A 72,089-nucleotide genomic window follows, 5' to 3' on the forward strand; every position below is an offset into this window, starting at 1 on the left:
TGCCTTATTCCGGGGGAGTGCAATCTCTTAAACTACCAGGTTGTCTTGTCAAATGAGTTACTGTTTTTCAAAATATAGCCTGAACGGCATTCTTTATAATTAAGGCTTCTGGCTTTCCATTTAAAGTATATTTGTCAGTAAAAGTCTGTCCCCCCCAAATAAATAAATAAAAGCAGGCTTACTGTTAAATATTGATTTAAGCTTAGAAACAGGCTCCAAATTTTGTTATACCAGTCTTGATCTCCACGGCCTCTGGGCATCTGTTTCAATTTGGTCAAATTGAAATGGGGGAGGGACAGTGCCAAGCTAACAGCAAGGTGATCCAATATAGTGGGATGACTTGTATTTGATGAAAAAGAGCCAGGCAAAGTCCTCTACAGCTCCTGATCTCAGCTCTGCAAAAATAAAAGTTGATGGGTATTATAACTGAATGCATGAGCTGACCTGAGCTGGTGATTATTAATTATTTTGGCATGTAAAAATGTTATCTTCCGAGGGCACCATTCTTATTTATTTACTTGCTTAATTTATTTATATCTCTTGGTATTTTGTGTATTCTTTTTTTTTAATATTTTGTGTATTCTAATAAAATACAAACTTTTTCTCCAAGGAATCAGGTTGAGTGCTTGTCCACTAAGGTCTTTTTATATGAAAATGGTGTTAAGGAGCCCAAATAAAAATGATTTTTTTAAAAAATTAATTTTAAATGTGACCAAAAGTGAATAACAAATCTTTCACAGTACTATGTAAGGTACATAGTGACAATGAATCAGGGCCATTCCCACCACCACGGTTGTCCTCCATCTATCCCTTTTCCTAGCATGTGTCCCATATCTTTGTCCCCAGGAGTATTAGTGTAACTGTTCCCCTCTGTGTACCTTGATAGGGTATCTATTCTGTTGTTGCAAAAACAAAATTTTTAAACTGTTTTTCTCCATCTCTATCCTGAAGTTTTCTTCTATCAAGTGAAATGCTATGGTTCTCAATAGAATTTCTCCTCCTAAATCTCTACCCCTGAGAAGTGTTTTGATTCATCTATTTCTTTGACAAGAAAAAACTAACGGGAAGGAGTTGGATTAAAGGTCTTGAAAACAAAACAAAACCAAACAAAATCCCCTGCCTTGCTCCTGGAAACTAAATTCTCTGGATGCAAGTGCCTGAGATCCATTAGTTTTGACAACATCAGTTATTCTGGTGCCTCTCATCATCTGTAAAGTTAACCAGGGTTGATAAGAGATGATGAGTCAAAATGCTGGTTTGTATTTTCAGACTCATAAATATTTTACAATGCCATCTTCTTCCAATTGGATACACTGGTTTACTAAGGGTGATTCTTCATGCAGAGCTGGTATTGAATGAAAGTTCTGCATCAAATCAAGCAGATGTGGGGTTTAGAGGTACAGGCTTGCCTTCTTTTCAATTATGATTTCTAATTCAGATGTTGGAGATAGTCTATGACCTCTAGAAACTGCTGTCTACCCTATAAAACATATAGTTGTGATCTACAGGCCAAAACAATTCCATCTTAGCCACATTGCCATATTCTTTTCTCATTCTCAGGCCCTGTCAATGCCCTTGTATTTTTTGGTACCTCACTGTGGATAATAGATTAGGTACAATGAATTTAATTTGGAAGAAGCCTCTGTCTTGATAGAATGGCCTTAATGCAGGCTTAAACACAGCAACCTGCAATTTCCTGAAGCTGGGCCTCAGCTAGCTTGATTCAGTCTTTAAAAAAATAAATCTATGGACAAACTACTTTGCCTGGAGCCTAGAGTTGGTCTTAAGCCAGGAAACTTCAGGGGTAGGGCCTCCTAGTATTTAGGCCAAGGCTTTTTTTCCATGTCCCTCATATTTTGGTGGGCCTATGCAAACAATAATTGCCACTCTAACACCATTTTACTGTGCTCCTTTGACTCTAATCCTTAAGAAAAACAACCCACTTAAACTTTTGATAACTTAAACTAATATGCATGTGCATGGAAATGTAAAAAAATACTATGCCTTCAATGTTTAAGGAGTTATGGCTTTAGATTGCTTTGTGTGCTGCTAAGAAATATTATGTACTACAATCTGGGGACTTGAGGGACAAAGTAATTGTACATGGGTTCTGTTTTATTTTTCTTAATGTTCTTTGGCTGAAAGTTCAAAGGTAAGATATCAGCAAGGGGACTTCTGAGAATTCTATTTATGGGTGATTGTCCTTCCACTGTAACTTTACCTTGTCCTCTTTTTTGCATCTTTGTTCTCATAATTAAAAATAAAAATTAAAAAAAATATATCTAGATCCAACATCTTTCCTAGCTATCTCAACTACAACACAAAGTGATGTGGACACACAAGTAAGCCAAGCAGCAGTGGTTTTCTCCTTGATGTAATCAAATGAGTGCATGGATATCACTTGATTAACAGCTGCGGTATTAATTTCCCTTTTTGGTTGCTTGACTCACAGCAAGAATCATGTCAAGGCAGCAGAGAAGCAATTAAATTGATTTTAATCTTTGTCAGAGAAGATAACATGCCTCTTTCTCTTCTCATTTAAATAATTAAAGTTTCAGTAGGTATTATTTCTGGCTTTAAAGAAATTGGTATCTTAATGTAATAGAATCCTTGTAATTATACACTTAATGGTTCTTAATAAGTTAATCATGGTTTTTCATTTAAAATGTATCTCCACTTATTAAACTTTTATTTGTTATACTAGCTTTGCTTTTAAGAAGAAGGGAAGAAATACAAAGAATGATGGATACAAAATACTTCTGTCAGTTCTCATTAGCGATCCTTTTCATATCCATCTCCTCCTTTTTTGTGGTATATTGGAATAAGTTTAAAGTAGTATTTTAAAAATTTTGTGAGTTTAAAATCTCACTTTTTTCATGACGACATAATTTATTTTTGATGATGTGATGACAAGATGTTTAACTACTATAAAAACTAATTAGTGTGGTATGTGTCGAATTGTGTAGTGAAACTACTTTTAGCTTAAAATTTATTAGTTCTGAGATAAGTAATTTTTTTAAAGAATATATTGCAAAGCATTGGATTCCTCAAATACTATGTAGTGACTTTTCTCTTCATCCTAATATTGTGAAATACATTATAAATAGTTCGGAGAAAAAGAAATAGGACAAAATAATTAAATCAAGTGGCCTTCTTTATTAGATGCTGACTTTTTTCTGTAATTCCTATGTGTCCCACAGGATATTAAACATCACGTAATTTAACTGTCATCAACTGAAGTTGTTCCTACTGGGGTGAGTGATCCTAAACGAGAGGAGGTGTTATCATGGAGAGGGACTAGTTCTCCTTTTAGACTCAATTAAGAATCAAGCAGCTTACCAAAAGATTTCACAAATGCTCCCTTTTCCAGATGCTATGTATTAATTGAGAGAAGAGCTTACATATCACATATCACATACCATGCAGATGCGGTGGGCATTTTGAAATGGAAACACCAAAGTTAGAGAAGCCAAATAAACATCTCAGAATTGGCCCTTTTATCTAGGAAAACCTAGATCTTGGTGATGTGGCAAGTGAATGAATAATGTGGCTGGAGTGGTGGTGCAAACAGTAGGGCATTTTCTTTGTGCACAGTTAACTTAGGACCCACTGCTGTTTCATCCCCTGGCATCTCATATGGTCCCCTAAGACAGGAGTGATTTCTGAGCAAATAGCCAGGAGTAAGCCCTGAGTGTCACCGGGTGTGGACAAAAAAGGCAAAAAAGGCAAAAAAAAAAAAAAAAAAAAGAATAAAAATTAACTTCTTCCATTGGTTTGTGAAAGAGAACTCCTGCTAGTTTATATATGGTGCATTACAAAATGTCACTGTTTCTGTCACTTCTTTCTTCTGGTATGGTGAGCAGAGAAAAGGCCAGATTTCAGTCCCTTTCTTTCTTTTTCTGGACTCCTACCTGGCCCTCAAACTGTGTGCTTCTCTGTTGAACACATCTTCAGGTTTAAAAACTGCAGAAACAAATTGACCTGAAACAAGAATACCCTTGACAGAGAAGGTGAGAAGCATGGCAGCCAGAAGCATCACAGAGAGTGTAAGATGCATATATTAGTCACTTGCTCTATAGCAGCCATTACCTTATGAATATGGGTTATAAAATATCTCCAAAATAGTGTTCTTCTTTGAATAGAACTATATAATAGTTTAGCATTTGGACATATACATTAACAACAAAGATGCATTATAGAAATGGTTAAACAGTGGGTATATGACTTGGGTGATAACCTAAGTGGTAGAGAAACAACCTTTTTTGTAAAAGGTCCTTAGTTATAACATGCGCATTATATGTTGTAGTCTTTCTCATTTCCCAAGCAGCATTTCCAACTGTAGCTTTGGTAGCCTCTTAAGTGTTGCTGGCCCAAGCATTAAACTGTCATATCCTCAGTGTCTGTTGATCATCATCAGAAGAAGTCCTGGTCATCCTACCTCAAGCTCTACTGAGGGTGACTGCTGTTAAAGCAAAGTGAAACAACAAAACATGACAAAACAATTTAGCATATATGCTGATGACCAGATAGCAAAAAGATTGCCCATAGAATGGGAAAATTTGCACACAATTTGCTAATTACTCAAATTCAGACTACATAAGGAATTCTTATAGTGCCACAATAAAAAAAGACAAAAAAAATTTAGTTAAATAATTGGTAATTCATTTAAATGGCTATTTATTCACAGAAAATATACAAATGATCAATAGACAAATAGAAAGATACTCAGTCACTGATCATTAGGGAAGGTCATTAGGGAATACCACTGAAGTGATTAGAATAAAGAGGTCAAATAATCATAAGTGATAGCAAGGTTGTGAAGCAATCAGAATCTTCATACATTTCTATGAGTCAGAAAAATTTAACAGTGATAATGTTATTGTAAATTGACGTGGAAAAGAAAATCAATTAAAAAGGGGGGGATAAGACTATAAAATCACTTAATTTTCAAAAAGGAAATGGAAAGTAAGACTTTCTGCTTGATTTTTAGCCCAATATAATAAAATAAGGAACTGCATTTAGGTTATTAGATTGAGAGTGTAGGTGACAGAATAGATCATCAAATTTTTGCCACTATTTACCTTGAAATTTCTAATATACTTCATTCTCATTAAGACACAAACTATAAAAATTGAAATAATGGCATTGTATATATATTTCCATTGTATATATACAATATTATAATATATTAATATATAATACAAACAATATATTTATATAATATAATATATAATAATATCTATATGTTATACACACTGTATATATATTTCCAGTTATAGAAATCACCTTTGCCTCTTCCCTTTATCATGTCCTAACAATGTGGGTGCACAGTTGGAAAAAGCCTATTGACCTCCATTTTGGAAAACAAAATGTTTATCAGGGATTTACATCAGTGTCTATTTGACTTCTTTCCACCCAAGAGAGTAGGATCTGTGTTCTCAATTTACCTCTATCCATTCAGTTGATGTGGAATGGTATGAAATGTTCAAATCTCCTAAATGCATGAAATGTGCTTTGGACAAGATGCAGAATACTGATGCCATCTTTATCACACATATGGCTTTTAGCACTTTACAGATCAATTTTCTACTTTAAAGGGTACCATTTATAAACTAGCAAATACAGCAAGTGACTAATTAGACAAATTAATGAGGGCTTATTTACTTGAAGTCCCTAGTGCCATTGCAACTTGGGATGTTTCATTATTACAATCTGGAAGTGGTTTCCCGCAATTAATTTTTAACATACAGCTTTTGCCTCTTCTTAGTAATTTGTAGTATGTTGATACTTTAGAGGGGTTGGTAAACATAATTTTATTATTTTCCATAGAGGATCACTGGAACACTGAGTCCAAAGGAATCGCATAGTTTTACTTTTCTCTTTGTTTTCTGTGCTTTTATGGCTACTTTACAAATTTTTGTCTCTAAGTTTAGTACAAATAGATAAAAACTAGTTATTAAAACCCATTTTGATCAAAGAATTAAATGAAAAATGCATGCAAACGTAAATAAAATTGTTCTTCACTTCATAAATAAGTAAACTAAATAGAAATGATTTTCCTTGATTTTGCAAGAGGACCTGATTAGAGATGAATTCAAATCTAATTAGCGCTGAGAGGCATATAGTTAGAACACATTAAAAACTGATAGAGTTATATTTTTTGGAACTCTATAGTCTAATAAAAATTAAAATGGTCATCTTACTGAAGAAAGAGATAGCAAGCTATCAGACTTTAAGGAAATTCCTGTTATAACAATATTTACTGAGATTACAAAACATCAGTTTTAGTCTTCACATGATAAGGAATATATTATTTGAAAGTATATTTTAGTGAAATCATTTTATAAATGTATGACAAGCATCCTCAATCATAAATTATAGAAAGCCATGGAGAGGTAAGGAATATGATTTATAGAGTTAGAGCATTAAGATATTGGAAATTTCCACAAAAGTATACAAAGACACTAAGGCATATATCCTATTTATGGTTAATTTTTTTGGTAGAAAAGAGACATAAAGTAGTTTATACATTGAATTTACTAGGTAAAATCCACATAAAATTCAAATGAAACTAAATAAAGATATAATGAAATCTAGTAGAACAATATATAAGTATTGATAATGAGATAGGCATCATAAAAAGAAACTAGAAGTTCTGGATCTGAAAGGGAAAAAGAGATAAGATGAAAAATTCACTGAAGGATCAACTGGCCAATTTGAAAGGGCTGAAAACATGAATGGCAAGCTTCAGCATTAAAAATTTAATTAGATAATCTTAATAGAATGGAAATGGGGACACTAATAGCCGAGTACATTTATTTGCCTTGCACTTGGTCAACATGGGATGGACCTGCGTTCAATCTCTGGCATCCCATATGGTCCCTCGAACCTGCCAGGAGTGATTTCTGAGTGCAGTGCTAGGAATAATTCCTGAGTGCTGCTGGGTGTGGCCTTAAAACCAAACCAAACCAAATAAAATAAAATAAAAATAAATATAATTAACAGGTAACTTCACTTCAGCCTATGAATTATAATACAAAATGAAAGAAAAAAGAGAAAGAAAAAAGAGAAAAAGTGAAAAAAGAAAGGATGAAGAAAGAAAAGGCAAAAAGAAAGAAAAAAGAAAGAAAGAAAAAGACATAAAGAACAAAAAAGAAAAAACTAAGGAAGAAAAAGTAAAACAAATTAACCAAGAATACCATATCTGGCAAAACAATTTTTTAAAAAATGAAGATATTCCTATACAATGAAAGACAAAAATGTTTGTTAGTGAGCTTTTTACAAGAAATGTTAATGTTTTTAATACTGAAATAGAACATAATTAATGTTTTAAAGTCATATAAAGAAATAAAATTCTTTGATAGACAAATAAAAAACCAATAAGTGCATTAGGTATAAATAAAATATTTATATTTAATTCTTAATAGTGATACAAGGAAAGATAGAAGTAGAGGTTGGAGAAGCAGAGCAGTTATTGGCTAATAAAATGTAGTTCTATCAATTTAAACTAATTTTAATAGTTTTAATATAATAATTGCAATCACCATTGAAACCATTGAAAAGAATCCTTAGAAATTTATGAAAAAATAAGGACTCAAAAAGGATTACTGTATATAAAAATATATAAAATAAAAAAGACAGTAGCAGAAGACTCATGGCATAAAAACACAAACTATAGAGAAAAGTAATAGCCAGTGTTATAGTTTTTGTAAACACATAAATGTAAACATATTAACATTTCAAAATAAAAGGATTTCCAGAATATGTTCTGGAATGTGTTCTACTTTATGCTATCTATAGCTGAAGTCTGTAATGATGTACTTATTAAGAATATTCAGAAATATGTGGACATCTAGAATACATAGAATTGAGATCCATATCTAGAATATTTATATATTAGTAAGTTGTCTGTAACTAACCTATTCAGAAAAGGAACAATTGTTGTCAGTGATTAAATTCAATCAATTTAATAGGTTTTAATAGGTTTTAAATTTAATAGGTTTTACTTTTATTTAAAACTCTAAATGGCTCTATTTTGACAAATGAAAATCTCCTTATTTGAAACTAAGCTATGTAGAGTTTGAAATAACAAGAGGATATACATTTTATTATTGTCATTTTTATTACTGCCAAGATGATATTTCTAAAACATGGCAATATAGGTGTGATAATTTAAAGTGATGGAAATTTTATGATAATTTTTTTGATAAATTGAAATTAATGAAAATATAATTATTCTTCAAGCTTATGTTCTCATTGCACATGCATTTTATTTATCTCTGTTTCTTTGCTTGCTTACAACTACTCTGGAGAAGTTCATGTTTTCTCTTGAACATGTATTTCTCTTTTTTCCTCTCCCCTCAGAACTTTCTGTATAAGTTTCAATAAAAAGTATCTTGCTTCACCATAAAAATAACAATGAAAATATTAAAACAAAGAAAAATTTCAGCATTTGTATATCTAAATTGTTGGTTTAGAGTACAAAGAGGACAGGTTTCAGAGCTGAAAAGGAACTTGATTTGTTGACTTGAAGATCTAAAGATGTTTGGAGATTGTAGAATGGGTGTTGAATAGTTAATTTGAAGCTAGAAATCTAAGGTACACTATGCAACTTAGTCCTGATGAATTCAGGTTCTCAGAAAGGAAAGCAATAACCCTATCTGTAGATTTAAGGAGTTATTACTAACACTGAGAAACATTAAAATAAACAAGTAGCACTCTCCTGTCAATTTGAGGCATTATCTTAATCAATCCTCATCAAAAACTTTGATTATTGGCTCTCCATTGATAAAATTATAAAAATAAAGCTTCTTAGCTTGGTAAGGCCTTACACAATGACTTCTCTTCTCCCATACTCCTTTTTCTCTCTTTAAAGCTTCCAATTCTCAATGAGTAGTTTGGGTAAAAGGCAAAGTTTAAATACGCAAATTTGTAAATTCTCTGCTTTAGAAAAGAAGATAGTTGAATACTATGATTCTTTGAAGACAAAATAATCTAGGAGTCTTCTGTTAGTCAAACTCAAAAGTGATAAAGATATTTTAAGTTTTAACCACACAGTTTCTTTACCTTTCCTGCTTTAGGAGAAGTACTCTGATATTTCTAGATTTAATTTTTAGGCAATAATTGTGAAGCACATTGAGCAGGTAGTGTAAAGGATAGAACAACCTGAATGCTCGACTAGTATGGGGAAAGAGGTAATTTTAGAGAGTTTTGAAGACAGTGATTCTAGAAGCATTAAAGAACAACAAAAATAAATAAAAGGAACAAAACAATTTTCCTTGATTGCAATTTAATTAAATTCAGTCTCTACATACATACTCCAGAAAATAGAGTGACTTTAAAATTATTCTAGATAGTGAATAATGTTTGTAGACTCTGAGCAATAAAGGAAAAGCACTTGATTCCTGACTTCAATAGGATTTCCTATATGACAGTGATGTTTTAGAACTTAGTGAATATTAGACAGGATTTTTATTTTAAGGCATAGATATAAATTCTTTTGAAAACCATGTCTATTATGCAAACTTTTGTTTTATTTTTTACTTCTTTCAAGACTTTAAAGACTCGAGTCTAATATACCCTTCTCTGTGGAGTCTTTTTCTATATTTCCGCCTTCTTTAATGAAGTTACTCTTCATTTTTTTGTCTCTCTTCTTTTTGTATAGATTTTTTTTCTCATTTAACCTGTAACATATAGTGGAATTAATTTCTCTGTGACTGATCAGAAGATCTGACCATGAGGTCATTGAGAGCAGAGACCATTTTCATGTTCCGAGAGTTTACTGCTGCCATTACACCTGACACACAGAGAAGTAACTTATATAATATATATTTTTAAAATAAATAACTCTTTAGGTTTTGCCTTAGATATTGTTACCATATTATATTTAACTGACTAATACATATTCCTGAAGAATAAAATTATACATAGTAGTTATTAAAGTCAACCAGTATATTATTCAAGTTTAACTGTTAAAATTAATCAGTATATCATTCAAGTGTATTGTTTAGTTGTGATTTAAACAATTTAGAGAACACTTTATTCCTCTAAACATTCTATTAAAATTGGATAGTGTGTATTTTACAATATTTTCAAGACGGCTCTTTTCACTGGGAAGAAAGAACCTTATAAAACTTCCTAAAATTTCTCCCTGACCGGAAGTGTGATGGAGAGGCAGCAGACTAAGGCTCACACAGGGAATATATATTATTATGAGTATTTTTCTACTTGTACTGGGCTACATTACTTGTTTTATATTTTAATTAAGCAAGCAAACAAGCAAATAAGTAAGCATTGCATGACTCAAGGGTGCCACAAAAATAATGATATGATTAATTCAAATCCATGTATAAGAAACAAAAGGAAAGCTATAAGTGGTGGTAAAATGGGAGAAATATGCCTTAAGTATGTCTCCTCTCCATATGTATGTTTGATATGCTTTGTTTTTCTTTCTTCCAGTTAAAAAATTATAAATAACTGGGTAATTCTTTTGCATTTTGTTTTGCATGTTAAGTATCTAAAGATTTTTCAATAATGAGCTTGTATGTGATCCTTAAACTTTTGTGTACTTAGAAATAGCCTGGACTGTCTATTAATTTAATATTATAAATTTCTGGACTTTCCTCCAAGAATTTTTGATTCATTTAGTTTTGTTACATGGCTCCAGACTTTTCTTTTATATAATTTCTTTTGGAATACTTTTATGCAGTTATACTAGAAAATGTATTATGATGTGATTTCAGTCAGTCTCTTTTTTAAGTACAGAGCCTTAGACTTAGCGATGCAGAGATGTATAAAGACTGAAGATGCTCTCAAGAAATATATCAAAAGGAATAAGGAAGGTTTGATGCGAGGTACTTATCAGCTCCAAAGAATCTAAATGTACCTAATTCTAATGCTTGACTCATCAAAAACTTTGGGCGATGTGATACATTTTACAAATACTTGAACAGAATAAACATGAGAGACTCAAGGAATTATTTGGTTCTCTAGGAGATTATATTAGTGAGGGTGTCTAAAAATGATCACTGGGCTGAACAGAAGTAAAGTGATTATATTTCAGGGAAGTCTCAACAAAGGCACTAAGTCAATATAAACAAATATGGAAAAAGTTGCTCCACAAGGAATTTATTTTACTTCTTAAATGGCTGGGAATGACAGCTCCCGATTCCTCCTACTCTTTATTTTCTTTCTGTAGTAACCATTGGACTCTGCTCTTCTTTGCTCGCATACTTGGCTCTGGAAGGTGTTTATTAGTTGTGTTTTTATAACTGGGAAGAAAATACTCTTAGCCAACTTTGTCTCTTCAAACACACCAATGCTTATGTATTTTCTTCCTTCCTTCCAGATGTATTAATTATTAATTAATGAATTATGTATTCGTTGATAATTAAGATTATTACTATTAAGTACTTATTGAGGATCTTTTAAGTTTCTGAACTAGAGTATGATATAACCAGACACTCTGCCTTCAAGGTATTTATATCCTAGAGGATTGCTGATCATTGACTTAGGCCTTTCCTAAATGTGCCCTCCCTGCTCCTCCAAATACAAATGTTGCAATCTTCATCACCCAATCAACCCGAATGATATACTGAGGAAAAGGAGTCTTTGATATCCAATTAATTTATGAGAGTTTTTATGAGTAGGAATAATGTCTTATGAAAGATGCTCCCAGAAAGATTTCTACTCTTTTTCTAGAGAGGAAGAAATCCAGTATAGTGAGGTGAGCATAAGGAAGAAGACCACCATATCCAATCTTAGGTGCTGAGTTCTCACCAGATCCTGAGTCCGTGGAGCTTTTATCTTGGATTTGAAGTCTTCTGAATAGTGAGAAATAAGTCTGTTGTTTGAACCGTCTATTTTATGGTCTTTTTGTTACAGCACCCTGAACGGATTAAACAGTTACATTTGCTTTGATTTAAACTTCTGCTCTTCCTCAAGAAGAAAACACAATAGTACATGCTGAGATAATCCTGTTGTTGAGTAGAGGGTGTCAGAAATTTAACAAAAAAAAGTACTCTCTACCCACTCCCCCAAAAGTTCACATAGGTTATGTACTTATACCATCTCTGAGTAAAATAATAAAAGAGGCCTGAATCTATTCTTATGCGTTCTAGACTTCTTCACTCTCAAACTGTACTTATTCCCTCCCTGGTTTCATTTTTTTAAGACACCATGATTTACAAAGTTGTTCCTATGGTAATTGTTCCCAGAATATAATGTTCCAATACTAATCCCACCATCAGTGTGTCTCTGTGCAAATTCATTTGTGATTTGTACTTTCAAGGATAATATTCAATACTCTTAAAAGAAACAAATTTCAATTCTACACAAATGAACCAGCAAGGGAGAATAGTTGAGAAGATTAGGGATTGTGAGATGGTGGCAGACATCTCCATACACTACATAGAAATATCCTGTGACTTTACTCATCCATACTTCTCTTCCATCATGGATTGGGGTCCTGCCAATCAATCGAGGCATTTTGTTGTCTTCCAGAGTCTGCCTTGACCTAGAGATGAAGAGCAGGTCAGAGCCATTTCTTTCTTTGATAATTTCCTGCTCAGTCAACATTTGCAGGTTCTGATGTTCTTCACACATTATCTTCTTTAATTTTCACTACAACTGCAAGCAACACCCATCTTCCAACAGCCAGCTAAAATGTGGAATACATGATTTAGAGTTTTGGTGCCTCTAAGATCTGGAATTCCCTCCTCTCTATGGGTAGAAAAGTCTAGAATTATTTATTGTGATAGTCAGTAACCATATGTAGGTTATTAAGCCTTGAAGTTCAGAACATCTAATTTGAGATGTACTGTAATTGTAAAACATCTATCCAGATTTAAAAAATTTAACAGAGAAAAGGATGTAAAATATTTCATTAGTACATTTTCTATAACAATTTTATATTGAAATCTATTTTAAATACATTGAGTTAAATATTTTTATTAAAATAAAGTTCACATCTCTTTACTTCTGAAAAAATGTGGCTTCCAGAAAATTTAAACATTACATAGGACTTTGAATATGCTAATATTTAATATTCCTGGTCTAGAAGAAATATATCTAGAGAAATATACTTCTAATTAAGCACACCTTTTATTCCTATACCTTTTAATTATTTATTTTCTGGGACTACTTAGCTACCATTTAGAGTACCTTGGAATTAAATTGCCACCTTTGCCTTAAAAACATCTGACATCTAATACCAAGGCCTAATTATTTTCTGCTACAACTATGCTGCTATAGGAACAAAGTTATGGCATAATAAAGAACAACTTGAGCTAATAACTTGTATATGAAAATACATCTTCATGTGGGAACGCAAGGCACCCATACTGTTTCATTGCACACACAAATTCATTTTATAACGATGCTTTTTCATTCATTTGGCATGCTTTTATTATTATTAATACAACAGAGTAAGCTCCATATCTATCAAGGTAAAAGCACATCTTTTGGATAATCAAACCTATGAATCTTGTGGCTGCTCAGATATAACCAATTAGCTCCTCTTCCTCAGAACTATACTATACCAGATGGTATGAAAAGTGCGGTCACTTACTTTTTTTAAGTACTTTTGTTAGAAGTCACAAGAGTCATGAAATGAGGAAAGAGGTACATGTGTGTCAAATGCTGAAAATGCTCATTTTTTTATAATTCTAGGAAGAATTATTTTTTTCTTAAAATGCTTTATTCACTACCTATGTCAATAGTGTCTATAAGAACATTATCAGAATTCTTCATGGCACAGTAGAACAAATTTTAATATCCTAATTTCCTTCTTTTTAAAATATATAAACTAGATACGTTATTTTATAAATAACTCTAGTCACCTTTTATAGTTATTGTGATATTTCTTTGTTATTTTTGTCATAGCATCATTTAGTGTTGCAATATATGTGGAAAAAATTTGGGGGTAAGAAGGAATCTATAGATAAAATTTAGTTTGTTAAGTAAACAAAATGGATTGGCATGGGTGACAGTATTTTAGTCTAGGTTCCAAATGTTTATGTGGTTTGATATCAACTGGTTACATCACTAAGATAAAACATACACTTTGAAATGTCAAAGCTAAGAAAAATTATACATCATAATCACCTGAATTCTGGCTTAAATGTGTTTGTGTGTATTGTTTAGATACAATTTTTGTTTTGATTTTGTTAAGAGTTTTCCCTATTCTTCTTTTTCTTTGTGGGGTGGGCTTTGGGCTACCCCCAGCTCCACTCAGAGGTTATTTCTGACTCTGCACTCATAAATGCTCCAGACAAACTTGGGGGACCATATGGGATGCCGTTGATTAAACCAGAGTTCTTCCCAGGTCTGCCTAGGGCAAGGCAAATGCCCTACTGTTGTGCTATTAGTCCAGCCCTAATCTTCTTTTTTCTATTAAAACCTCTTTTTATTTATGTTCATTTTGGGGGGGCACAGCCTGTGGCACTCAGCAGTGACTCCTGACTCCATGCTCCTGCAAGGCTAGGGGGAACCATATGAGATGCTGGGGAACAAACCCAGGTCAGTCAAATGCAAGGTAAACACCCTACTTGTTGTGCTATCACACTATTCCTTAAATTTTGTTTAGATAGAGACTACTTTGAAATTTGAAAAGAGTATCTTGGAATTTAGAGGATCTTGAGAAGTTTAGATGTTAGGTTTTATTTGAAGGTTTAGTACAATATACCAGTAAGCCTGTCTTGGATTTTATGTTGGGCAGGTTTCCTTATTCTTCTTTTAATTTTCTTACTAGTAAGTGGTCAGATAAGATTTTTTTTGTTTAATTCTGACTCAAATTTGGGAGGTTATAGGATCCTAAAAACTTATCTATTTCTTCTTGGTTCTCCTCCTAAGTAGAATAAGTCATTTAAATTTCATATTAGAAAAAAAAACAGCTCTTGGATTTACTGATATTTTCCACTCTTTTCCTAATTTCTATATGATTCATTCTTGCCTTTCTAAATTTTTTTTTTTTTTGGTTTTTGGGCCACACCCGTTTGACGCTCAGGGGTTACTCCTGGCTATGTGCTCAGAAATTGCCCCTGGCTTGGGGGGACCATATGGGACGCCGGGGGATCGAACCGCGGTCCGTTCCTTGGCTAGCGCTTGTAAGGCAGACACCTTACCTCTAGCGCCACCTTCCCGGCCCTAAATTTTTAATATATATTTTTTATTTATTATTTTTATTATTTTTATTTTTTATTTAAACAACTTGATTACATACATGTTGTGTTTAGGTTTCAGCCATGTAAAGAACACCACCCATCACCAGTGCAACATTCCCATCTCCAATGTCCCAAATCTCCCTCCTCCCCACCCTACTCCCATCTGTACTCTAGACAGGCTTTCTATTTCCCTCATACACTCTCATTGTTAGGATAGTTTACAATGTAGTTATTACACTAACTAAACTCATTCCTGTTTGGTGAGTTTCATGAGGTGAGCTGCAACTTCCAGCCCTCCTCTCTTTAGTGTCTGAAAATTATTATTGCAAGAATGTCTTTCATTTTTCTTAAAACCCATAGATGAGTGAGACCATTCTGTGTCTTTCTCTCTCTGACTTATTTCACTCAGCATAATAAATTCCGTGTACATCCATGTACTTCATCTCTCCTGATGGCTGCATAATATTCCATTGTGTATATGTACCACAGTTTCTTTAGCCATTCACCTGTTGAAGGGTATCTTGGCTGTTTCCATAGTCTTGCTATGGTAAATAGTGCTGCAATGAATATAAGTGTAAGGAAGGGGTTTTTGTATTGTATTTTTGTGTTCCTAGGGTATATTCCTAGGAGTGGTATAGCTGGGTCGTATGGGAGCTCGATGTCCAGTTTTTGGAGGAATCTCCATATTGCTTTCCATAAAGGTTGAACTAGATTGCATTCCCACCAGCAGTGAATAAGAGTTCCTTTCTCTGCACATCCCCGCCAACACTGCTTGTTCTCATTCTTTGTGATGTGTGCCAATCTCTGGGGTGTGAGGTGGTACCTCATAGTTGGTTTGATTTGCATCTCTCTGATGATTAGTGATGTGGAGCACTTTTTCATGTGTCTTTTGGCCATTTGTATTTTTTCTTTGTCAAAGTGTCTGTCCATTTCTTCTCCCCATTTTTTGATGAGATTGGATGTTTTTTTCTTGTAAAGTTCTGTTAGTGCCTTGTATATTTTGGAGATTAGCCCCTTATCTGATGGGTATTGGGTGAATAGTTTCTCTCACTCACTGGGGACTCTTGTATCCTGGGTGATATTTCCTTTGAGGTGCAGAAGCTTCTCAGCTTAATATTTTCCCATCTGTTAATCTTTGCTTTCACTTGTTTGGAGAGTGCAGTTTCCTCCTTGATATTTATATCCCTATATTTACCTTGGGTTTTGTTAATAAACTATTTTTTCTGGGTTTCTGTGGTATAGAGTTGTCAGTAGAAATTTCCATGGCTTGTAGACTTTTCCTCATTGGTATGAAAAGAATCACACATTGTAGAAAAATCACACAGTACAGCAAAGACTTACAAGAGCATTTTTATTTCTCCAAACAAGGGAGAACATCTGAATGGGGGAACTCAGACTGTGAAGGCAGCAACAGTTGGCTCCCAGGATAACAGTTCTGCAATGGAATTTTATGGTTTTCTGCTTCCAGATTGGTTTGTGTTTAGGCTGTGATATGAATCTCAGTTTGACACCTATTGGGTAAGTAGTAGGAGGTGGTTACAGTTTAAATGCCTTTGCTACTTTTACAGCCCTGTAGAGGTAGAGAATGTAACTGGATCCTGAAGATCAGCACTCACACTGGTGTCATGGAAGACATTATTATCCCATCCCCAAATATTCCTTACAACCTTTCAAGATCATTGTGTGACCTATTCCCAAGTATTTCTGGAATAACCCTAAAGCATTGGGGCACTGACTTTATTCTGTCCTGGGTAAAGTGTACACTAACAAGGTTAAACTTTTGTTGAAGATTTTTCTTATTTCCTGCTTTAAACCTTTACTACTCACTGCATTCACTATGTTTTATAATTTCCAAGAGCTTGTGCCTTCACCTTTTCATTTCTAGTTACATTTTAATTTGATTTTATTTGGACTCAATGGGTATTCAGTTAGGTTGTGTCTATTCTTTAGTTGTTTGTGTCTTTCCTGGATTTCACTTATCAATCATTTATACCTTCATAGAATTGTCTGAAAAGAGACTTGATATGATTTTTATTTTGATGACTTATTGTTACTTATTGGCATTTGTTTTGTACCTCTGTGTAGCTCTTTCTGATGAAGAATTGACTATGACATTTGGGATGGTTATACAGCTCTTTTAATTTCTAGTTTAAGCTTGCCTTCTCCTTATTGATTTTCTATCTACTCAATCTGTCTGATGATGAGAGTGGGGTATTAAGCTTCCTGTTAAATTTGTGTTGCTGTCACTTTATCATCTACTAAGGCCTATTATTAGCTAGTATAAAAACTCTGATGCCAATTCTTTTGGTGCATATATAATAAGAGTTAAGTCCTATTGATATATTATCATATATAATATAACAATTATAATTGATTTGTCAATATATATCAATCAATATGTACCAATTATAATTGATATACTATTCCAGACATCTATCTATCTATCTATCTATCTATCTATCTATCTATCTATCTATCTATCATCTATCATATCTTTTTGCATCATTCAATTTCAGCATTGTTTAGTCTGACACAGCATGCTCCTTTTGAATTATTTATTTGTTTATTTATTTAAAAGACAAATAAGTGAGCTCATCACTCTTTGTGGTGAGCTTCATGTTGTGAGATGGAACTTCCAGCCCTCCTCTTTTTTTGTCTCTGAAAATTATTGCAAGAGTGTCTTTCATTTTCCTTAAAACCCATAGATGAGTGAGACCATTCTGCGTCTTTCTCTCTGACTTATTTCGCTCAGCATAATAGATGAGTTTAGTTAGAAAAATAACTGCATTGAGAACTATCCTAACAAAGAGAATATTTGAGGGAAATAGAAAGCCTGTCTAGAGGTCAGGCGGGGATGGGGTGGGGTGAGGGGAGGGGAAAGACTTTGGACATTGGTGGTAGGAATGTTATACTGGTGATGGGGGGGTGTTCTTTACATGACTGAAACTCAACCACAATCATGTTTGTAATCAAGGTGTTTAAATAAAATATTAATAAAAGACAAATAAGTCTTTTAAATTTATTCTGGATATTCCCCCTTCTTTCTTTTCTTTTCTTTTCTTTTCTACCATTTTACATTTGGGAAAATGTATCTTTTTGCTTCTAAGTGGAGTTGTCTTGCAGTTTTTACATTTTTTTTTTAAATTGAGGGCCATTTAATATTTTCTGTCAGAGTTGGTTAGAGGAAACAGGTATCTTTAACCTGTTGTATTTTAACAGTTTAATACAACTTTAACAGTTGTATAGTTCTTATTCAAAGTGAGAAATAAAAATGGAAGTAGATAGTGACATTTTTTGTATTTTTTGTGAGGGTCACACCAGCTGGTGGTCAGGATTCTTGGCTCTGCACTGAGGAATCACTCCTGGTGTGCATAGGGAACCATCTGGAATGCTGGAGATAGAATTTAGATTTTTCTGCATGCAAAGCAAACACCTTATCATACCCTGTACTCTCTCTCCAGCCATCCCCTGCCCTGTTTAGTACCTTCTACCAAGGAGATATAATCATCAGTCAAACATATTCAGCAAGGCAAAATTTCTTATGTTCCAATAACATAATAGTAATGAATTTAGTTTTGTACCTGGATTCTGAGTTTGATAGTAATGGAGTAAATATGCTCTAGAGAAGGGGTAATATTAGTAGGAATTTAAAAGAAATGTGGACTCTAAACCTTGGTCTAGAGCAGAACTTCAGAATTCTGAATACTTCATCTTTATCTTATGCAGAACTCTCTGTAAATGTATACATATGCATTTTAGGTGATAAGGAATTTCATCAGTTTTTCAAAGGACTGTAGCATATTATTAAGACCTTCAAATCTGAGCACACTTGGTGTCATTGTCTTCCAAATCTTGCTTTTTATGGGTTAAGAGTTTCTTTTCTAAACATTCTGGCTTTCTCTAGGTTCAGACTAGGTAGGTATGTGAAGCCCTCAAGTATAGATGCAAGAGATTGCTGGCTTTTAAGGAAGCTGTTTGTAGAAACTTCTGGGATGGACTCATGATTTAGGGATCTTATAAAACTTCAAAGAGAGAATCCTCAATATATTGTCTTTCCTATTCCTCTTGCCTTTAGTCTCTTTGCTTCCCAATAGACTGGAGATATCAGAGATGGGAAATGGCTACATTACTGAGACTTTGTTGGTTGGGTTTATGCTAAAACCCTCCAGTTCTTTGACTGAAGCAATGATTCAGGGAACAGCAGGTGGAAGGAGAAAAATTGAGGAAACATCAGGAGGAGATATACATGTCAAGGCAGTGAATGGGGATGGTGACTTGTCTTTCTAGTTCAGTGCCATTCTGCTCACAGACACCAGTGAGAGATTAGTGGCCTAAAACTCATAAGAACATCCTCTTTCATAGTCTTTTTTATAATATCTTTATTTAAGCACCATGAATAGAAACATAACTGTAGTTTGGTTTCAGTCATAAAAAGAACATTACCCTTTACCAGTGCAATATTTTCATCATCAGTGTCCCCCATCAATCCCCCCACATCCATGTCTTTTATGATAAAGCCTATTTCCACAACTATAATGCTTCCTTTTATTTTGGAAAGTAGATGGAAGAATCACATATGATTGTACACAAGGATTATTCCTGGAAGTATACTGGAGAGAAGATATCAGGATTAAACTTGTGTTCGCCACATACAAAGCAAGTATGTTACCTGATGTTCTATATTTCTGGCCTGTAAATTTTTTAGCCATATTCTCTGGGTTACATGGGAAAGAGGAAACAAGAAAAAGTCTGTGAGAATTGAACAGAATATTTCGTTATTTAGGATACACCCATGTCTTCCCTGCTAAACTTGGTTCTATCTAGAATGTGTTCTATGAGTTGAACTGAATTGAATTTTGTCTAAGCAAAACAAACTGGACCCTGGCTTATTCATGCAGCAGGTCATACAGAAAGAGTTTATTCAAGCTCATTGATACTTTGAGAAAATACTAACTCAAGTTTGAAGTAGGACTCAAATTTGATTGAAGTATGCATGGTCAGCAAGTTGTATGCTTGCTATTTAAAGCTAATTGCAATCATTAATTATGGAAGTGGACTTTATTATGTGGATGCCATTTACAATATTTCATCTTAACTACTATTTTCACTTTTCTGTTTCTTTTCCACATCATCCTTTCTCTCCATGCACTTCCATTTATAATAACTTAATCTAGTGTTTACTTCAAATATTTAGAAAAAGAATGAAATGGGATACCATGTCACTTCTCTGTCCCAACAAAAAATAGGATTGTTTAATTCATTTTTAACATAATAGCAGTTTAATAATTATAATAATATAGAAGCATTTATAACCCAATTTTAATCTAGGTCCATAGTGGAATGGTCTTGAAAACTATATAAAAATTAGAGCAATAAAAACTGACCATACTCTGACTTTTGTATTAGACCTTTACATTTCAGTCCTTCAGACTGACTTCATTTTAACTAGCTAAGAAAAATTTAATTCACCAAAGACAGTTTCCAGTGTTCAAAGTCAATAGAGACTGAGCTGATGGTGCATAATTGCAGCCTTGCAATTTCTCAGAGGTTCCATCCTCACCAGACCCGCTGCCTCATGTCCCCATTTATAACATTCTTCATTATCTTCAACCTGCTGCCTTTGCTCTGGAGTTTTCAAAGCTATTCTGGGGACTAGCTTGCTGGTAAGGACATAGATAATGAAATAGTAAGATGTGCCTGGTATTATAATCTCCTCACCTAACCCCTATTTAGCTTGAAAAGTAGACTTAATAAAAGCCGGTGTGAAAGGCACTTTATGTTTTTAATAAGGAGTCTCATATGGCATTACCTGCTGTTTTTCATTGTGTGTCTCATCTCATGGTTTCCCTTTGAGATACAAGACAGGAGAAAGCCAAACACATCTCTTAATCTTAAAGCACTTTAAGAATCTATTGCAGTAATCTACCCAAATCAATCAATAACTGAAGCTAACAGGACCGATTTCCAAAGTACATATGCGTTCTTACAGAGACAGACACACTCGTTCAGTGGGAAGCAAAGGCCATTCTTATGTCCAAGAAACGAGAGGATTCCACAGTCTAATAATTTAATGTTCTATTTGCAAAAGGTAATTATAAAACTCTCATTCCATCTTCTGCTCTGATGAGCTCAGGATGAATTTAAAATGGATTAAGAGGAAATGGTAAGACGTTCTGTACTGCTGAACTCTGTCTGGTGTCATGATATGCAAACAGTGAGCAGAGTGCGGAAGTCACTAAATACACACTGAAGGGATGACAGGCTCAAACTTGAGGATGCCTAGATCTGCCAGAGAAAAGGACTCCTAAAATAGCACGTACAATTTACAGAAGAGAAAAATCTGACTGTCGTGTAAAAATCTTTGAAGGCAGAGCTGCTTGGCAGTAGATGCTGTAAACATATTCATGGTGTTATGTTTGGAGAGGCATCTATTTTCTGTGCATTAACCTCAGAGGGAAAAGGGTAACGCAGCTATGGACTTGCAATATGTGATGAAAAAGAAACACGATGGCAGTTGGAAGGGTTCATTTTAAGATGAGGCTTTGCCATTAATTAGCTGCGTGACCTTAAGCTGAGCACAATGCCTTTTTTAGAACTTATTTACAAATAGTCCAGTTGAACTGAGGGTAGCTGTCATGTGCTAACATGCTAACAATTTAGTTGTACAGGACTTTCCTTAATTCTAGACTATTATGCAAAACTAATCCAACTGTGGAGCCCCATTTCCCTAAAGATTCTCAAAAGACATCTTTTTTTCCTTTTCTGAAATAAAAATTTCTATATAATTAAAAAAATAAGAAGCTGACATCTAATTATCATAACAAGTCAAATAATATGAAGATGTAGAAAGTAAAGTGTTCAAACTTCAAAATATCTCCTAAATCTGGGCCAGAGAGATAGCATGGAGGTAAGTTGTTTTCCTTGCATGCAGAAGTACAATGGTTCGAATCCCGGCAACCCATCTGGTCTCCTGAGCCTGCCAGGAGCAACTTCTGAGCATAGAGCCAGGAGGACCCCGGAGCGCTGCCGGGTGTGACTCCCCAAAAAACAAAATTGTGCTGTATCTTATAAAATGTTTCTTCTGTATCATTTAATTTGATCATAAAATTTTTTTATTGAAACAGTACATAATGTGTACATTATGAATTGAAACAGTACATAACTGTTAATTGAGGAAACGAAAAGTATTGATCAGATATATAGACATGATCTGTGCCACAGAGACAATGACAACTAGTGCTGGGAGATAACTTATCAGATTTTCTGACTTGACAATTAGCAGAGCCAGAGGGATACATTGGGCATTAGGACATAGAAACGAAAATTCAATGGAGGGGTTGCTGACAAAAAGGCAAATCATAGCTTGCCTTGCTTCTGGGAATGCCTAAACTCTGAACAGCTTTGTTTTTCTTAACTGTGCTTTTCAATTTATTGGTCAAGTTATGAAGATATTTTCACTGCAAAAAAGAGAAAGTTGCTTTGAATCCATCACAAACTAGCAAAAATGGATACACGGTACATTTGGTCAAATTCCAGGCCTCTAGAACGATTGTTAGCTTTGATAAATTGATATATATATATATACATATATATATATGTGTGTGTGTATACATATATAAATGTGAAATGTATTAAGTGGTTTGTATTATTTATGATGATGAGAAATTAATGTGTTCTAATTAACATAACTTATTAAATTAACATATCTTATTAAATTATTGTGTAAGATAAACATAAATCACACATCATAAAGAATTAGATAACTTCTGAAATCTAACCATTTGATAAATGTAAATACTGTCTGCATCATTCATACCAGTATTGTTTCAGAATTTCAGCCCCAGAGTGATTAGCATGCATATTTTCATTCAGTGCTTTGTACTACCAATTCTTGTTAATAGAGAATTCTGAATTTTAAAATGTTCAAGCTAAATAAATTAATCTTCACACCAAATACATTCCTTGAGCATTCATGCCTTCTGGTTGGAAAATAATAGTGAGTGTAAATATATGACTACACACACACACACACACACACACACACACACACACACACACACAAATGCACATAGTCTTAAACTTGCTAATACTCTCAAAAACGTCATAAAGAACCACTATAATATTTTCCTTTCTACAGATTAGGTTAAATACTTTATGTACCTTGTTTAAGACCTGGAAAAATCATAATTTAAACCCAGACAACTAAACTGGAAAAATCATAATTTAAACCCAGACAACTAAACTCCAGATTGTTCTAATTTACACTTCTGGGTTCCCAGAGTTTGAAATGATCATGTTTGAAATTTTAATACTATCTCCTTCTTCTCTTCATTCACTGTCATTTTTTATTTATTTTTATTTTTTTTCTACAGAATTATTTATGGTACATAGTGACAATGAATGAGGGGCATTCCCACCACCAGTGTTGTCCTCCCTCCACCCCCATTCCCAGCATGCATCCCATATCTCCTTCCTTCCCCCCCCCCCCCAGAATACTAGTGTAACTGGTCTCCAGATTAGAGCTTGTTGGTGTTTGAGATTAAAAGAATAAGAAAAACAGGAAAAAAAATTTGGTAGCTACTACCAAAAAAAAAAAAAATGAAAGAGAAAAAAAATGCACCAGGTTAATAAGAAAAGAAGAAAAAAATCACCAAATAATAACCTCAAAAGTGAAAAGGGAAGAGAAAAGTGGAAAAAAAAAAGAGAAGGAAAATAATGTCAAAAATTAACTAATCAAAACAAAACAAGAAAAAGAAAGGGTGCTGGAGTGGCAGGGTTTAGCATTCCCTCCACTTTTTTTTTTTTTTTTCATAGACACAGTAAGCATTGGGGGAAAGTTGGAATTCCCGTGGCCTAAGAGTTTCAGGGCTTCTCTATCCTTGAAGCATACCATCATGGAATCAACCTCTGGCTCCATAGATACTCATTACCTCATCCCAAGGGATTTTTATGTGGTGCCAGGAAACTTTCCTCTCAGTTGTGTGTGAGAAAATGAGGCCACTGTAGCTAGCGGTCTTGGTATTTGCGCAGGTCCTAGGACAGGGTCTAGGTTAGAGTCTTCATGGTTCTAGAGGTTCTGTTCCATCATTGTTGTGTTCAGTCTTCTGTAACAGATGCTCCCTTTTTTCATTCAGTCCCTAAGCTGAAGCATGGGATATTATGGATCAAAGGGTTCTTTCTGCAAAGTCTCTGTTGTCCAAGTTGGGCCTCTGTAATAAGAAATCCTTTTTGTTTTTTTAATAAGAGTCCTGGGCTACAGTCTAGGGTAGGGTTTTCCTTATTGGTCCCAAGGAAATTTCTGCCCAGTCACTGTTGTCAAAATCCGTTTTCTGTAGATGATGCTCTTATTTTTCGCAGTTCAAAGGACAGTGCATCTTCTGATTTCCATTTAGTGTAATGTGAGGTGATAGGACAACCTGGTCTTGGGTCAAGTTGTCATTTCCTCGTTGTCATATTATAACTGGTACAAGTTGGTGCCAGAGCGTTGTTATAATTCTCCCAGTGGAGTTGGCTCCTGGTGTTGTTGTCTGGGAGCTGTATCAGTTCTACATCTGGGATCTGGGGTTTGGGATTGAACTAACACTGTCCAATCTCCTGGAGACTGGGTTGTAGCCACATGACTCATGTCCAGGATGGGAGGCACCCTTGTGTTATAAAAAGTGTGAGGTCTTATCCCTAGAGAATAAGACCTTATTTCTGTGTCTATGGTTTCCCCTTAATTTACTGTGCCCATACAAAAACGTATGGTTTCATATTGGATTGCTGGTGCTATTATGGGTAAGGGTGACAGGTTATACTCACAGTCTCTGTGGTTTGTTTTTGATCTGCCCTTTTATCCCAGGCAAGGCTTTTTGTACCAAGCAGCACCAAAAATGGTAAGGATAGCCAAAATGTGTATACATAAAAATAAAACAGATAAATAAAACTGGATTTAAAAAAAGAAAAAAAGGTATTTGAAGAAAACAAGTGATAGTTGAGTTTGAGACATATTTTGTGGCATTATGGAACCCTATATTGTCCTTGAACTGGGGGTTTTGCTGAAACTGATTCCAGTATCTTGCAACAGTCCACAGTTTGATGGGGGTGAGAGAGGTCACCAAGCATGAGTTAGCAGGCATGTTGGTTGTAGTTCTTTGTTGAGGCATGAGATGGGGACCGGAGGGTGTCTTTCACTGAGGAGCTGAATGGTGGTCTGTTGGGGCAGAAGGTCAGTCTTGGTGTCTACTCAGTTAGGAACTGAGGGTAAAGAGGGTTAAATAAGGGGAAGATAATGGATCAGGGTTGGGAGATGAGTTTGCTTCACCCTTCTGCCTCTGCTGTCTCGATTTGTGCATTTTGTTCAGCAGAAGTCTCTTAATAATAAATGCTTCCAAGGTTTTACTGTGGGTAAGGAAGTTGCTCTGTTCCCCAATTATCTACACATGCCATATACAGTGTAAAGAGCAATCTGAATAAATATTTTGATATGTATCTGTAAATGTCTTTTAAAGATATTATCAGCACAACATATTTAAAAACGCTCATTGAAAACAGAATTATTTTAAACTTTTTGTTTGTTTGTTTTTGGGTCACACACGGCAGCACTCAGGTGTTACTCCTGCTCTACGCTCAGAAATCGTTCCTTGCAGGCTCAGGGGGCCATATGGGATGTGGGGATTCGAACCACCATCCTTTTGCATGCAAGGCAAATGCCCTACCTCTGTGCTATCTCTTCGGCCCTGGAACAGTATTATTTTAAAATAAGAATTAAAATGTTCAAGCCAGGAGCGACTTCTGAGCGCATAGCCAGGAGTAAACCCTGAGCATCGCCGGGTGTGGCCCAAAAACCAAAAAAAAAAAAAAAGAATTAAAATGTTAGTGTACTAATTCCAATTTTGTTATATTTCATTATCTTATCCTATATCACTCTGAGATATTATATATTTTTTACATTTTTTGCATTCTCTGTTACAATTTGAACACTATCTGATAGAAGAAATAGACTTTTATGTCTTTGAGTCTGAATTAAATTAATTGTTCTCCTCTTACTCTCATATATCTTTGGAGTTGCCATAACATTTCTTTTTCTGTTTTTCTGTTTTTTTGTTTTGTTTTGTTTTGTTTTTGAGGGCCATGTCCTGTGTTCCTCAGGGATTACTCCTGGTTCTGTGCTTATGAAAGTCTGCTGGTGGTGCATATAGCATGCCTAGGGTCAGCGATATACAGGCAAATAAGTGTCTAACATATTGCATTGTACTATCTTTCCAATACTATGTTTCATATATAAAACATATTTATAAAATACATATACATGACATATACATAAGTATATGTATACATATACATGTAATATATAAATATATAATGGATGTAAATATATAAAAATATATATTTTTATATATTTGTTCACAATAGAATTTCAAACCTAAGATGTTTCAACCCCTGTCATAATTCCAATGTCAGCTTCCCTTCTCTAATGCTTTCATGTTCTCACTCTACCTGCTCTACCTTATTATCAGTCACATTTTAAAGTTTTTTTCAGTGTAGTATAATTCTTATGCTTACAAAGTCGTTGGCTTTGTGGTTTACAAATACACATATATAATGCCTCTACATCAATCCATGTGTCTGAGATCCTTACACTCTGTACCTTTTATGTTTGGTCTGCTTCTTCTTTCCTCTCTCTTTAGATTTCTTTTCTTTCCTTTTCTTCCCATTTTTTAAAACTAGGGTCTAGAATAATATTCCTTCGGAGGTTTTTAATTGCAGTTGATTAAACAAGTAGGGTTTCAGGGATTCAGGGTATCTTGGAAGTCTAATTTTTTCTTTTTGTTTTTTTTTTTTTTTTTGGTCACACCTGGCAGCGCTCAGGGGCTACTCCTGGCTTCATGCTCAGAAATCGGTTGCTCCTGGCAGGCTCAGGGGACCATATGGGATGCTGGGATTCGAACCGATGACCTTCTGCATGAAAGGCAAACGCTTACCTCCATGCTACCTCTCAGGCCCAGAAGTCTAAATTTTTGTGATACCCTTTATATCTGTGCTCTCTGATATCCCAGATCTTAGACTTGGCATGACTTAGAATGTCAGTAGTATCCCAAGGGTTCAGTTATAGGAGTGTCATCTATTGTGTTTTTGTTCTTCATGCTAAGTAATGTACTGTGTATTTAACATCCTTTGTCTAGACTTCACCTGGATCAAGGATATGTACCTTTACACAATCATGACTATGATCTCCTCAGTTGGGAAGGCTTCACTGCTGTGTGTATAACTGTCCTGAAAACACAGACTCCAATCAATCTATTCACTTACCACATATGCTTCTATTCTATATCCTCTTTTTCTTTTTATTACAGTTTGTGATGCTTTAGTTTTAGTTTGTATATGCTAAGTCCTGTATATGGGACTCTCTTAGTCTCCTATCCTAATTAATTGTTAATAACATGTATTGGAAGTGAAGTAAAAGTACCTCTTCTATCACTATCTTGGCCCTAAGTTCAGAATAAATTTTTTGGTCAGCCCAAATGTGTAGATGTCTAGATCTCTATAAACCTTCTCAAAAGTAAAGCCAACATTTACTCTACTTGTAATCAATTTAATACCATTCTATTCTTAGTTTTGAAGAACATGATTTTTCCCTAAAGATATTTCTTATAATTTCTATTAATGTTATTCATATAGAAGTTTAAATATAAAATTTTAAACATACACTATTGAATTTATGATTTCTAATGTGATTAGTTGTGATGGCAATAAATTATATGAGATGGCTAGGCTTTAGCAGGAGGTAATGATGATATTTTTCTGACTTAGCTTTACTGACTCAAAAAGAGATAAGTCTGGGATCAGAGAGGTGGCGCAGTGGTAGGGCATTTGCCTAGTTCCATATGGTCCCCCAAGCCAGGATTTCTGAGCACATAGCCAGGAGTAATCTCTGAGTGTCACCAGGTATGGCCCCCCTAAAAAATAGAGAGAGAAGTTTATAAGAACTTTATGTGCTAATATTTTTATCCCTACAAAATTGCATTGACATTACACATCCACTTCTTTTTTTATATACACATAATATCTTTATTTAAGCACCATGATTAAAAACATATCCACTTCTTGATAGTAATATAGTTTTGATTTGTTTTATGTTTTACCCAGGTATAACTAGTAATGGATGTAATTAAAGTCATTCACTCATTCTCTACACAGAGTAAATAATAATTATTGATTGTACATATTGATTGTAAGCATGTTATAGTTTTAATTGTATCTTTATCAAAATATATGTTGGCATTTTAACCATCAGTATTTTAATATGTGACTATATTTAGGTAGTTTTAAATTAATTATTATGGCAGGCATTACTTTAAGCATGGCTAGTCTTGTTAGAAAAAAATTAGAAGTATTGACACAATGGCATTAATTGAGTATAGACAATGGGAAGAAGCACAGGAATAAATGGCCAGAAGAAGAGATAGAAGAGATGGCCATCATCAGCATAGGAGAGATTTATGTATCCTGACCTTTTCCCTTTTCTCTCAGTCCTTCCTGTGCAACATTCCCATCACCAATGTCACATATCTCCCTCATCCCCACCCCATCTCAGCATGTACTCTGGACAGGCTTCTACTTCCCTCACTCATTGACATTGCTATGATCATTCTCAATGTAGTTATTTCTCTAACAACACTCATCACTCTTTGTGGTGAGCTTCATGTAGTGAACTGGACCTTCCAGCCCTCCTTTCGTCTCTGATAATTATTGCAAAAATGTCTTTTTTTCTTAAAACCCATAAATGAGACTATTCTGCTTTATTCTCTCTCCCTCTCACTTATTTACTCAGCATAATAGATTCCATGTAATATTTCATTGTGTATATGTACCACAGTTATTTTAGCCATTCATCTGTTGAAGGGCATATTGGCTGTTTCCAGAATCTGGCTATAGTAAATAGCACTAAAACTAATATAGGTATGAGGAAGGGATTTTTGTATTTTTATGTTCCTAGGGATAACTGGATCGTATGGGAGCTCAATTTCCAGTTTTTGGAGGAATCTCCATATTGCTTTCCATAAATGTTGGACTAGATGGCATTCCCACCAGCAGTGATTAAGAGTTCCTTTCTCTCCATATCCCCACCAGCACTGCTTGTTCTCATTCTTTGTGATGTGTGTTAATCTCTGTGGCATGAGATGGTACCTTGTAGTTGTTTTGATTTGCATCTTCCTAATGATTAATGATGTGGAGCATTTTTTCATGTGCCTTTTTGCCGTTTGTATTTCTTCTTTAACAAAGTGTCTGTTCATTTCTCCCCCCCCCCCATTTTTGATGGGGTTAGATGTTCTATTAGACTTCTAATATCCAGACTTAAAACTTCTAACTTTCAACTTCTAACACCTAACTGTGACGTGTTGTTTATGCCACCGGGTTGTATCACACCTAGTTGGTGATATTTATTATAGCAATCTTAGAACATGAAAATTATCATTCCTTATTTTTAAAACTTATTTTTCCAGTTTGTGTGTCTGTGTACCATAGCTTGCATACACACATTTTTTTCTTTTAAAACTTTTAGGAGAATTTCAAGTAGAATTACTCTAAATAGTTAATTTTCTAACCTTCACTACTAAGTGTGAGGATATTTTGAGATACAACAAGTTTTTTTCTAGCTCTCATTATTTCTGAGATTGAATCTCAATCAGAAATGCTGTTTTTAAATATGTTAGTAAGCCAATTAGATACAGGCTTCTGGGTTTTGCTTGGATTGTAGTGATAAAGCTAATAATGAGCCCAAAGATTCAGCTTTCTGAGAGTTTTCTCTTTTGTTCAGAACAAGCTGTTATTATAAAAAAATAGTCATTGGTCATTACCAGAGTGTAATAAAATCATTAAAAAATATTCAAAAGTTTGTATGATGCAGTAATGTTATGCCGATGTTTTGTTTTCTTGTTGGATAACAGGAAGGAGAGTAATTAATATATATTTCATATCATTGCTTACAGAAAAATGACTCATTTTATAATAGTTAGATCATTGGCTATGGACATAGACAAATATCTCTCTATTTATGGTTTTTCCTGGGATAGAAAAAAAACAGACAATTTTGTGTTCTTTAGACATTTTACAGAATGTTTTTCATTTTAATGAGATGCCTAGTTAAAGTCAAAACTAATAGTTTACATTGACACTTGTTTGTACTGAGATGTCATCATGTCATACAATGCTATCTAGGACTAAAAATCTAAAACACTAGAATAGTCTCAAGAGTCTCAAAAAGTATTATGCATGAGTAGGTGGAGCCTCTTTGCTTGTGCACTTGCCATTTTTTACTGACCTTGTTTGGAGTTGAACACAGCTGCAGGCATCCTTAAATTGATGTCTTATGGCAGATTCTCAGTTGACTAGTCAGTCAAATTTACTATGTTCTTTTTCTATTCTTTCTGTCCCATTTACCCAATAATAGTTACTGTTATTTCATGATTCTACTGGAGACTGAATGTCACACTTACCAAATTTTAAAAAATCTAATAGTTGTGAGGGATGATTATATAAAAGTGAAAAAAACAGGCATTTGTTTTTCATTATAGTCAAAGGCCTATCACAATTAGTATCCTTATAAAGTACTACTATGAAGGGGTTAAAATGTTCTACTCATAGGGACTAGTTACTTTTACTGCTAGAATTTTACTTATTTAAAATAATATTTATTTAAGCACCATGATTACAAAATGTTTATAATTGAGTTTCAGTCATAAAAAGAACACCCCCCTTCATCAGTGCAATATTCCCACCACCAATGGCCCCATCTCCCTCCTCCCTCACCCCTTGCCTGTATTTGAGGAAGGCATTCTACTTCTCTAACTCATTAACATTATCATGATAGTTGTAGTTATTTCTCTAATTACACTTACCATTCTGTGAGGTAAGCTTCATATCATGAGCTGGTCCTTCCAGCCCTCATCTCTAATGCCTCTGGGCATTATTACAATAATGTCTTTTATTTTTTATAAAACCCATAGATGAGTGAGACTATTCTATGTCTATCTCTCTCTGACTTATTTCACTCAGCATATTAGTTTCCATGTGCATCCAGGTATAGGAAAATTCCATGACTTTATCTCTCCTGACAACTGCATAATATTCCTTTGTGTGTACCAAAGTTTCTTTAGCCTCTCATCTGAATAAAATAATATGGAGATTCCTCAAAAAATGGGAAATTGAGCTGCCATCTGACCCAGCTAAACCACTCTGAAGAATATAATCTAGGAACATAAAAGCATGATTCAAAAATGCCTTCTGCACACTTATATTCATTGAAACACTATTTACAATAGCTAGAATCTAGAAACAACCAAGATGCCCATCAACAGATAAATGGCTACTGTTAGAATTTTTAAGGTAGCCTTCATTATCCCAGATTTTTACTTTTCAATTCTTCATACATCTAGACTCAAAGCATTTCCACAAATAGCTTTGTCTTTCAATGACTATCATCAAGGGCTACAGACATCTCAATCTTTCTTCCTTCTCCTCTGATCATCTTATACATTATACTTCCTTAAGATGTCCACTTTCTCTTTGCTCTTGTTTATAATACCTGTTCCCTTGTCTCTGGTAGATGTTCCAGCGCCCCTGATTATGTTTCTAATTCTTAACTTCTCTCAAAATCTGGAATTATCTTGAGTACAACAGATATGTTTGAGTGTTTTTTTATGTCATATCTACATATCATTAAAAAGCTTAAGTAAAATTTGCTATTTATCTGAAAACGTTTCTTCTCAAAGATCATCCTTCCAATAATAAGATTGCTGCTCTTTTCAAAGTAGAATACCTGACTCATCATAAATTATCAGTCCTTTTATTATCATCCCGTATAATTGATTTGAACATCCAATTTTCTTTCCTGTTTCTTTTTCTTGAACCCTATTACGGCAGCCTTAGATTTTGTCTTCATTTTGCTTAGACAAATGAATTATTTGTTGTTTTGATCCTCCAGCTGCTTTCTTCAAAGCAATTTTTTAATGAAATAAGATGATTTTAATCTTTTGCAGAGAATTCCAGACACTAATTTTTCAAATTGTATGATTTTGATTCCCAGAATCCTCTGAGTCAGCCAGAAGTCATTCCAGAATGGAGAGCCCTCATCACTGACAGGTGTGGTATAAAAGCAAAAACAAACCAAGAAAAAACCCATTGCAAAAACTCTCCACAGTTGACTAGACAAAATTTAAACTTCTAAAAATGGGTTATTCCCTTTTGTTTGATCTACATGTTTCTCTACTCTACCTCTGATACTCCCTCTACATGTTTTAGCCATGCTGGACATCTAATTTTTTTTTATTTTTGTATGGTGCAATACAGTATATCTTAATGATAGTAGATGGCAAAAAGAGTTCTATAAGCTTCTTTCTCCTTTCTTTCATCAGGTATAACAAAAACTGTTGCGGTAAGGATATTTTCAGTGTTTTGAATGATCAGGAAATGAACTCTCTAGAAGCCGAGGTTCTCTCCATTGGAGACCATAAGGTTCATGATCCTGTTGGAGCCAAAGTCATTGTCCTCTCAGGAAATGAGTTTTAAAACTATTATTTGAGGGAAATTGCCCTATTGTTGAAGATGGAGGAGCAGGCATCACTAATAAAATTACAAAGACAACAAGGCTATTAGTGTTACCCAGCATGCCTTTGAGGAGCACTTCTGAGGCCTGTTTCACCATTTTCTTGATGTTATTATATATGACATCTTTCTCTAGGTGACAGGATAGATCTGACTGTCATATTGGGAGTGGGAACATTAAAAAAAAAAAACTATGTCATTTACGCCTTATATCCTGAAAAATTTGTCCTGGGAACTCAACTTAGACCTCATGTGATCAGATATCTGCCTACAATCCCAAAGCCCATATCCCAACCTTAGACCTAGCATAGTTCTCTGTACCAGCACCAGGAATTAAACTTCCCCCATTCCACAGAGGAGTCCCTAATACCACTGTGATACCAGCCTGTGCCAGGGTAGGTTCATATGGACAACCTGACCACCAGGAAACAACAACAACTTGATATAAGGACAGGTTGCCCTACATCATTACCCAACAGAGAGATAAAACCAGAAAACACTCTATCCTAATTTCTGTGCAGAAACCAAGATCACTAATTACAGAGGACTGACTACAACAACTGCCACTGAGCAGAACTTTTCCTGGGACTATAAAGAAAGATTCTATCCTAGACTTCATCCCAGGATCTTTGCAAAGCCAAGATCTCTAATTACAGAAGACTGACTTTGTCAATACAACTGAGAAGAACATTTCCTTGCACCATAAAGAAAGACCTTGGGAAAAATATTAAATTCAGCTGCATCAGGCTAAAGAAGGTTAAAAAAAAAAGAAAAAGAAAAAAAAGAAAGACCTGTGATTTGACAACAAATATATCCGGAGCTTATAGTCAGTCTCAAGGCAGTATGCTACAAGGGTGGAGACACCCTATATCTCTAAGGCCAAGGGAATTTCCTTCCTAATTTCCCCTAAAATGTCACATATGTCCCCAATTTTTTCTTTTTCTTTCTTTTTATTTTTATTTCTATTAATTGTATTTATATTTATAGCTTCTAGACAGAAGATCCTACTATTTTTTAATAGAACCATAGGACATGAATCATCTTGTTCTGCCTCATATTTCTATGGATTCCTATAAATTGAGAAAAAATATAAATGGTACCTAGGTATTGGTAGAGGCTTTGGGATTGGTCCTCATATTGTCTTCTAATTAGATGTCTCTCAATTGGTTCCTTTTTTTTTTTGTTAAAAAGATATTTCACTATTGCCTCCTCATCTGGCTTTTTCACCTCCCCTAGGGGGTAAGCTTTGTTTATCCAAATAAAGACTACTCAGGAGGTTTGGAGGGAGAGCTGACATCTTGGCTTGTGGTTCCACATGGTGGAGCAACTTGCTTATGGGTCAACAGCTAAGGTGTTAGTTTCTGGCCTGCTATACCTTCCCAACTGTATGTGAATTGCTGCCTGACCTGAGACTCTTGTCTTCCCTTGACAGAGGTCACAGAAATCCCTCTTCCTCTCTGGGGATTGTGAAATGCACAATCCACAATTTCACACCTAGGGGCCAAATGATCTCAGGAGCATTGAGTGAAAATAAAAAAATGGTCAGACCTAAATTCCCAACTTAAAGTCAATGGCAATAGAATCAAGAGAGCCAAACTAAAACAAGATATACACAAAAGGGATCTATTACATCTGCAGTTCAGGGAGTTAAGGGTGGAGGTATGGGAGGAATGCTGGGAACAATGGTGAAGGGAGGCCAACACTGGTGGTGGGAATTGCTCTGATTCACTGTCACTAGGTACATTAAATATAACTGTGAGAAATTTGTAATTCAAAAAATAAAAATTATTAAAAAGACTATGCCATTTAGCCACAGCCTCCCAGAAGTCTCTACACAGTCATTTGGGTGGTAGTGATGGCATGGATTGCGGTTATGAGATTTTTCATGATGACAGCAAGATGGTTATGGATGAACTTGTCTAGGGAGGAAAGCAGTTTGGGGGTATAAAATTATTTTTTTTTCATTGCTAACAATCTTGAGTGAGTTTCATATTTCTTATTGTTTGGTTGAACAACAACCTGATGACATAGGTTGAAAGGGAAGAGATGATGATCCTTTTGAAACCATTATTCAAGTGAGCACCAGCCTTCTTTATTGTAGTGAAGACACCAGTAAACTCCATAGTATATTCAGTACCAGAATAACCCCATTTGATGTTGGTGATACTTCTCTCCTGAAAGATGGCGATGGCTTTCCATTGAGGATATTCTCATCATTGCAGTAAGTCAAATCATACTAGGACATATAAATTCTATAGTAAGGCCAACGAAGGGGTGATTAATGACAACAGTTTCCATTTTGTCAGAGTTAAAGTCAACCCAGATCAGCATATATACAGTACAGTGATATCCATTCACTCTGATCTTTATCTCAGGGCTGTGAGTCATTCTCCACAAGAGGCAGCTGCCAACAAATAAGGTAGATAACGGATTTTCTTTTAATTTCTTCAATACCACATCCCCGTACTTACTTTCATATAACTTTGATTTTCTTCCTGAAGCCCTCATGATGTTCATCTTCACATAGTTAATTTCTATTTAGTTTTTAGATCTTAGCTAAAAATAGCCTCTGTAGTTATTTTCTAATTCTGTGGTGTAGTATGTGTTTGACAGAAATACACTTACTAATCTGCAGTGAGACAAACACACTGAATACTCCAAGAAGGCATCTATGAAAAACAGAGTTTGTTCTGATGAAAAAAATGAAACTATATCTTTCTTGACAAATCCAACCTCTTCTGAAGAATCTGGTTCAAATGCTGTGTTTTGTTTTAAAGCCTTTCCATTTTTATTGTTTTTCATATTTTTCTCTTTATTTATTTATTTATTTTTTTTTAAAATAGCAACATTTTATTTTATTTTATTTTATTTTTGATTTTTTTTATTGAAACACCTTGATTACATACATGATTGTGTTTGGGTTTCAGTCATATAAAGAACACCACCCATCACCAGTGCAACATTCCCATCACCAATGTCCCAAGTCTCCCTCCTCCCCACCCGACCCCCGCCTGTACTCTAAACAGGTTCTCAATTTCCCTCATACATTCTCATTATTAGGACAGTTCAAAATGTAGTTATTTCTCTAACTAAACTCATCACTCTTTGTGGTGAGCTTCCTGAGGTGAGCTGGAACTTCCAGCTCTTTTCTCTTTTGTGTCTGAAAATTATTATTGCAAGAATGTCTTTCATTTTTCTTAAAACCCATAGATGAGTGAGACCATTCTGCGTTTTTTTCTCTCTCTCTGACTTATTTCACTCAGCATAATAGATTCCGTGTACATCCATGTATAGGAAAATTTCATGACTTCATCTCTACTGATGGCTGCATAATATTCTATTGTGTATATGTACCACAGTTTCTTTAGCCATTCGTCTGTTGAAGGGCATCTTGGTTGTTTCCAGAGTCTTGCTATGGTAAATAGTGCTGCAATGAATATAGGTGTAAGGAAGGGGTTTTTGTATTGTATTTTTGTGTTCCTAGGGTATATTCCTAGGAGTGGTATAGCTGGATCATATGGGAGCTCGATTTCCAGTTTTTGGAGGAATCTCCATATCGCTTTCCATAAAGGTTGAACTAGACGGCATTCCCACCAGCAGTGGATAAGAGTTCCTTTCTCCCCACATCCCCGCCAACACTGTTTATTCTCATTCTTTGTGATGTGTGCCATTCTCTGTGGTGTGAGGTGGTATCTCATCGTTGTTTTGATTTGCATCTCCCTGATGATTAGTGATGTGGAGCACTTTTTCATGTGTCTTTTGGCCATCTGTATTTCTTCTTTGTCAAAGTGTCTGTTCATTTCTTCTCCCCATTTTTTGATGGGATTAGATGTTTTTTTCTTGTAAAGTTCTGTCAGTGCCTTGTATATTTTGGAGATTAGCCCCTTATCTGATGGGTATTGGGTGAATAGTTTGAGAAACTTTGAGAAACTCTATGCCACTAAAAATGAAAACCTGGAAGAAATGGATAAATTCTTGGAATCTTATAATCTTCCACGATTGAATGAAGAGGATGTAGCATATCTAAACACACCCATTACTATTGAGGAAATTAAGAAAGTAATCAAATGTCTGCCCAAAAACAAAAGCCCAGGCCCAGATGGATTTACTAATGAATTCTTTCAAACCTTTCAAGAGGAACTACTACCAATCCTGGCAAGACTCTTTCATGAAATTGAAAAAACAGGAAAACTTCCAAATAGCTTTTATGAAGCCAACATTACCTTGATACCTAAACCAGACAGAGATGCTACGAAAAAAGAAAATTACAGACCAATATCGCTGATGAATGCAGATGCAAAGATCTTCAACAAAATCCTGGCAAATAGGATTCAATGCCTCATTAAGAAGATCATCCACTACGATCAAGTAGGTTTCATTCCAGGAATGCAAGGCTGGTTTAACATCCGTAAATCTATTAACATAATACACAACATCAACAGCAAGAAAAATAAAAATCACATGATCGTATCAATCGACGCAGAGAAAGCATTTGACAAGGTCCAAAACCCATTCTTGATCAAAACTCTCAGCAAGATGGGAATGGAAGGAACCTTTCTCAATATAGTTAAGGCCATCTACCACAAGCCAGAGGCAAATATTGTCCTCAATGAAGAAAAACTGAAAGCCTTTCCTCTAAATTCTGGCACAAGACAAGGCTGTCCTCTCTCACCACTCCTATTCAACATAGCACTGGAAGTACTCGCTATAGTGATTAGGCAAGAAAAAGATATCGGGGGGCCGGGCGGTGGTGCTAAAGGTAAGGTGCCTGCCTTGCCTGCGCTAGCCTTGGACGGACCGCGGTTCGATCCCCCGGTGTCCCATATGGTCCCCCAAGCCAGGAGCAACTTCTGAGCACATAGCCAGGAGTAACCCCTGAGCATTACCGGGTGTGGCCCAAAAATAAAAAAAAAAAAAAAAGAAAAAGATATCAAGGGAATCCATAGGAAAGGAAGAAGTCAAGCTCTCACTGTTTGCAGATGACATGATACTCTACTTAGAAAATCCCAAAGACTCTACCAAAAAGCTTCTAGAAACAATAGATTCATATAGCAAGGTGGCAGGCTACAAAATTAACACACAAAAATCAATGGCCTTTCTATACACCAATAGTAATAAGGAAGAAATGGACATTAAGAAAACAACTCCATTCACTATAGTGTCACACAAACTCAAATATCTTGGAATCAACTTGACTAAAAATGTGAAGGACCTATACAAAGAAAACTATAAAACTCTGCTCCAAGAAATAAGAGAGGACACGCGGAAATGGAAGCACATACCCTGCTCATGGATTGGCAGGATTAACATAATTAAAATGGCAATACTCCCCAAAGCACTGTACAGATTTAATGCGATCCCCCTAAAGATACCCATGACATTCTTCAAAGAAGTGGATCAGGCACTTTTGAAATTTATTTGGAACAATAAACACCCTCGAATAGCTAAAGCAATCATTGGGAAAAAGAATATGGGAGTAATTACTTTCCCCAACTTTAAACTTTATTGCAAAGCAATAGATATCAAAACAGCATGGTATTGGAATAAGGAAAGGCCCTCAGATCAGTGGAATAAGCTTGACTACTCAGAGAATGTTCCCCAGACATACAATCACCTAATTTTTGATAAAGGAGCAAAAAATCCTAAATGGAACAAAGAAAGCCTCTTCAACAAGTGGTGTTGGCACAACTGGGTAGCCACTTGCAAAAAATTGAATTTAGACCCCCAGCTAACATCATGTATGAAGGTAAAATCTAAATGGATTAAAGACCTCGATATCAGACCCAAAACCATAAGATATATAGAACAACACGTAGGTAAAACACTCCAGGACATTGAGGCTAAAGGCATCTTCAAGGAAGAAACTGCACTCTCCAAGCAAGTGAAAGCAGAAATTAACAGATGGGAATATATTAAGCTGAGAAGCTTCTGCACCTCAAAGGAAATAGTGCCCAAGATACAAGAGCCACCCACTGAGTGGGAGAAACTATTCACCCAATACCCATCAGATAAGGGGCTAATCTCCAAAATATACAAGGCACTGTTTTTCATATTTTTCTCATTTAAGACCTTTCCTACATGCAAATTAACTCCTTCCTGGCTCTTTTTCTAATGACATAAATGCCTGTTGTAAAACACTACAAGGAGTTAGTTGTATCTTTGCACACTTAGTTCTTTGCTTGAAAAACAAAGCAATTAAAGCTATGCTCATGTGATTTGTTTGTATTCCTCTGTTCCTAAAACATACTATTCCACCCACCCATCTAATTTCCCATGCCTCCTATAAAACTCAACTGTAAGTTTCTGTCTTTATTTTTGACTATAATGATTATTCATGTATGTAGTGATTGATGGATTTTTATAAAATTTTCTACTTTACCAATTTAAAGTTTCCATTTAGACTGTGCATTTCTTTACTTTTATTTCTTGAGATATCTGTGTATGCTTAATATGATCTAAGCTTTCTTAAAATATTTTAGATTTGCCAAGGGTCAGAGGAAGATACACCAGTCAAGGTACATTTACCAAAACCTAATGGCTTTAAGCAAAATGTTTTTGAAATTTTGAAAAATTCAGTCAAACCACATGTCTCTTGTGCATCATTTTGGACTTTCCCCCACTTTGTCATGTTTTGGGAACCCAGCTGATAGAGTAGCTACTATTTGGCTCATTGTTAATCTGCACAGCAGTGGGAAAAACACACAGTAAATCACATAATGACTCTTAAAACTCTTAAAACTTTACCTGGAAGTGACAGTACTCATCTATGAAGCAAGTAATTTATCCACACCAGACTCCAAGGGATAGAGAAAGCCAACATTAGTGTACACCTGGCATGGAGAGAAGTATTTGATCAATAAAGCTAAATATCTTGTACTGTTCTTTTTTTTTTTTTTGTAGTTTTGTATAGAACTTGCTACAAAGCTTTGCATATGGGGGCAAAGGGCTTAGAGATATTTATCAGTGGAGTTAAATGATTACCTTTAGAGAAAAATGATGATCAACTCTCTTCTTGGCCTTAGTATTCATTCCATAATTCTAGTTTGATCTGATTCTGAATATTGGTTAGCTTGGAGTTGAAGCTTCAGCTCTCCTAAAGAAAGAAAATAAACTGTACCCAAAATATACAAAGGTAGAAACTATTTTAAGTGCCTTGGCCCTTCCTGAACTTGACAATGATAAAGATTTCACTAATAGTGTAGATGAACTTGATATTGTGACCCTATTTAAAAAGCACTAAATCCTATCTGGAGATAATTGGTAAAATGGCTGTATCACAAAGTTTCTCTGGCCACCACTAACAATGTTAAATTTGATAAATAGCAGCAGTGCTTTTTTTTTTTTTCAGAAGATGGATGCCATCTAATATCAAATGATTGAAAATAAAAAGATAAAAGCAGTAGCTATTGTATGAGTTTTTTGAAGTTAAAGCTATACTGCCTCAGAAAGTTGAGTTAAAAGTGAATAGAAAAACTATGACATATATTGTATAGTATTTTAATTGTGATTCATATGAAGAGTAAACATAGTGTAAAGAGAAATCCCCAAAGGTGTCTTTCATGTCTATTTCCTGCAGCATCCATTTAGTAGTCAGTAAATTTTGATAAAACATGGGTCAGTATGGAAAATTTAGTATACTTTAGGGTTAAAAGTCCAAATTTCATCATTTGTAAAATAGAGAGTATTCCTTGGAGAAAGTATCTAACTCATTAGTTACTCTAATTATTTCAAAAATAATGTTTACAAAGGATTTAGCCCAGCATTCATGAAATGCTAGCTGTCATGATTACTGTGAAGTTTCTATCTTATGCCTTATTTATGATTTATTATTTTGTAGGCAGTCTTAACTGTTATATTTCAGAGATTAAATAAAAACACATTTTACCTTTAATTTAAAAAAGTTAATTCCACATTGCCACTCAAAACCAGTATTTTCCAAGTTTTGACCTATTAGTGGGTCATGAAGATTTTATTTACTTATTTATTTGTTTGTTTATTTATTTATTTTAATTTTTTTTTTGGCCACACCTGGCAGTGCTCCTGGGTTACTGCTGGCTCTGTGCTTAGAAATCACTTCTTGCAGGCTTGGGGACCATTTGGGATGTTGGGTATTGAACCCAGGTCCATCTTATATAAGCCACGTGCAAAGCAAAATGCCCTACTGTTGTGCTATTTCTCAGGCCCTCGTAAAGTTAGTTTAATAAGTCATGATCAACAATTAAAATGCAATGTTAAAATGCATTTTTTTTCAAGCCTGGATCAATAGCACAGCTGTAGGGCGTTTTCCTTGCAGTGACCAACCTGGGACAGACCCGGGTTCAATTCTGGCATTCCATATGGTCCCCAGAGCCTGCAAGGAGCCATTTCTGAGCGCAGAGCCAGGAGTAACATTTAAGTGCTACCAGGTGTGGCCCCAAAATGCATTTTTTAATCTAGGAATGATCTATTTCTATAATTAAAATTATGCCATATATGTAGCACATTTTCTTAAAATATAAAATGCATTTCTTACCTGAGTTGTGATCATGAGGATCAGTAAGTCACATTTCTAAATAAATATCCATGGGTCTTATAGCTTATGACACATCTATGCCCCAAGGCATGTCTAAATTTCTCCTAAAGTTTATTTACTAAGAATGTTCTTATAAATTATATTTGAGATGTGTAAATATAAATAATAAATGATGACAAATTATTTCAAGATAATTTATGGAGTCAAAACATATTGGTTTAGAAAATTTTCTCTCCCCTTTTATACATCTCAAATCTTTAAGACTTTGTTTATAATGATGCCGACTAAAACATATTTCAATATAAGAATGTGAGTATTATTTTGAAATTCTGATGAACTCTATCTGATTTAATCCCATGATCTGGTAGTCTAGGGATGTGCTGATCTATTCAATTTTCATTGTCTTTATCATAACTCTAGGTATTATTTTAAAAAACTGACTTCCCCCAAATAAAATAAAACCAAAATAAAATTTAAAAAAATGACGAGTTACAACTGACCTCTGAAGTATGAAAATCTTTTTTCTGAATTTATAGGGCTGGAAGGTTTTTATAAGTCAAATTTACAAGGTTCCTCCTCTTCATAGCATGATAGATATGAGGAAAGGAGTCCCAAATTTTCTTCTGTCTCTAAATATGTTTGTGTTTTAAATTAATTTTTAATTATTATTTATCTGTTGAGATATTTATTTCAAGAAATTAATCTATACTGGCATGGGGGACTGCTCATGGTCCTCTCCAGTGGGCTTGTCCTACTTGGAGGTCTCCTGCCCTATATCATCACTCTGGCTGTTGATGTGGACATCTGCGATTATCCCTGGACCCAAGGGATCTTTGGGTTCAACGTGGCTTTCTGATCCTACAGCAGGAATGGACTTTCTACCAGTTTGGGCCCTGGATCTGCCTTGGCACATACTCACCCCAGGGTGGGTTCACACGCTAACCTGACTATGGCTTGGATATCAGCTACACTTGCTTTGAAGGAAAATTTCCCTGCCTTGCCACATAAAGTTACATGAAACCAGGAGACACCTCAGGACATCTACTTAGCATATGTGCTAACTAACACCAATATTGTCAATTATTGACACCTGAAATGTAAAACCGTGAATGAGGAGAACACTTTCTGGGACCCTGAAGAAAGACTTTGGGGTTAGATAAATTAAGTGTGCCTGGATCCTGTAGTTAGTCTTATGGAAATATGCCTCATGATTAAGGACATCCTGCTTTTTTAGGTCAAAAGTTTTAATTTCTATTTCTCCAACTTTTGCTATGCCTTTGTAAAATAGTGCCAACACCTTTAACTCATTTAGAGGCATCCATTGTTCCCTTAGAAACTTTAGGTGTTTATTAATTTGTTTCAGCTCTTTTTCTGCATTTTCTATAAAGTCAATTGGGGGAGATGTTGGATTAACCAGGTGTCACCTCACTCAGTATATACCTTGTTACTCATTGGATAAAAACATCTTTCAATGTAGCACCTTAGATTGGGGTATAGACCACTTGTTCTCCACCCTGGGGTGTGGTCTGGTTCTTCCTAATAAAAATCCAGGGTCTCAGGAAAATGCTCTCTTGCTTTTCTGGCTTTCCATCACTGAGCTACCTGCTTCTTAGGAGCAGAAGGCTTGCGTGTTGGAATTCCTGAATCCATTTCACTCCCTTCAGTGAGTGTGGATTATTTTCTACTTTGGTGTTTGCTTCCAGACCTGTGCTTCTCTAATGTTCTGGTCTTGGAGCATGAGGCTATCATCACAATGGTTTTCCTAGCTTTAACATTTATAGCATTGGTGTCCAAGTAACTGTTTCTCACCACCAATGAAGTGCTTAAAATCCTGCACCTTTGTTCTTGTTAGATTTATTAAAGCATTGTTTAATGTTCTTCTCATGGAAAGCACTTATGTAACACTATTTACTAAAGGTATCCTACCAACTCATGAAAGGCTGTTTACACAGAGGAAATAGACAAGTAGAAAAATCTGCTTTATTTTTCTGGCTTTCCTTGCAAATTTATCATTTTTTTCACCTTTCCTACCTCTCTCTCTCTCTCTCTCTCTCTCTCTCTCTCTCTCTCTCTCTCTGTCTCTTCCTCTCTCTGTACAACCCCTATCTATTTATGGTCCATTCTCCTCCTTTTGAGTTTTTAATTTCAAATCATTCAGGTCATTAGACTCTTCTATTCTCACCTTTGTATCCTTTGCACGGTGTTCAACTGCTAAATCCTGGTCTTCTCTTTTGTTTATTAATAATTTTACTTCTTGACAACTCATAGTATGTCAACATCATGCCTATTATCCTCTGGGCAAAGAAACTATTTATATATGCATCTTTCTATCACAATGCCATCTTCTTCTTCTTCTTCTTCTTCTTCTTCTTCTTCTTTTCTTCTTCTTCTTCTCTTCTTCTCTTCTTCTTCTCTTCTTCTTCTTCTTCTTCTTCTTCTACTCTTCTTCTTCTTCTTCTTCTTCTTCTACTCTTCTTCTTCTTCTTCTTCTACTCTTCTTCTTCTTCTTCTTCTTCTTCTTCTTCTTCTTCTTCTTCTTCTCCTCCTCCTCCTCCTCCTCCTCCTCCTCTTTGTCTTCAATTTTTTAAGCCACATCTACGGTGACGAGTAGGGGTTACTCCTGGCTATGTGCTCAGAAATTGCTCCTGGCTTGGGGGACCATATGGGAGGCCGGAGGATTGAACTGGCAGTCTGCCCTAGGCTAGCACATGCAAGGCAGATACCCTACCACTGTGTCACCACTCCAGCCCCTAGCAATGTCATATTAATTCCCGTAATGTTATCCTTTAACTATCTTGTCCTTAGTCCATTCAGAGCTACTTACAAATGATCATGATATCCTACACCATAACTTTGCTAGTCACAGTGACTTTCCACCATTAATTTTCACCCAAATTGCCAGATAAATATTGCATGTTAAATGTATTGTTTTGTCATATACATACTCATTGTGAGATAATTATCATAATCAAGTTAATTAACAATACTATCATTCACAAAGTTTCCCCCACAATTATTTGTGAAATGTGTGATAAGAATTCTTGAGATCTAACTTTTTAGTAAATTTCATTATTACAGTTTGTATAACTATTTTTTCAGAGAACAACAAACTCACAAAGATATTCCTCTCCAAACACTGGTTTTTTCTTTTCCTTTGCTGTTCAAACTAAACTGCCTATAAACTTGTCTTATTACAATGTACACTTTGGAAAAAATGCATTGAAAACACCATTGACTAGGTTTCTAGATGACAAGATAATCATAAGTCCCAAAACTTTCTTTGTCCTAAAACTAACTCTAATTTTCATGAAATATGCAAGAAAAAAATTTCTAACTCTTCCTTCGACTATTTTAAATACCACCTCTCAAAGGAAAGGAAAGTTAGGTCTAAATAGTTCTCTTAAATTCCTTGCACTGTGAACTATGATAAATCTTTTCTTTCCTTGTGAAACCTAGTTTAATAGTCTTTGACATTTTTGTGGACTAAACATTGGGTGTATGTACAGTTTCAGTTTAAAGCAACCTTCTCCTGGCTGAGAGTTTTAATATCTTCTTATGACATTCAAGTGAATATTTTTATATTCAGGTAAAGATTTTATTTAATAAACTAATCACAGTTTGATAAAGGATATGTTTTTCATATACCTATAAAGCATTGTTTTATATAATAACATCTTTTATCGATTTTATTTATATTTAATTATGTAATGATTCATAATTAAACTATAATAGACAAAGAGGATCCTATTATGCCATCATCTGCTCCCTTTTTGTTGTGTTCGCAGACATATCTCAGTTTATAGTCTTTTATTCTCATAAATAAAGTTTTAACTATCCTGTTTTTACCGAGCTCTGTGAATAAGAGATTAAAGTGAAACAATTGCTATATTAGAGAACTGGTTTGACTGATTTATTAAATTTGGTTCTGCTACTTTAGTGCTTTGTTGCAGCATACACACATACATATTACCTGATGAATATTTCTTCTTTTGTAGCAAAATGAGGAAATTACCAATTTGTTTTATCATTAAACATTTCTGCATGTTTTGTTTTCCAAAGAAAAAGGAGACACTAATGCGTAGTCTTTGCCATTTCTTTTGCATTTGATAATAAAAGAAATATTGAAATTCACAAACTCAGCTATTATTTGGAATAACCAATTATAGATTCATGTATTGTAGCATTTTAATAAAATATAATCAGTTCAAAAATACTTGGCATGTTCTTTTCATTGGGGAAGAAAGTTATTCTTCACTCTAGTAGCTGCATTAATTTGTCTTTGATGCTAGAATATAATTAAGTAAATTAATTCCTTCAACATTTTTTTTCAAACTCATGCAAGTAGATTTACTAAGAAAACAAAGGTGGTTAGGTCATGTTTTCTGTTCTATAGTCATCTATTTGCAAATGAATAATGACATAAGGATAAGCCACTTCGGACTTTTGTTTTTAACTATCTCTTTAAATAAGTCTTTATGGCAAATATCTAGGTCTATGCCAAACTAGTTTTCTTTATTGTCCTTGTAAATTAGCTAGATCATATATCCACATTCACACAGAATGGAGTAAGTCTCTAATTCTTGTCCAGTAGAAATATAAACAGAAGTTATGAATTCCACTATTAAAGCTTTCCTAAACCTCAGTCTAATCCTTTGTTCTCTTATGCTGTCCCTTCACTGTATATTCATTTCTGAGGCAATCTAAAATTTATGTGTTAAAAGATGAAATAACCTTTTTCAGTTTAGATCTCTAAATGAAGCCAAATTGTCTAGATCTTTAGTCTCTGCCATGATAATTTACCCAATGATATTTTACATTTTATATTCCATATTTAAGAAATGTAGAGTCTTCCAGATGGTTTTTGAGAAGTCCAGAGGCCCTCTCTATTCACAGACAGGCAACAGTATAGCTCAAGCTCTAGGGTGCTGCAGATTACCTGGACCACATTGAGGACAATTATGGTTGCACCTGACAGTGCTACATTCCATGATACTTGGGAGACAAGAAACTGTCAGATATTGAATCAGGTTTGGCTGTTTGCAAGACCTTACTCTTTATAATGTCATCTCTCTACTCTTTAATCTTCCTTAAATTCATTTGTATATTAACAAACTTAGAATCAATAACACTTATTAATCAACATGTACTTCCATTTTGTGATAAAATGTGACAAATATATTTGAGACATATCATTGTAGAATTGAATTAAGAACTTACTATATGGGGCCGGCAAGGTGGCGCTAGAGGTAAGGTGTCTGCCTTGCAAGGGCTAGTCAAGGAAGGACCGTGGTTCTATCCCCCAGCTATGGTCCCCCTAAGCCAAGGGCAATTTCTGATTGCTTAGCCAGGAATAACCCCTCAGCATCAAACGGGTGTGGCCCAAAAAACAAACAAAAAACAAAACAAAACAAAAAAGAACTTACTATTTAATGGAAGACTATAAAAACAAAGGTATAGAATTTGGGAACAACAAATTATTTGTTATTTGTACCAAAAAAGACTAATGAAAGGAGAAAGAAACTACAGCATGGAAGAGTCATTATGCATGAGAACAGTATAAGTGAATTATTTTTATAGTGACATTTCTACATGTTCAAATATCCAGAGATGGGGTTCCCTGATAGTTTTTTAATCTATTCTTGAGAGTATTTACTCATTGCAAAGTTATATAAGATGAATAACTTTTAAACCAGCAGCTCGAAGAATGCTTAATTACACTGTTCCCAAGCTTCATTTGACTTGACTTCCCAATTTTGTTATTTGTACTTTTTTTTTTGTTTTGTTTTTGTTTTTGTTTTGGGGCCACACCCGGCGATGCTCAGGGGTTACTCCTGGCTGTCTGCTCAGAAATAGCTCCTGGCAGGCACGGGGGACCATATGGGACACCGGGATTCGAACCAACCACCTTTGGTCCTGATTGGCTGCTTGCAAGGCAAACGCCGCTGTGCTATCTCTCCGGGCCCTGTTTGTACTTTTATACTATTACTAATTTGTCTTAACATTAAACAGTTCCTGTGTGTTTTTGTTTTCCTAAGAAAAAGGAGATGCTCAGGGTGACTCCTGGCCCTGCATTCAGGTCAGGAAGTAATCCTGAAAGTTTTGTTATACTATATAGAGTGCTAGTAATAGAACCCAGCTCAGCTGCATGTAAAGCACATGACTTTATCTTTATCTCTGTAATATAACTCTGTACCCTATAAAGCACTTTTATTCAGTTTTTGGATCTTTTTGGGGGGCCTCGCCCAATGGTACTCAGAAACTATGCACAGCTCTGTTTTAAAAATCAGTCCTAAAATCTAAGGTATCTATAGTATCTTGGATCTAAGCTAGATTTCCTGCATACAAATCATGCACTCAGTCCTTTGAACTATCTCTCTAACCTTGACTTTGTTTTTAATGTCAGCAAAATCTACAGTCTAAAGTATAAGTATTCGCTTTCTTGTTTTTAAATAGCTTCTTTTTGGTAATTTTTTTTACTAATGTCAAATACTTGAATAATTCTGAGATTGGGAATAAAGTTTTTGGACATTTTTGTTAGACATATTGATTTATAATATCTATTATTTCAACAGAAATATCTCAATTATTATTTGTTCAATTTATTTTTGTTTCATGCTCTTAGCTTTCTATTAAAAACTAGAAGTTTTGGCAAACTTCATATGAATAAAGAACGATGATGATGAATGACAGTAATTGATATATACTTTCTTTTATAGTTTTAGGTATGTTGACTCAAAGTCCTCTTCCATAAGTTAAAAGATTTTCTTTGGATTTTGTGTATGAAGTGATAATGATTCAAAAATAGTAGAAGATGAAAAATAAAATTTCCAGATAGAAATTTCCAAAATAGCTAAAAGAAGACAAGGCTTAGTGTATTTTACTTCTGTGTTTGCTTTTTGTTTATCATAATTATTACTTTTAAAGAAGACTGAAAATTCAGATAGGCTAATAATTATACTATTCTAAATGAATTGACCTTTTATATCTTATTCTGAAGTTTGTGACCAGTATGTGTTTGCTGGGATGTTTCTTCCTAGTTTGAAGACATCATCATTGGCCTTTCTAGACAAAATTGCACTGTTAAAATATATCTAAAGATTCCATTAGGTAAAATGCTGCCAGCAGCTATCAAAAATAAAGAAGAGGAGCAGGTGAGGTGGCGCTAGAGGTAAGGTGTCTTCCTGGCAAGCCGTAGCCAAGGAAGGACCAGGGTTCTATACCCCAGCGTCCCATATGGTCCCCCCAAGCTAGGGGCAATTTCTGATCGCTTAGCTAGGAGTAACCCCTGAGCATCAAATGGGTGTGGCCCAAACCCCCCAAAAAAAACTAATTTAAAAAAAATAAAGAAGAGAGACCCCTGAGACCAGATACTATTTTTTAGCATATTTCTACTTTCTTCATGATTTCAACCAAAATTTTCACTCATAGATATATTCATTTCATATCTGGAACCTCTTTGGAAATTTTTTTGGAAAGCCTATTTCTTCAGCCATCATCAGTATTCATTCTTAGCCTTACCATTATCTGTTTAAATATAATCTTTCAGGCTATCCTCTTGTATTTGTTTTCTATAGTTTGCTAAGAAATCAACAAATATACCCCCAAATAAAACCTGCTTAACTCTCATATTGTACATTACAAGTATGGGCTATGGTCTGCAATCAAGAATTCAACATGCTATACAAACTCTATTTACTCTCAAAGCTTGATACTAAAATAATCCTCTTCTGAATTCATATAGATTGTTAGCAGAATTCAGTTCCTTGTGACTGCAGGACCTAGTTTTCAGAATTCAACCTGGCTATTGTCTGAGTATTTCTGTGCTTAGAGGTAGATTTTGAGTTTAGCTACATGAGCTTACAACAATATGGCAGCCTTACTCTTCAAAACTTCCATGAATAGGTGACATTTATAGACTCACCTTGGTTATTTTAGGCTTACCAAGGTAATCCCTTCCAATTAATTCAGTCAACTGACTAGGGATAGTAATTGTATCTGAAAAGTTCTTTCAACCTAACTCTTGACTAGAGTAGCCTAATCATGGGGGTGCCATAGCTTGACATTTTCAAAGTTCTTCAGTACTCAAAGGGAGGGAATTATATAAAACAAGTACACAAGATAACACTTGGAGTAGAGATTGGGTATGAATGTCCCTGAAGCTATTCTTGTTCAGTTAAGAGTGTTTAGTGCAATAATTTTCAGAGACAAAAGAGAGGAGGGCTGGAAATTCCAGCTCACCACAAAGAGTGATAAGTGCAGTTAGAGAAATAACTACATTGAGAACCATCATAACAATGTGAATGAATGTGGGAAGTAGAAAGCCAGTCTAGAGTTCAGGCAAGGTGGGGTGGGGAAGAGGGAGATTTGGGACATTGGTGATGGGACTGTTGCACTGGTGAAGGGGGGTGTTCTTTACATGACTGAAACCCAACCACAATCATGTTTGTAGTCAAGCAGTTTAAATAAAGATATTATAAAAAATTAAAAAATAATGTAATAAAATTATAAAAATAAAATTAAATAAAAAGAAGATGGAAAATAAAGTTTTATATATTCCCCCCCACAAAAAGATTGTTTACTGAACAACCTTACAATAGCTGGGGAAATAGTTTCAGTATAGAACATTGTATTCTTAATGTTTGTGACGCTCCAAAATTCATTGTTGAAATACTAATGCCCAATGTGATGATATCAGGAGATGGGAGATTATAAGGTCATGAGGGCAGAAACCTCTTACGTGAGATTAGTGATTCTATAAAAGAAGCTAGAGAGTAAACATTTCTTGCTTACTTGTGTAAGAATAAACCAAAAAGTCTGTGAGTCAGCTGATTCTTTCTTGAGCATATTCCAACCCCAGAATTGCGAGAAATATAATTCTTTTTTTTTTTTTTTTGGTTTTTGGGCCACACCCTGTGAGGCTCAGGGGTTACTCCTGGCTATGCGCTCAGAAGTTGCTCCTGGCTTCTTGGGGGACCATATGGAACGCCGGGGGATCGAACCGCGGTCCGTCCTAGGTTAGCGCAGGCAAGGCAGGCACCTTACCTCCAGCGCCACCGCCCGGCCCCCGAGAAATATAATTCTGTTGTTAATAGTTTACCTATACACTGGTACTTCATTATAGAAGCATAAATAGGCTAAGATGCAAGAGATATGGATAGTACAGTACAACATCCATAACATTTCCACCAATCTTATTCTCTTCATGGTACTTATTACTTTATATTACCAGTTATAAAGCAATAATATTATGCTATCTAGTAAGTTAATTTTTTAGTATCTAACATTTTCATATTTCTGTATTTTTAAAAGAGAAGAATTCTTGCCTATTTATACTGCTCAATCTCAAACTCTGATAATAGTGGCTGGCATTTACTAAATTATTAATAAATATTTCCTGCTAATTAAATGTTTGGAAATGTATAATTTATAATTCATGCAGAGTATGTTAAGATTACTAATATCTTCTAGACCTTTCATTTAACTTTACTGGATATATATTGATATATATTGACCCATCTACCTTCACTTGAAACTTAACTTGAAATTCCCTAGCAATTTTTTCTAGATTTTTTTGACAATCACAAGCCCCTACATCATCTCTGACATACATAGACTAAATTTCTCTCACCTTCCACCATCTACAATTGAGTTCAGTCTCAATAATTGAATTCTATGCAGGATGCTATTTTGTTTTTTGATGCAGTATCCTTCTAATCATTTCTGCTCAAGTCTTGTCTGACATCCCTATTTTAACTTCAATTTCTGTAAATGAAGCATTGTATTAAAAAATACCCTGGGCCTAAATAACTATTTAGAAAATATTCCTGCAGGTTCAAAACACCAAACAATGTAGCAGTATCTAATATCACGTATTGTGATTAATTATAGAATTAGTGCAGTGGGAAATGATTTTACAAATCATTTAAAACAGACCTTCAAAAAAGCTTTTTTCATATTATAAAGACATTAGTGAAAGTGTTCACTTTCCAATTTTAAAAATAATTTATTAATATTTAAGTAACATGGTTTATAGTTTTTTTGACATTTATGCTTTGGATATACAAAGAGTTACACCTTTACCATTTTCACATTGCCAAAGACCTTCTATTAATATCTATTAATTCTATTAATATGTGACTTCTAGTACTTTCTACCTCACTTCTATTCCTCTTTCTTTCACACCACCTTTTGACCTGTAACCTAAGTTTTGTGTCACAGTTACCAGTGCTTTGGCTGTTTCCTTATTTTTTTAATATGTCAAAGATGAGTGAGATAATCCCGCATTCATATTTCTACCTTTGATGAATTGTGCGGAACAGACACTAGTTCTAACTAAGATGTAGCAAAAGATAAGATTTTATTTTTTTTGGTAACTGAGTACCATTGTTTAGATAGCACATTTATAGTATAGTATTTAACTTTATGTATATTACATATATACATATATGTACAAACACACACCACAGTTTTTTTCCACTCATCTGTGACTGAGAATTTGTGTTGATTACTATGTTGGTTATTATAAATACTACTCCAATGAACTTTTGTGCATGTAGTTTTTCAAACTAATGTATATGTGTTCTTAGGATGACACCAAGGAGTGGAATTTTGGGGTCATCTGCTAGTTCTATTTTAAATTATTTAGGAAGTATCATACTGTTTTTCATAGGACCTGAACATAGAGCCTTCAACCTAAAGTGAATAAAAGTTTCTATTGTTTCATATCCTCACTAGTATTTTTCCTGTCTTTTTGATACAAACCATTCTAATTTGTGTGAGGTAATATCACATTTTCATTTTTATTTGCATCTCCTTGATAATCAGGGTTAATGAACTTTTTTTTTCATATGCCCGTCAACCATTTATAGCTCTTTATTACATAATTATCTGTTTAGTTCCATTTTTAATTTTGGGGTTAGATTTTTTTTGCTATATTTTATGATGGTTTTGTTTATTGAGTGTTATCCCTTTGTCAGATGTATAATTTATTTCTTCAATTTAGTAGGGCATCTTTAATTTTAACCATAATTTCTTTCTCCTCTTAAAAACGTTTGACATAGTCCCATTAATTTATTTTTGTTTTTGTTTCCTTGATCAATAGAGCAGAATTATTGAAGTCGGTATTATGCAAAGTTCTGTCAATGTTTTTCTTAATATGTATTTTGTAAATTTGGATGTAGTAATATGATTTTTAACTCATTTTGAATGAACATCTTTGTATGTAATTAGGTATAGTGTCCAATTTCTTTATTTTTAAATAAAGCTATCCTTTATTTAAATAAGGCTATCCTATCTTCCTTTAACTACAACTAGAGTTTTCTTTTTTGGTTTGTGTTGTAAATTACTTTAGAGTCTGACTTTATTCTACTACAACACTATTTTTAATTTTTGTTTCTTTTGTGGTCATGTGCAGTCCTCATGTCTTATTTATATCTCAATGCTTATGGATCAATCCTGGTGGTAGTTGGAAAATTGTATATAATCCCATATATGACCTGGTGGGCAGTATGCAAAGCAAGAATCTTATCGCTATACTGCTTTCCTGGTCCACGATTTTGATTTTTGGAACTTTATGGTATAATTCTAGAGAAAGCAATGATTCCTATTGAATTTCTTTGATAATTTTTGTAGTTCTATTGCTTTATATTTTAGTATTATTTATGCTGTCTTGGAGAAATGCCAATGAACTTGACAGTGGTGCATATAATGACTGAAGCAGGATAGTCACCCTAACAATGTTATAAAACTGTATTTCCTTGTGTCTTCACCTATTTCTTGTAATAATGACATACATTTTACCCTTTCTTCTGTAGTTCACTGTTTACAAATAGAAATTTAATGTACTTTGTGATGTTGATTTTGTATCCTGCTACTTTAGTGTATTGATTTATTGTTTCTAAAGTGTTTTTCTGTGGATTCTTTTATAGTTTTTTGTGTATATTATCATTTTGTCTGCATGCCTTCTTATTTCCCAATTTAGATGCTTTTGGGGGGGAAATTGCTGTAACTAAAATTTCCAATACTACTAATAAAATATTTATGGGTTTTAACATGACTTCCCTAAATTTAGTAGGCAGGAAATATTGATGCTTTTACTCTAGGTTTAATAGATTCCCAATATCAATTGTCTTACTATTACACTTTATTGGATGCACTGTTCTCACGGTGTCTAAAAGTCAATTGCTTATCTATCTTCTGTGAATGAAGTTACAATTTCATGCTCATTAGTAATCATCAGATGCTCAGATTTAACTGGGAATTGCTCCTCTTTTAAAGAGGCTGAAGTAAAGATATATGATGAAAAACAGCCCTGCAGGCCCCAACTAGAGCTATTCTTTATATATAGCATCATTGAAAAATGGATTAGAGTTTATTTCTAAGGTTCCATGAGTAGTTGAAAGGTCAGAGACATCTAATTTTCTTCCATAGATATGATTTTGTTGAGACAATATTGATGCCTTCAAATTTTAATTGTGAATTCATGTCCATATTTCAATTGTAAATTCAGGGTGTCAGGCCTTTGGTAGATCATTGTAAGGAATACAATTTACTGGGTCGAACAAACAATAGAGTAGTTCAACAACAGATGGGAGCAAGACACGATAGGTGTTAGTAAGACTTTTTATAAGAGCAGAGGTTTAACAATGAATTTTACCATTAAAAATTAACATCTCAGACTAAAGATAAATAAAACTATACTCCTCATTGTTTGGTACACTTTCCAAACAGTATTTTATGTAAAACTATAGATAGGGATCAGTTATATTCTCAGAGCAATTACATTCTGCAATCAGTGCAGAAATAAAGATGTCTCCTCAAATGTCTTTCCATTCAAAAAAGTCATTTCTATGATCTCAAATGCGAAAATATACTAAAAACTCATAGTTTTTTAATAGTTTTAATAGTTTTTAATAGTATGCCCAATGTGCTGGGTATGTTGCTACAGAATGGCAATATTTAACTCTACAATCTTTCATTTAAATAGTTACAATCTATATTTTTGTTGTTATTAATTGTTTTAAGCAGTGATACTGTATTTTCCCAAGATGAGGGATATCCGAGTATATCTAGAATATATCCCATATGTCTATAATAAATATTTGTGAATTGGGGACAGAGTGGTGGTGCAAGCCGTAAGGTATAAGGCCTTGCACACACTAGTCCAGGGGTGGCGAACACGTGGCTCCCGGCCAAAATGAATGTGACTCTTTATTGCTTATCATTATTTTGTATACTGTGGCTCTTTGCCAAGTTTGGATTTTGTTCTGCTGCTTCTGAGGAAAGATCTCCAAGCGCGGAGTCCCGTCTCCCATCCCTCGGAAACAACTGAGGGGAACAACCCGTGTGGCACATGTTGGGTCACATCTTGCCTAAAGTTAGTTCTTAGTGTGGAGGACACAGCACACCCTCACCATCACTGCAGGATTTTGACCCTCACTCAAAATGGCAAAATGCAGTATGTGTTGAATAGATTATTGTTAAAATTAGATGCTTTTGTGTGAGTATTTGTCTGTTTGGGCAGGTCACTGCGTGGTGTGGCTCTCTGACTCTCACAGTTTAAAATTTTGGCTCTTTGTGTCAAACTTATTCGCCACCCCTGCACTAGTCTATGACGGACCATGGTTCGATTCCCCGGGGTCCCATTTGGTCCCCAAGCCAGGAGCGATTTCTGAGCACATAGCCAGGAGTACCTGTGAGCGTCACCCGGTGTGGCCCAAAAACTAAAAACATAAATAAAAAATAAAAATAAATAAATACTAGTAAAATACCATATAAAAAAGGGGGCACCCTAGGATTTGAACTGGTATATCTATAATGAATAAAAATCAGTTATTTTTAAAGTAAGCATGATTTACTTTAAAAAATAGTATAAATTATTGAAATTATGCTTTATGAGTTTTTAGTATATTTTCACATTTGAGATAATTAATAGAAATGACTTTTTTGAATGGAAAGACATTTGAGGAGACATTCTTATTCCTGCACTGATTGCAGAATGTAATTGCTTTGAGAATATAACTGATCCCTATCTATAGTTTTACATAAAAGTGATTAAATGGTCTAGGATTGTAAATAAACAACATAATCTATTCAGATTGTATTGACCTAGCATGCTTTCTCACATGTATATTATACTGAAATTTATTTCTCTAAAGTGCAAATATTCTCTTCTATCTGTTTGACATCATTATATATAGAGTAATTCCATGAAAATAGTATTTTCAAATCAATTAAGATCTAAAAATATATTACTATTAACATCTGATCAAAATATGAGTTATAAATGAATTAATTAGTGCATGATACGTTGAAGTTATTGTTAGTTTAAATCTGTGCCATAAAACAATTTTCTAAGAAGATTGAGACAATTATTCATGATGCTGTTTCAGCAAGTAATCAAGCTGGTATACACAATGTTATAAAGTATAGTAGAGGTTGAAAAGTTAGTTTGAGAATATTCACAAAAAATATAAACTACTCTGTTTACAGCTTGATATATAAAAGTTGAAGGAAGCTGAACAAATATTTGTAAATTCTTGAATTTGGAGACTAATAACTAATTAAATGCTGGGATTTTATTATACTTGGATAGTCAGCCTTGATCACTTTTCATACCAGCCAATTAAAGCTAAAATATTTCCATTTTAAAAAGATCCAACTATAGTCATGTTTGTAATCATGGTGTTTAAAGATATTATATAAAAAATTAAAATTAAAATGATTTTTTCTCTTTCATTTTTTTGGGGAAAATTTTTAGATAGCATAGAAGTATATTCATATCTATGGGAAAGGTTGTAATGAGACTTGCAGTACCTATGAACCTGGTAGATTGTAACTACCTGAGGAGCTACTGGAGGGAAGACATTTATTGAGGGCTTGAATTTATTTCAATTAAGGTTTTCATTGAGTTGTTTATTGGCCAATTCAAAGGTTTCCAATTTCTGTCCAAACTTGTTTACACACCTATAACTTTATGGACTTGCCAGTAAATCTGTACTTACCTCCCTTGGAGATCATGCTCCGTGATTCTTCATTTGTTTCTTGTGTAACAAACAGGTGAGTAATAGGTGATGCTATTGTATGTCTCATTTGAAAGAGGTTCATCCCAAATGGCTGACCTCCACCTGTACATTTACTGGAGACGATATCATGTATATTTTTAATATTTGCATCTCATTGTATTACATTGTTTTGTCTTTCTGTTCATAGTTTCATTATAAATCCAGATGTTAGGCATTTAATCTCATAAAGTTCTTGGGCTTGACAAACTGATGGTTTATGATGATCATAATGAAATTAATGAAAACTTAGGCCTCCCACTTTGACATCATAAGTTTTACTCATCTCACGTAAAAAATGAATAGTATTTTCTAAGCAAAACACTTTTCCAATATTATTTACCTAAAAGTTCCACATAGTGGTTGGCTCATTTACCCAAGTGAGATGGCAGGAAATACAAATGATTTTATTGCTCCATGGTATAGAGATATGACAGCCACAGATCTTAAGACTGATTGCAAAGACAATGCCTTCTAACCCTTGGCCTTCTAGTAGTAGTGTACTCTTCATTAATATTTGCTATGGTAATGTCTAGAGTCCAGAGAGACATATAACATGTTCATCCTCAAGGTATAATAGATTTCAGAAAACTGTTTATTTGGAGCTTTGACTTATTATATATTTGCAATAAATATATTGCTCCTATAAAGAAATGCGCTTTAATATATATATATATATATATATTTTCAAAGTATAAGGCAAAGTCAAGTTCAAATCTTAAATCTATGTTGCTGACTCAGATTTTCTTGACAAGTAAAATTAGTCTTTTGAGGAGAAAGAAGCTGAAAGACTATTTTCAGTTATTAAAAATTGAATTATATATGAAGTGATTCACTTTGGAATCAAACTTTATTCCCAGGATATCCAAACAACTACCTAAAATTGCCAAAGCAACAAGACCATACAAGTTCTTGGTCATTAGGATAACTGACCAATAAATAAAACAAAATTTTAAGGGTTTAAAGTAGAAGTAAAGATATGAACGTTCTGTATATTGTGTAAAATCTCATCAGGAGTTTCTATTAAGGCAGGGGTCTCAACTCCGTCCAACATTTTGTGGCCCTGCCCTAGAGGAATCTTGTTTTGTTTTGTTTTGTTTTAGTTGTTTGGCTCACACCAGCCAATGTTCAAGGCTTACTACTGACTTTGCACTCAAGGATCACCCCGACTTTGCCTCCTGTGGCCCCCAGGTAAATAGAGTTTGAGACCCCTGTTAAGGGAAGACAAAGCTAAAAAAAGAATTATGGTACTATGTAATATAATTTCTTATAAAGGATTTTTAAACATAATAGCAGACTGTATATTAAAAGTCCAAATATTTTCTAAGTGTTTCAATAACTCTAGCATTAAAATGTTTTGAAAATTTAGTGCAAAGAAAGACCTGTAAAGAATTTCTTTGTGATTTTCAATAGATAATTGAATTCTGTGCTAATTGTTTGCCTATATATTCACTAATTCATTTATTAAACTTTTAATGATTGTGAAAGGCTTAATTATTGTTAGAGTGGTGAAAAAAAAGGAGTTTAGTTTTGTATAAGATGAACAATTTTGTGTACTTTGAGGTATAGGCTATAGAATACAAAATTAATCATTGGCAAATGTTTAGAATGTTATAAGTCTTCATTATAATGGTTGTATTATTCATTTTTCAATTCACCTAAAATTTATTTAAGATCTTTTACTAATTATTCATTCTCTTCCATTAACTGTCTTTTCATACATTACTGTTTAAATTTTTCTCACTTTCTGAGGTTGTTTTTAACCTAGAATTTCATGTAAATTCATAGAATAAAAATGTGCATTGTCTTCTATGTCCAACTTTTAAATTTAAGTATTTTGCAAATAAGAGAACTTTTTTCTTCTATTAAAGAGCATTATCTCTTTTTTTTTTTTTTTTTTTTTTTTTTGGTTTTTGGGCCACACCCGGTAACGCTCAGGGGTTACTCCTGGCTATGCGCTCAGAAGTCGCTCCTGGCTTGGGGGACCATATGGGACGCCGGGGGATCGAACCGCGGTCCGTCTCCTAGGCTAGCGCAGGTAAGGCAGGCACCTTACCTCCAGCGCCACCGCCCGGCCCCAGAGCATTATCTCTTGATTGGTTACACGGTAGTAAAATCTATACATGTTGAAGAAAATATTGGTTGTTTAAAATTTTTAAATTATGAATAAAACTGTTAACATATTTGTATAGCATTTTTTTATGAATTTAATGTTTTCACTTTGGGGGTAAATATCTAAGTGTAATTATTTCTAAGATTGGGATGACTGTTCAATTTAGAGTTAAACTGCATTTTTTTAAAGTTGCTAATATCATCAATCATTTCACTAGAAGTTTGTGAGAATGCTAATTGCATATTGGTTCATTGTTCCACACAAATTGCAAAAATTAGCAAGTGTGTGATGGTTTTTCATTATTGTTTTAATTACAGATTCCTAGTTTACTATCCAGTATGATGCTGACTGTATGTATGTATGTAAATGCATATGTACTTGTACGCTGTAATTATTTGTCTGTATAAATGTCCTTTCAATCCTTCAGTTGTTTGTTTTGTTTTCTGCTTCATTTTATTTTTAATCAGCCTATAGATCCTCTTGCCATTGAGTTGTAAAATATTTTGTGTTGCAAAAGTCATGTGAACATTGAGAGAAATAAAAAAAAGATCAGACTTAAACACCAAATTTAAAGCCAACCACAAGAGAATTGATACCCAATCTACAACAAGCTCAACACAGAAGGGACCATTTATACTAGCAGAACAGGGGGCAAAGGAGGGGAGATATGGGATGCATGCTGGGAACAGGGATGGAGGGAGGACAACATTGGTGGTGGGAATGCCCCTGATCCAATGTCACCATGTACCTAAAATATTACTGTGAAAGATTTGTAATCTGCTATGGTCAAAATAAAAATTAAAAAAAGTTCTTTTTCCACATACATATATAATTTTTTCTAGTGTCTGATTTGACTTTTTACCTCCTGATAATATCTTTTCAGGACAAATAACTTTTATTTTGAGAAAGTTCACTTTGTCTTTTTTGTTCCCTGACTTTTAGGATTTTAGGTACCTGTTTTATGGCTCACAATGATTCTTTGAAGTTTTCAACAAATTTTATTTTAGCTTTTACACATGTCTATGGGCCGCTAGACTTAATGTATAATAATATAATAATAATAACAATAATAATAATAATAATAATAATAATGTAAGGTATATAACAGCATGTCAACAAGGTGGGAGTCTTCTCTGACTCCTTTACTCAAAGTTAAACTTTTTCAAGAATATGCATGCTGTATATCTACAAAAATGCTTGTTGACTGTCAAAATGACCTAATTTGCCCATTTGTGCCTTTTACTTTCTTTCCCAGAATATAATGTTCATAATAAGTATAAAGACTGTAATATGTTGGCTTTGAAGACATAAGTACTTAGTAGTAGAGTCTGATAAATACTCCATAAATATCTTTTGATATATTATCAAATACATGAACTCTCAGTCATAATATATCATAACCTAATGTCCATTAATTTCTCTCCACTCTGAAGCCCTGGTTCCCTTTACACTGGTACTGTTTTATTGTAAAACCTTGAAACCTTATTACCTCAAAACCATATACCTCCTTTAATATCTGCTTAGTATGAAAAGCTTCAATTAGGCACTAAAAATGTGTATGTTTATGTCTTAGGTTGATATGTATATGTACCTATGTATATATATGTATATATATTCGGGGCTGCTTTTTTAGGTATGTCACTATATGCAGGACATTACAATAACAGAAAAATTATTTTTTATCTATTAATTCATTCCATAACTATGTGTTATGTGACTTCAGTATACCAAATACTGCTTTAAATGTGAAGGGTACAAGTTAGTAATATCTATTGTGAAAAAACATGACTTTTTGGGGGGGATAATTAGAATTGATTATAAAGTATTTTAAGTTTCACCTCATCTTTATAGTTTAGAAACATGACCATTTTTGAGTTCAGAATCTTTGGGGGCAAATAGGTAAAGACTATTTAATAAAAATTGTGCTTTGGGCCAGAGCGATGACCCTAGACGTAAGGCGTCTGCCATGGAAGCCCTAGCCTAGGACAGACTGCGGTTTAATCCCCAGGTGTCCCATATGGGCCCCCACGCCAGGAGCGATTTCTGAGCTCATAGCCAGTAGCAGCCCCTAAACGTTAACGGGCGTGGCCCCCACAAAATGTGCTTAATAGATATGATGCTGGATCTTCAAATTTAAAGAAGAAACTCAACTACTTAATTAAAATATAAGGATCAGTCTTATACATATTGTATGTATTGTGATCTATTTTAAAGTGATAAGGCATAACCATATGAAGGGAAATAAACAATATTATTGCAGTTGAGTCAAAGCAGATAATGAGTTTAGTCTTCTAACTACATTTGAGTTACCCTTACTTATTAAAAACTACTCAACATTCTGAAAGCTTGAATGGAAATTTCATTATTAACCTAAATATTTACATCTTTGGGGTGATAATCTTTGTAGCATGAATTGCTGGGGGACATTAGTTTTGATCTTTATGTGCAATGTTTCCCTCTCCATTCTCTTTTAAGTCACTTAAGTTTAAGTTCTTGAACTAGTTATTAATATTTTCCCCCTTTTCAAAAATCCCTTGAAAGCGAATAATTAGATGTTACTGGCATTAATTTATTGCAATCTCTGTCTATAAAAGTTTCTAAGATGCATGTGATCTAATTCTTATAAAGGTTATCTTTTCAATCAGCAGCTATAAATTTTCAGTTTACATAAATTATATATTTTTGATAATTTATACTGCTTAAATATTCTCCAATTCTCTGATCTTTCCTAAAAAAGCCTGCTTTAATTTCAGAAAATAAATATTATAATAATGTTAAAATCAGTATTAAAATTTTTATAGTACAGGTAAAGAATAAAGTGTACTAATGGATTAGCAAATGTATTGGCTTCAGAAATATTCATGGCTATAAAAATAAATTTGAATTTACATAAAAATTCCAAATTGTGAAGTAGTTATGTAATTTGAAGCTAAATATTATATGAACTTTTAAATTATGTGATGCAAATATAGTCCAATAACATTTATAGGATTCATGTTTTAAAGATTAGATTAATTTCTATTTGTTTTTCATTTTTATAAATGTCAAAGTATAATGTATTATGAACAACACAGGGAATAGAATTTTTGAAATTTCCTAAGGCATTCATAATTTATCAGGGCTGTCTATCATCTCCCAAAACAGGTTGGTAATTTTGGAATAAAATCATAAAATAGAATATATTCATGGTCTATGTATAGGTGTCACTTTGGACTTAGGAGAAATTAGAATATTTAAAGACTATATGTATTATTGTCCTAATATTTTACATGACATGTTTTTGAATCTGACTATATATCCATTAATTAATCTGACAATATGTATTATTGGTTATGTGACAGATATTATTCCCAGGGCTAATTTTCAAGAAATGGAAACATATCCTGTCTTCATAGAGATTATAGACCAGAAAGGGTAAAAAAGACATAAATCGAATGGAAAGGTAAAGTGCATGACATTTTAACAATCTGGGTTGAATAAAACAAAGCAAGGCAAAAGTACCTTCACTTTTAAATCAGACAACCCAAGGAAGCTTTCAATATAAATAAGACTTAGAATAAAAATATTTTTTGTTTGCTTGTTTTGAGATCATGCCCAGTAGTTTACTTGTTTCTCTGCACTCAGAGATCACCTATGGAGGATTCGGGAAACTGGGTCAGCCACAGGCAAGCCAAATGCCCAACTCACTATACTATTGCTCTTTTTCCTTCAAAGCAATGTGAATTTAGGTGAGTACACGTATAAAGGGAGGGAAATATTTGCTGTATGGAGGCAAAGGAAGCCAATGTGGCTAGAATAGTGAGTGGCTGAATGGAACTGTTGAATTTTGGCCTCTATCTGTAAATACACATAAAGTTTCTGCAGGAATATATAGTTAAAAATTGGAGGTCAGAAGATAGAACAGCAGGCAGGGCATTTGTTTTGCTTGTGACAGGCCAGTTTCAATCTCTGGCATTCAAATATGGTTCCCTTAAAGAACCAGGCCTGAACCCTGAGCATCATCATTAACTGTGGCCAAAAACATTCTGTTTTACAGAGCAAACTTCCTGTTTTGCCTTTAAAGAGAGTCCATGCCCTGTTTTTTCCTGTAAACAGGACAGTTATCCCTTTTGTCCCCTTTTCCTGTTTTCTTCCTTACTTGATTGCCTCAGACATATCTCAACCTCACCTTAAATAAGAGGTTGTTAGATTTATCCCCTCTACCCCCAGTGGCTTGTGGATAGTTTTTAATAGGAAAGCTCTCTATTTGCCTGGAGTTCGACTTCACCAGTTCCATTCACAGAATCCATTTTTGTATGTCTTATCTATTACTGAAACTCAAATTCTACATTTACCTTTGGGTTTATATTTGGCTTTGTACACCATCACAGAATTACAGATTATTTTCATTGCCCTAAAAATCTGTGCATTTTCTATGTATTCATTCCCCCCTCTCCTATAAACACTGATCTTCCTACTGCTTTTTGCTTTTCCAGAACACCATAAAGTTGGATTACATTGCTCATAAACTTCCCATGTTTTTTTTCACTTAGTATGTGCATTTAAGTTTTATTCATCTTTAATGGCATGGCAGCTTTTTTTTTTTTCTGTGTGTGATACTAAATAGTTGGGCTTTAGAAAACTCAACACAAAATCTCAAGAAAAATAAGTGTACACTTAAGAGATTGTGTTGCAGTTTCTGGAGACCGTGTGCCACTTATTGCTTTTTAGCACTCAATAATATTCCATTGTCTGGATGTACCACAGTTTATTTACTCATTGGACTACTAAAGGATATCTTGGTTGCTTCTTGATTTTGGCAATTTAAAATAAAACTGCTATAAACACAAGTGTTCAGGCTTCGTGTGAACATAAATTTTCAACTTATTTGGGTACATACCAAGGAGAACAGTTTTTGGATCATATGGTAAGAATATGTTTAGGTTTCTAAGAAATGACAAAACTGTTCCAACATGGTGCTACCATTTTCCATTTTCACCAGCAACAACTGAGATCAGTTATTGCTCCATACTTTAGCCAGCGTTTGGCATTGCATACTTAAATATTATTTCTAAGAAAAGTGTTAAGACATGAATTAAAATTAAATTAATTGAGTGGTTTTATTCTCACTTAATAGTCTTATCCATTTTAGAAATGAAAATCTCAAATGTCTAGATTAAATTAACAGATATATTAATTTTCTAATAAAAATAAATTTTAAAATTGATATTTAACCAACTCCAATTTAATTAAACAGAGATTAAAAACCCTCTATTATAAAATATCCTTTGCTATTTTCTTTTGGGGATGTCATAGGAAAAATGTCTGGGACTATAATTTACTCAATCCAGGGCATTTTATCTAAAAAAATCCTTATAATCTGTCCTCAGAATAATACAATTTCACTTGTTATTTTCTTGTGAGAATCTGCTATATAGAAACTTGCTATATGTTTGGGAACTACATATAAAAAATGACTGGTCATTTACATAAATAATGTTATATATATAATATGTTGATCTTTTTATGTGATATATAAATAATACTATTGTTATTTTCTGAGAGATTTTGAATGCATATGAACAGTTATGAGAAAACTAACATGGTTATCATATAACTTCAGAACATAATTTTCTTAGTAGGATTAGTTTAAACAAATGATTTTTTTAAATTTTATTTTATTGAAACCGTTGTGATCTACAAAGTCCCTCATAATTGAATTTCAGATATTTAGTCAATCAGGGCCATTCCCACCACCAGTGTCAACTTTCATCCACCAATGATCCCAGAGTATATTCTATACCACCACCCAGTGTCCCTGGATTGCCTGTACAATAGGCTGATTTAAGTTTAGATTCTTTTTTTTTTTTTGCCACCCCCCCTAAGTTTAGATTCTTAAAGTTAGGGTCTCCTGATTTTATTGTTGACTTGGCTTGGATATTTAATTCTGTCCTTTTTTTTCTCTATCAATGCACCTGAGACCACTTGGCCTGACCCCAACCTTTCTTTTATATATATACACACACACATATATATGTATATATATTTAAGCACCATGATTACAAACATGATTATATTTAGGTTACAGTCACAAAGAGAACATCCCCCTTCACCAGAGTAACATTCCCCCCTTCCAATGCTCTCCCCTTCCCATCTCCTGCCTGTATTCAAGGCAGGCATTCTACTACAGTTATTTGTTTTTAAGTTCAGTAAACTGTTTCTTTTTTTCTTATATGTGTTACAAAATAAAATAGTAAAGGTATAACAGTGGCAATCGGCGTTGTTTGCCTAGGCCCAGAAAAATATGGGGGAAACGAAAAAAAAAATCCTTGGCCTTATTACAAGAAGGCCTCACCCCAGAAATTTATTGGCATAAGACCAACTCTGGGTTCCAAGCATACCAGTCTGTCCAACCTGAGTCATTCTCCATGTTCCCAGTGAAACTTTTTCACACTTAATTTTATAGAAAAATGCAGAAATGTGAAGGAAGACAAAATAATTCATGTCCCATGGTTCTATGAAAAGGCAAGAGCCCCTATTTAAAAGATAAAAAGGAAAAATGGAAAAAAAAAAAAGATGTGTGTGGCAGGATTTTTCCCCATAGGTGCAGCAAAAGTTGTGGGAAATAAAAAGGAAAAACATTTGGTCTAAAAAGAGGGAGCCCCTTCTCATTAAGCAACCTGCCATAAGGCCAACTACAGGCTCTGAGCATACTAAGTTGTCTAACCCCAAAGTCTTTCTTTGTGGTCCCAGTAAAAGTTTTTCTCAACCTGACAAGAAAGTCAAGTTTCTGTAATTAAAGATGTTGGTTTTTTGCACATATCCAATGTTGAAATCAGGGTGTACTGGAGTGTCTTCTGGTTTAATCTCACCATTTGGTAGCAAGGCAGGAAAAACCTATATTGAAAGCAAGTTGTTTCCAAGTGGTCAGGGTGTCATATGAACCTACTCTGGAGCAAGTTGGGGGTTATGGGTAGCACTAATGCCTTCCCCAGTAGAAGTTCTGTTCCTGGTGCTGATGCAGAAAACCATGTAGGTTCTATAGATGAGATTCAAGGTTCACGGCTGAATGTACAATGTCTGATTGACTGAAGCCTAAGTCAAGTAGCTATGACAAATGTTCAAGGTGAAAGGCCCCCTGCAATATAAAATTTATGAATTCCTTTCCCTATTATATAAGAACTTCTTTCTATACATAAGCTTTCCCCTTTTAATGTGTATATGCAAAAAAGAGCAATGCCACATGATACTCCTGGTGCATCTGGGAGTAAACATACCAAGCTAAACTATACCTATAACCTGGTTCTAAAATTAACTTAAAACCAAGAGAAACTTATTTACTAGAATTTTCTACTAAGCCAATTCACCAAAGGGATGAAGAAAATTACATCTACATAAGGAAATACACAGTAAGAATTATACCTATTAAAATACATCTAAAAATATACAAAGGACATAATTGCATAAGTCATAGGATGAGGCCTATGATAGTGTCTTTCTTTATGGTTCTAGCAGTTCTATTCCATCACTGTTGTAATCAGTCTTCTGTAATTGGTGGTCTTGGTTTTTGCACAGATCCTAGGATGAAGCCTAGGATAATCTTACATCATGTTTCCAGAAGATCTGCTCTGTTGCAGTTGCAGTTGTCAAATTAAGACCTATGGAATTAGAGATGTTGGTTATTGTACAGATCATAGGCCAAAGCCTTGGTTAGGGTCTATCTTATTGGTCCCAGGATAAGTTCTGTCCAGTCATGGTTGTTAAAGTCAGTATTCTGTAGTTAGCGATCTTGGTTTCTGCACAGATCAAAGGATGATGTGTCTTCTGATTTTATCTTACCATTAGGTGAATAGATAGGACAACCTGCTCTTAGATCAAGTTGTTGCCATTTCCTTGTTGTCAGGATGTCATATCAAAACTGATGTAAGTTGGTGCTAGAGTATTAGGAATTTACCACGGGTGGTTTGGTTCCTGGTGCTGTTGCAGGAAACTGTATCCATTCTATGTCCAGGCAGTAGGGTTTGGGATTGGACAGTCACTGTCTGATCACATATAGTCTAAGTAGGGTCCACATAAAACATGTTCAGGGTGGGTCCTCCCCATTTTTGATGGAGTTTTTAGGTTTTGTGGAGTTAAATAACCGTTGTGACTACTTTGTATATCTTAGATATAAAACCTTTATCTGATGTGTTGAGTGAAAAAATTTTCTCCCATTTAGTTAGCTGCCTAATAATTTTGGTATGTGTTACTTTTGCTATAGAGAAACTTTTTAGTTATATCTAGTCCCATATACTTAGGTTTGATGCAATAGCTCTAGCCATTGAAAATTTCTTTGAGGTCTAAATCTTGGAGTGTTCTTCCCTATGTTTTCTTCATATAGATTTAGATCTTAAATTAAGGTCTTTAATCCACTTTGAATTAACTATAGTGTAAGGTGTGAAATTTGGATCAATCTTTAATATCTTACACAGAGTTATCCAATTATTCTGACATCAGTTTTTCATATATAGATTTATTAATTTTGCATGCATAATTTCTATTGCTAAAACATTAATTTTTGATTTTAAATCCTCATTTATAAGGGTCAAGTGTTTTGGTGAATTTGGAAGTTTGCCAGGATTTCTCTCCATGTCCCCAGCTGTAGGTGCCATCCTTAATTTCCTCAATTTTCTTTGCATTTAGTGGTTTGGAATGCTGTAGTATCAGAGTACCAGGGTGTTTAAGAAAGTGATCTACTGAAATGTTTGTATAAAAGGTGGCTCATGTGATATTTGCTTTAGACATTATTTTTCTAAACAACCAAGGTAATCTAAGTATGAAAACAATATTGCAAACTAGTTTATTAGTTTGCTCAGCTGGATTTTAAGTTGTATATTTTCTTTTTTTATGTTTGCTTTCATTTTTATTCCTACCCATATTTTGCATAATTAATAGTCTAAATGCAGCTTTATTTCTATCACTCAGCATAAGAATATCCACTAATATCCATAAAAATGACATTGACTTATGGTCAATGTTACTAAAAAACTTCGATGACATGATTTTAGCTTTAATATTAATTTTAATATCTTATTGAAATATTAAACCTATTTCATTTGAATACTTTACAGAGTGGATTAGCTCTAATCTACTTCATATTACCTAATATGAAGAAGGGCTTTTTAATTAATATTTTTATTTAAACACCTGATTACAAACATGATTGTGGTTGGGATTCAGTCATGTAATAAACACCCTCCTTTACCGTGCAACATTCCCATGATCAATGTCCCAAATCTCCCTCCTCCCACCCTACCCCTCACCCCTGTACTCTAGACAGGCTTTCTACTTCATATCTTCTAAGTGAAAGAAGTGCTAGATCCATTATGCCTGGGATGATATGATATAAATTGAAGTGGTTTTGTTTGGGAAAAGGAGGTTGATGGAAAAGAGTGGTGGTTTTCTGTTCCCACCCAGACACAGACCTGAACTGTCCACAGTAGACAGATAATCCAGACTGGTTGTGAAATTTAGAAGAAGGCTGAGGGAAGGTCCTGCAGCAGCCCTGGTCATATTTGATAGAAGGCACTGGGACTGGATGCTCCCTATTCACACCCAGACACAGGCCACAAGAGGCAGATGATCAGAACTTATGGAGTACCCAGAATGAGGCTCAACAAGTGAATTCTCTATTGAAGGTTTCTCCATTTTGCATCTAATAGAAGTCTATGATATTTCTCTCTTTGACTACATATTAGATTCTGTTACTAATTTTTACTAAGATCAGTTTGTTTACTTATTTTCTACTTTCCTTCCTTTTGTTATTGATGTTGCCATTGTGATGATGGGGTGTCCCCACTTCATTGTGGTGCTTGCACCACACTTTACAACTCTTTAGTTGTAGTATTCTCGCACATTTGACTGCAGTTTGCCAGACATAACACCCTTGCAATATCTTCATATCACTTGGTGAAGCAAGTCCAAAGTAAAAGCAGTGGCTCTGAATATACCTTAATCTTATATAAATATACTTTGTTCTCATGATAACACACCTTGGTCTCAATTCTGCAAAGTACGTGCACTGCTACTCAACTACATCTTCGAGCTTTTACTAAGAAAGATCTCTTCAAATTTTACTTCCCACCCTTAACTTTAATTCCTCTTCCTTCCAATTTTTATGATTTTCTTTCAAAGGCCTAGTACTTTCATTACATTTTGAGACAAAATGGCATTTCTCACAATGCATTATATGCATTTACAAGTACTCAGACTGTCAAGAGGAAAGAGTGTTATGATTAATTAGTAAGAGTGATTTTAGTGGTTTTAGTTGATGGCGAAACACCTCTCCTCCAACCTATCACTGAAATCACACTCTTAATAATGGTCTTGTAAGTTATAAAATAAAACCAAGTCATGTACAGAGCTTGCTTTTGAACCACTATAACAGCAAATGTTTGTTATTTTGCTTTTCACCCTTTATATTGCAGAGTGATTAGAGTGATTTGTGTTAAAGTATGTTACAGGCCAAAATTCTGAATATATTCTTTTCCAAATGGATCTATAAATCTATGTTTGGATTGACTTCCTTGATGAGTTATTTATGGTCAATATTATTAGCAGAAAGAGATCTAAAACTCAATTAAATTTGGAGATTATTATTTGGACATGGTTTTTCTCTTTATGGAATGTATTTTAATAATGCATTTTAGGGCACAATTTGGGCATTATTTTCCACTTTCTTGAATATATTTTATTTCGGCATTTAAAGCTTCTACCTGTTTCCGTTTGTAAAATATAGTGAGAATCAAAACAATTGATATGAAATGTCAAGATTCTCAAGATTTTAGAATGTGACAAAAGTCAAAGAGTGTTTAACCCTACAGCAAAAATCATGAAGGTGTATTGCTGTTCTTGACAAGTGAGAACACATTGCTTATGGTGGGACTGACAATTTGGTATAAATAAAGAGGTATGTACTGTGTGTATATAGATGTATATGTATACAATGTATATAGATATGCTGTACATGTAATACATATACTAACAGACAATGACCCAGAAGATTTATTTATTTTCACTTTTAAAGATAAATATGTTTGCGAGGCCAGAGAGATAGGATGGAGATAAGATGTTTGCCTTGCATGCAGAAGGTCAGTGGTTTGAGTCCCGGCATCTCCTATAGTCCCCTGTGCCTGCCAGGGGCTATTTCTGAGTGTAGAGCCAGGAATAACACCTGAGCTCTGCCGGGTGTGACCCCCAAACCAAAAAAGATATGTATTTGCTACTGCAACTTGAATATTCATTATTTTACAACCATTTGTAATCCATCTTCTTTTTAAATATCCCCAGATAACTACATTGAATATACTATCATAATAATATTTTCTTTTATGGTGAAGGCAGTCATTTCTATGATTTCAACATTTTTCAGTTCAGGGTTACAATTTTGGTTGGATGAAGTAGTTTCAGAAATTGCTACCGTGTCATTGTATCATATTAGCCTATTCCACAGATAAAAAGATTTTGTATGATATTATACGAGTTTGACACCAAGAATACGTTTTAATTATGTATACAGGATATAAAATGTAATTGAGAATACAAAAGTTTATTTTTATTTGTTGACTTCCAGAAGCCCTGCATTGCATTTGGCATTAGAGTATGAACAGAGCTAGAGTTTTGTACTCTGAGGATAATCCTGGAGATTTTTCTTCTCATGGAGTGCGACTACCCTATATAGAATCCTTGTGGAGTGCTTTAAAAATATCCCAGCATGACATGAAGCTGACCACAAAGAATGGTGATTGCAATTAGAGAAATAACTACACTAAGAACTATCATAATAATGTGAATGAATGAGGGAAGTGGAAAAGCCTGTCTCGAGTACAGGTTGGGGTTGGGTGGGGAGGAGGGAGATTTGGGACATTGGTGGTGGGGCAGTTGCACCGGTGAAGTGGGGTGTTTTTTACATGACTGAAAACCAACTACAACCATATTTGTAATCAAGGTGTTTAAATAAAGATATTAATTAAAAATATTCTAGCACATTGGTGCATGCATTGGCTCTCGGTACTGCAGGACAGCTGGGTGGCATGCTCTCCTAGAAGATGCTCACTGCATGGTTGAGTCTGGTGCCTCATCCGTGACCAGCAATCCCATTGCCAACCCATGACTCCAGCCATAGCCTCCTGGCCCTGTAGCCGCTGTATGTATTATTAGGCAATAATCTTCAATAAGTAAACATATTCCTCAGTTCTGTGGAGTTCTTGGCCACACTTCAGGGCACTGGAGAATAGTTCCAAGTATAGCATGACCTCTATGCAGATAATTGAACCACAGAATCCCTTGCTATCCACCAAGAAGCCCCGTAAGAATGGTTCACCTGGACACAGAAATGTTGAATTAAAATGAATTAAAAGAGCATTTTACAAGAGTTCTGACTGGATGGGGTAAACTTCAGTGAACTTCCTTTCTATTGTCTCAGTATTACTGGATTAAAGAATCGCTGCTTCTTGTTAAGAGGTTCATTTGTCATTACTCCCAAGTCCATTACTTAAAGCACTGGGAATTTCAAATGGATATTGAAGTAGACTCAGTTTCTTTGCATCATTTCTGTATTCTATTTCTAAAATTCTTTCATAACTCTGAGTGTTTTTTTAACTAAATTAACATGACTCGAATGACCTGCCCAGTTCCTGTGGAAGTCACATACAAGAACATAAAATTCTTATCACACATCTTAAACAAATTCATAAAGAAACCTAAGAAGTTTGGAGTCACCACAATAGTAAGAGTGTGTGAAGCAATACATCAGGAAGGAATAAGAGACCTACATAAATAGCTTGATGACACAGCTTATAAAATTAGAAATTGACTGGGGCTGGAGTGGTGGCACAGTGGTAGGGCATTTGTTTTGCACGTGGCTGACCCAAGACAATCTGCGGTTCAATCCCTGCAGTCCCATATGGACCCCCAAGCCAGGAGCGATTTCTGAGTGCATAATCATGAGTAACCCCCCTGAGCATCACCAGGTGTGGCCTCAAAACCAAAAATAAATAAATGAACAAATAAAATAAAAAAATTAGAAAATGATCAACAAAAAGAACCACCAATAGATAGGCAAAAGGAAATTTGGTAAAAGTTAAATTTTGTGAAGAACCTGGTTGTTGTTCATTATGCTACAGGCCTTGGGAGAGCTTGAGAACTTGTTGCTCAGAATTAATCGAAGGTGAAATGAAATATGAAGATGCAGTACAGTTATCAGATAAAAGTGATATGGAGCTTTTAAATGCAAGCAGCTTTTGTATATATATATATATAAAGTATCATCCTAAAATGCAGCTGTGCTTCAAAGACTCCTACTGTCTTAGGAACAATTGCTGCATTTAATGAGACTGGGACTCCACTATCATGAAAATGAAACTTGAGATAAGACCTAATACTGGTAGTAAGTGAGAGAACTAGAATGCCTGTCTCAAATATAGTCAGGGAGTGGTGAAGGAGAAAGAAGGGGGGGCATTGGTGGTGGGAATGTTACTCTGGTGAAGGGAAATGTTCTTTTTATAACTAAAATCCAACTATAAACATATTTGTAATTACGGTGCTTAAATAAATATATTAAAATAAATAAATAGGGAAAAAAAATAGAAAGTAGAGGCTATGGTCATTTGCCTGCACACTCTGTTTACATCTCCCGCATT

Source organism: Suncus etruscus, chromosome 19 (genome assembly GCF_024139225.1).
Source record: "Suncus etruscus isolate mSunEtr1 chromosome 19, mSunEtr1.pri.cur, whole genome shotgun sequence".
Classification (NCBI taxonomy): Eukaryota; Metazoa; Chordata; class Mammalia; order Eulipotyphla; family Soricidae; genus Suncus; species Suncus etruscus.